Source organism: Triticum aestivum, chromosome 2D, assembly GCF_018294505.1.
Source record: "Triticum aestivum cultivar Chinese Spring chromosome 2D, IWGSC CS RefSeq v2.1, whole genome shotgun sequence".
NCBI classification, from domain to species: Eukaryota; Viridiplantae; Streptophyta; class Magnoliopsida; order Poales; family Poaceae; genus Triticum; species Triticum aestivum.
Genome location: NC_057799.1, coordinates 308,063,214 through 308,135,302, shown reverse-complemented (window position 1 = coordinate 308,135,302; position 72,089 = coordinate 308,063,214). Strand labels below are relative to the sequence as shown.

General features: G+C 46.0%; 2 protein-coding genes across 3 annotated transcripts; both read left to right on the top strand.

The window, feature by feature from the left end:
* Positions 1-21,805: 21,805 nt before the first annotated feature.
* Positions 21,806-38,558, top strand: LOC123052865 (187-kDa microtubule-associated protein AIR9). Of its 2 annotated transcripts, XM_044476221.1 has the most exons (38): positions 21,806-21,990; positions 22,654-23,435; positions 23,529-23,594; positions 24,641-24,706; positions 24,807-24,878; positions 24,956-25,021; positions 25,122-25,184; positions 25,258-25,323; positions 25,631-25,730; positions 26,190-26,291; positions 26,735-26,958; positions 27,530-27,644; positions 28,209-28,329; positions 28,459-28,631; positions 29,296-29,428; positions 30,884-30,984; positions 31,056-31,103; positions 31,221-31,405; positions 31,519-31,636; positions 32,113-32,240; positions 32,419-32,587; positions 32,938-33,056; positions 33,170-33,338; positions 33,506-33,590; positions 33,679-33,752; positions 33,859-33,978; positions 34,327-34,513; positions 34,605-34,726; positions 34,814-35,021; positions 35,406-35,479; positions 35,560-35,698; positions 35,784-35,965; positions 36,216-36,371; positions 36,469-36,600; positions 36,978-37,036; positions 37,677-37,709; positions 37,816-37,947; positions 38,063-38,558. In XM_044476221.1, the coding sequence occupies exons 2-38, from the start codon at positions 22,752-22,754 to the stop codon at positions 38,237-38,239; spliced, it is 4,968 nt and encodes a 1,655-aa protein (XP_044332156.1). In that variant the 5' UTR covers positions 21,806-21,990; positions 22,654-22,751; the 3' UTR covers positions 38,240-38,558. The 2 variants fall into 2 exon arrangements, with proteins under 2 accessions (XP_044332156.1, XP_044332155.1); XM_044476220.1 differs by having other exon boundaries at positions 34,605-35,021.
* A 348-nt stretch (positions 38,559-38,906) lies between these two features.
* LOC123052864 (photosystem I reaction center subunit psaK, chloroplastic) lies at positions 38,907-39,715 on the top strand. The gene is made up of 2 exons (XM_044476219.1): positions 38,907-39,215; positions 39,306-39,715. The coding sequence occupies exons 1-2, from the start codon at positions 39,063-39,065 to the stop codon at positions 39,546-39,548; spliced, it is 396 nt and encodes a 131-aa protein (XP_044332154.1). The 5' UTR covers positions 38,907-39,062; the 3' UTR covers positions 39,549-39,715.
* Positions 39,716-72,089: the final 32,374 nt, after the last annotated feature.

The following is a 72,089-nucleotide window of genomic DNA, read 5'->3' as shown; positions in this document are numbered from 1 at the left end:
TCATCTGTGGTCATCTGACCAAAGGACAGTATGGCCGTGTGAGTGCTCTGGAAACTTCGAAGCTAGTCTGGGACTAGCTCTCCAAGGTCAACGAAGGCGTCTCAACCCAGAGAGATCAAAGGATCAGTGTTCTTCGCAACCTCTTCAATCGCTTCAAGAGAAACGACAATGAGAATGTCCAGCTCACGTTTGATCACCTCACTGACATCACAAATGAGCTTCGTGCTCTCGGGCCCAAAGAGATCACCAAGCATGAAATCATGAAGACACTGCTGAGATCACTTGACAGCTCGTTCGACACCCTTGCCCTGATGATACAAGAACGCCCTGACTTCAAGACACTCGATCCGTCTGATATACTTGAGAGGCTCAACACACATGAGTTCCAGCTATCTGAGAAAAGATATATCTATGGTCCCAACTATGGCCGAACTCGTGCTTTGAAGGCAAAAGCTGTTTCCTCATCTGAAGAAGAATCTGACTGCAGTTCTGATGATCCTAAAGACATTGGAAAGGAACTTGCTATGCTTGTGAAGAAGTTCCAGAAGTTCACTAAGAAGAAGGGCTTCAGAAAGTCTTCACGATCCAGCTCAAAAAATGATGAAGCTTCCACTCATGACTACAAGAAGAGAACATGTCACAAGTGCAAGAAGCCTGGACACTACATCTCTGAGTGTCCACAGTGGGACAATGAGAACAACAAGAAGAAGAAGAGCAAGGAATATGATTCTGATGACAAGAAGAAGAAGAAATCCTCAAAGTCTTCTTCCAAGTCCTCATCCAAGTCTTCATCTCATAAGAAGAGCTCATCTGGCAAGGCTCGTGCTTTTGTTGGCAAGGAGATGGATTCATAGGAGGAGTCTGTGTCTGAGGAGGCGGAGGTGGAGTCTGAGGAGGAGTCCAACCCTGCCGTTGCAAGTTTGGCTCTAGCTACAGCCTACGTTGCCAAGTCCATCTTCAACACTGAAGACAATGGCCCCGTCACCAACGCTGATGCTAATGACAAGGACGACTCTGCTCCCACCTACTGCTTCATGGCACGTGGTGCCAAGGTAAAATCACGCGATGCTTACTTTCAAACATCAAGTGAAGATGACTCTGATTGTGAATCCAAACCCAGCTACAAAACACTTGCTAAAATTGCAACTGAACAACAGAAAGCTATGGAACATACTCAAAAACTGTGAGACAAAAGCGATGACCTGTTGGACGCAGAAATGACCCGTTCTCAGTCCTTAATTGAAGACATAAAGAATCTTCATGTTAAGTACCAGGAACTTGAAGGTCGTCATGAAACGCCTCAACCACTCATGAAAAGCTTTCCTATGATTATCTTCAAAGGAAGCAAGAGCTTGAGAAATTGAGAGCGGCTCATGAAGATCTTCAAAAAGAGAATGAGTTACTTCGCGCTCAACAGATCAGTCCCGCTCAGGAAGGATTTGAACCACCATGTCTAAAATGCCTTGAGCGTGATAACGCTACTTCTGTTGCTGAATGTTCTACTGCTGCTACTGTTGCAATATCTTCAACTGTTGATGTGGTAACTACCCCCTCTGCTGAGGATACCACTACTATTGCTGATGAAAATGCTAGGTTGAAGACATTGCTTGAAACAGGGATGTACAAAAGTCTCAAAGGGCATCAGACACTGTGCGATGTCCTCAAAAAGCAGATTCTGAACTGAAACCCTAGGAAAGAGGGTGTTGGGTTCAAGAGGAAAATGAATGTTGATGGCTCCTACTGGAAGCCTGAGCAGTATCCCAAAACCACATGGGTTGCTGCAAAGGGACCTTCAGTGGATCCATCCACCTTATCTGGCTTCACTTGTGCTAACCCTATTATCATTGATGAATCCTTTGATGCAAACTATAAACTGTTTAAGAATCAGAATGGTGGAGTGTTTGCCAGGTATATTGGTACTAACTGCAGGAATGGGCCACCTATGAAGAAGATCTGGGTTCCCAAAAGTTGTCTTGAGAATCTTCCTATGAATGTCATCATGACACCACCTGGGAAGAAGACAAATCCCAGACCAAAGGCTTCATATGGTCCAAAGGCTTCATACAGATACAGGACTCAACTGAGTCACCCTAACACCAATGTTTTGCAGGGAAATCATACTCAGACTTATGAATATGAGCGTGTGTCTTCAAACCGCTATGTTCATAAAACTAAGAACTTTTCTGCTTATTCATATGAGTATCATTCATCTCCTGCAAGGCTATTTGCTAGGGCTCCAAAGTCGAAGTTCTCAGATGCTGCACTTAGACTCATTGCTTCTAAGCCACCCCTGAAGATGTGGGTGGTTAAGAAGAATTAACTTTCTTTTGCAGGGAAAGGTCTCCAGCCGGAAATCAAAGGCGTCCGATGCTATTGCTGGGGACCTAAAACATCTTGTAGGGCGCAAGATCAAATGCCCAAATGGTCTTACTATGTATTTTGTTCCTGAATCGCTTGCCAATCATTCTATCAATCCTAATCTTGATCTGAGCTTTGATAATCCTCTTGTGCGTCAAATGTTTATGCTTCACAATACTCTTCGTGAAGCCTATCCCCCTAATTGTACTATAGGGTATGACACCTCATGCTTCAGAATGGATTATGGACAGCGGATGCACTAATCATATGACTGGTGATCGTAGTCTTCTCATGGACTCAACTTTACGTCCATCTGACAAGAGTCACATCACATTTGCTGATACTGGTAAAAGCAAGGTATTGGGTCTAGGTAGAGTTGCAATCTCAAAGGATCAGCACATGGATAAAGTGATGCTTGTTGAATCCCTTGGTTTCAACTTAATGTCTGTCTCAATGCTTTGTGACTTGAACATGATTGTGATATTTGGAAAATATCGTTGCCTTGTACTAATGGAATCTGACAAGTCTCTAGTCTTTGAAGGGTACCGGAAAGATGATCTGTACATGGTAGATTTCTCAGCAGGACCACAGCTTGCCGTATGTCTTCTTGCAAAAGCTTCAGAGTGCTGGCTCTGGCATCGGAGACTAGGGCATGCTGGCATGAGGAACTTACACACTCTCGCAAAGAAGAAGCATGTCATAGGCATCGAGGGCGTCAAGTTCAAGAAGGATCACTTGTGCGGTGCCTACGAACCTGGAAAGATGACTAGGGCCAAGCATCCCTCGAAGACAATCATGACGACATCACAACCCTTCGAGCTGCTACACATGGACTTATTTGGCCCTACTCACTACTCTACTCTCACTACTACTGCTTGTCTTTATGGCTTCGTCATTGTTGATGATTACTCAAGATATACGTGGGTGCACATAATTCTCTACAAGACTGAAGTGCAGGATGTTTTCAGATGATTCGCCAACCGTGCCATGAACAACTATGGCATCAAGATCAAGCACATCAGAAGTGACAACGGCACAGAGTCCAAGAACACCGGCATCGATCTTTACCTGGATACATTGGGCATCACTCATGAGTTCTCAGCTCCGTACACACCTCAACAGAATGGCATCATGGAGCGCAAGAACAGAACGCTCATTGAGATGGCACGGACAATGCTTGATGACTACAAGACTCCAAGAAAGTTCTGGCCTGAAGCTATTGATACTGCATGCCATGTCATCAACCGTGTTTATCTTCACAAGCTTCTGAAGAAAACATCATATGGACTCCTCACTGGTAAGAAGCCAAATGTCAGTTACTTCAGAGTATTTGGTGCTAGGTGCTGGATCAAAGATCCACATCACACTTCAAAATTTGCACCGAAAGCACATGAAGGTTTTATGCTTGGTTACAGAAAGGATTCGCACTCCTACAGAGTCTTCAACCTCTTTCACTATAAAGTGGTTGAAACTGTGGATGTGCGGTTCGATGAGACTAACGGCTCGCAAAGAGAGCACCTGCCAAATGTGCTAGATGAAGTTCCACCTAGTGAATCCATCAAGCTAATGGGAACTAGAGAAATCATACCGTCTAATGCACAGCCTGAAGAGGAACTTATCATTTCTGCACCTAATCAACCTGAAGACAATGCTCAGCCCGAAGACAATCCTCCTAACGATGACAATGATCAGCAAGAACAGAATCTTCGTCCAGTTCACCCTCGTGTTGCAAATGAAGTACAGATTGAGAAGATTATTGATAGCATCAATGCGCCTGGTCCACTCACTCGTTCAAGTGCAACACAGCTAGCAAATTTCTGTGGGCACTTTGCATTTGTCTCAATATCTGAACCCAAGAAAGTTGCTGAAGCCTTCATGGAACCTGAATGGATTCAATCTATGCAAGAAGAGCTTCAACAGTTCAAGCTGAACAATGTCTGGGAACTTGTCAAGCGTCCTGACCCTCGTAAGCACAACATAATAGGCACAAAATGGATATATCGCAACAAGCAAGATGAGCATGGTCAAGTTGTCAGAAACAAGGCTCGTCTCGTTGCTCAAGGATACACTCAAGTTGAAGGGATTAGCTTCGATGAAACATTTGCTCCTGTGGCTAGGCTTGAAGCTATTCGCATACTGCTAGCCTATGCAAATCATCAGAACATCCTGCTGTATCAAATGGATGTGAAGAGTGCATTTCTCAACGGAAAAACTGAAGAAGAAGTGTATGTTGCACAACCTCCTGGCTTTGAAGATCCAAAACATCCTGATATGGTGTACAAACTAAACAAGGCACTGTATGGCCTCAAACAAGCCCCTTGCACCTGGTATGATACACTCAAAGACTTCCTGAAGAGCAAAGGCTTCAAACCTGGTTCCCTGGATCCCACACTCTTCACGAAGACATATGATGGTGAACTATTTGTGTGCCAAATATACGTGGATGACATTATCTTCGGCTGCACCAACCAGAAATACAATGATGAATTTGGACACATGATGCAAGAGCAATATCAGATGTCCATGATGGGTGAGCTGAAGTTCTTCCTTGGTCTTCAAATCCATCAGCAAAGCAATGGCATCTTCATATCTCAAGAGAAATATCTCAAAGATTGTCTGAAGAAGTTTGGAATGCAAGACTGCAAAGGTTATACGATGCCAATGCCAACCAAGAGTCATCTGGGTCCTGACGCCAATGGTAAAGAGTTCGACCAAAAGGTATACTGCTCCATGATTGGTTCTTTACTTTATTTATGTGCATCTAGGCCAGATATTATGCTTAGTGTTTGCATGTGTGCTCGATTTCAAGCGGCACCAAAGGAATCGCATCACTTAGCTGTGAAGCGAATTCTTCGATATTTGGCTTACACCCCAACACTAGGATTATGGTATCCAAAGGGCTCAGAGTTTGATCTAGTTGGATTCTCGGATGCTGATTATGCTGGTGACAAGGTGGATCGCAAGTCTACATCAAGCACATGTCACTTTCTGGGACGGTCACTTGTCTGTTGGTCTTCAAAGAAGCAGAACTGTGTATCACTCTCCACTGCTGAATCTGAATACATTGCTGCCGAATCTTGCTGCGCTCAGCTTCTATGGATGAAGCAAACACTCAAGGACTATGGCATCCATCTGAAACAAGTACCACTCTACTGCGACAATGAAAGTGCCATCAAGATTGCCAACAACCCAGTTCAGCACTCGAAGACAAAGCCCATTGAAATTCGTCATCACTTTCTCAGAGATCATGTCATGAAGGAAGATATTGATATCATACACGTCAACACTGAAGAGCAATTGGCAGATATCTTCACAAAGCCCTTGGATGAGAAAAGGTTTTGCAAGTTGCGGTGTGAGCTAAATATCTTGGAATCCTCGAATGTCCTGTGATCAGGCACACATCCTAACACTTATGCATGTTGATGACTTAGATGTGCAACACATGAAGTAAAGTATATCTTCAATCAATGAAGACTCACACTCTAAGTGTGAATACATTAACATGGAATCTGACTTCGGAGCGCCACGATAATTGTGCGCCGTGTCTGGGTCTAATACTTCCTATACGGTGGGTAACGCCACCACCAAATTCTTCTTTTTGAAGTGTTTTTCTCATGGCGTTACATTTGCTATGTCTTTGCGTTTGGTTTGTCTTCAATATCAACATGTTTTCATGTTTATCTTCACAATGTTGATTTGGTCTTATTCTGATATATACATATATCAGTGTTCTGTCCTCTACAGCATTCACTTATAGCTATGTCTTCTCGTTTGAATCCTTTGAACTAAGTGAATGTGATCGGACCCTAACCTCTCTATGCTTTCTACCTCAAACTCTATCTATCCAAATCATATGCATTCTGTTCAAACTGTCGAATGTCTTCTCTGTGTCCTTGTCAGTAGAAGATACAGAGACAAACATTAAAACTGTTTTAAATGCTCAATTCTTATTGCCTGAAACCCGGAGAAGCCGGAACGACCACCCGACAGTCCAGGCGGGCGTGAGAATGTGGGACAACTCCCAATGTGTTGCATGTTCGCCACATGTCCCTCAGATGTGAACCGCCAGGGGCACCTGCGTAATTGCGTTGTGCCGTCCCTTTCCCTATAAATGCACATCCAATCGCTGTCAAAATCTTTCTTCCACCTCTCCACCTCGACAAACCCTAGCGCCACCGCTAGCTCTCGACGACGCCGGCGACAAAGCGCTTAGCTGCCGCGACCTCTCCGACGCTGTCTTCACGCTGGCCACGGACATTGTCTTCTCCGCCGCCGCCGTAGGTGTCCTCCATCGCCAAGTTAGGGCACGGAAGATCGAACTGCTCGGCCTCATCTTCTACTCCGTCTAGCAGTTCATCGTGTGGTAAATTAAAACCCTCTTTTTACCGTCTTTTAGATCCTATAGATTCATCCTTGCTACCAAAAGTGGTTTCTGCCTCCACAAATTTGGATCTATCCTGTCTGCATCTCATATGATGCCAAGTATATTCACTTATGCTTCACACGTAGTTAGATTCCTCACTTGTACTTATTCTTGGATTCGTACAAATCTGGAACCAACTCTCAACATATAAGTGAATGTCTTCGCGCTATGAGGTCAATGTCTTCTAAACTGATTTATCTTCAAAATCTTCTGAGAATGCATATGACCTCTTCCCCTTCCCTCGCATCTCTAATGCTGTCACAGGTACATGTCCGTGGGAGAATCCCTTGGTTCTCATAGTATGCATTCATTTGCAGAATTCTTACAGCATCATATCAACTCTCCCGAAGCCAGTTCCTATCTGACCAGCAGACGGAAGCCTTTGACAGTGTTGAAGCCATTCAGTCTGAAATTCATGGCAACAGATAAGTCTGCAAGGAAGGGTGGCAGACAGCGCCGTGGGAATACGTCAAAGGATTTGCCACCAGACCTCTATGAGCTGTACAAGACAGATCCAGAGGAGGACTACTATCAGTGAAAAACCCGAATCCAATGGATTCGAAGATATTGGGTAGAACAATGGTACAAGTACGGGTTCGTGACCCAGGAATATGCTGAGAAGAATGCCATCAAGCGACCCTGGGGAGACATCTTGTACAAAAATCTTCCACCCAGGTCCAGAGCTGAAGCCATTGAACAAGGTTTCTACCCTTGCATGGTCCGTGGACCACAGCCTGTAGATGCCGACCCATCTTCATTGCTATGGTGTCGTGACGACAATCTGTTCAAGCGCAACTTCTAGTTTGCCAAGAACTCGGCCAAAGAAAACAAGAAGTCGCGGGGATTAGACTTTAACCCAGGTCCCTCTGCTCCTCGTGCCGATGGCACACGCGAAGCTGAACCCAATCTTGTTGGGCCCTTCTACAACCTAGAAGGTCTCATCACTCATATTATGGTTCAAGGGACAGACGTGGATCAACCTGCAGATGACGCTGATTCTGACGAAGTGCCTGCACCACCGAAGCCTAAGAAGCTGAAGAAACCCAAGGCTTCGAAGCCTTCCACTGCACCAAAAGCTTCGCGAGCGAAGCCTCTGGCCACTGCTCCTCCTGCACCAAGTGTGCAGTCAGAAGATCTCTCACGCATCTCCAAGTCTGAGAAAAAGAAGAAGAAGCCCATTCACACTCCTGGTCCAGATCTGACCCCTGCTGCTATTCTGAGGAATGAAAACGACGCCATTGATCTGTCAAGTGACGACGATCTTGCTGATGACGCTCTTGAGCAGCTGATAAAGAGCAAGCAAGAGGCGGAAATCTTGAATGATTTGCCTCTCTTTGACATAGAAGTATTGAACAACTTCATTGATGAGTGGTTTGACACCCCCAATCTCAGCTTTGATGATCTGCAACTTCCCATTGGGCTAAGCGTCTCCTTCCATGGCGCCATTGCTCCTGAACTGGCTCTTGCACAGGAAATTGTTGACCTGAAGCACAAGATCGACTATGAAAAGGCTCAGTTCAAGAAGCACATGGCCAAGCTCAGCGTAACATATGTCCAGAACTTCAAGGTCATGCTGCATGAGCTCAAGGAAGCGTTTCACAAGAAACGTGAAGAAGCCAAAGGTTCTCGAGAGCGAATGAAGCTTCTGGCTGCAAAGTGTGTTCAAGCTTACAATGAAGCTGAGAAGCGCAAGCCACTTGGGCGTCCTGGCATCGACCCTAAGATGGCTGCCAAGCAGAAGAAGAAGCCTACTGTGGACCAAGATGAACCATCCAGGCGGGAAGAACCTCACATTGTCTACCCCGCCAGTATGACAGGCGTGAAGCCTAAGGTCCCCACAGTGGCTTCAGAGCTTCAGAAGACAAGGGCAGCTGAAGCCAAAGCCCGAAAGCGCAAGACCAAGAACACCACTGATGATGCTCCACCCACCAAGAAGCGCAAGACCAAGAAGAGAGATCGGGCTGCTCCCACAGAGCCCCTTGTCGTTGAGCCAATTTCTGTTGCTCGTCCTGCATCTGCACAACAAGAACGTCGTTTGATAGTTCATGAGCCTGCTTCCCCAGAGGCTCCTGAAGCTGAAGACATTCCAGCTGTTGACCCCGCCGCAGCTGAAGACATTGGTCATCAAGACAATGTTGAAGATGATGAAGTCCTTCCTCAGATCGAACATAATGTGGTATCATCGCCTGTTCTTATGAACAGCGAGCTCATCAGCATTGGTCGTCCTTTGACGCCAATTGCTCAGGATGACTCATGGGCTGATCACCCACAAAACTCACCCCGTGAAGAAGAAACGCCAACTACTCCCCCAACTCAAGTCACCGCTTCGGTGCTTGAAGATGATGACTTTGAGGCTCAACCTACTCCATCTCCACAAGCGTCGCCAGCTTTCCGCAGGCTTCACAAGGGACCAAGGGCTCAAGTCACCTTGTCGAGTGTTCCAGAAGGAGAAGAGCGCCAATCGGTTTCACGCCAAGTATTTCCTGAAGCCTCTCCAACTGTGAACAACCCTGAGTCTGAAGCCAACGCGATTGAAGATATTCCGGCTGCATCAGCCGATGACCAAGAAGAACCAAGAGTTGAAGAAGTTCATGTTGCCACACCCCCAACCTACCCTGAAGTTGTTCTCGAGGAGAACGTGTCCGACCCTCCAGCTACTCAAGTGGAGGTTAACAACATTGTGGCGACCACCAACACCAACACTGAAGCCAATGACGTTGTCATGGCTGAAGCTAATGTGGCGCCAGAAGTCAATGTGGTGCCTGAAGTGATAGCACCTGAAGTCAATGCTGCACCTGATGCAAATCTGCAGCCTGAAGTCACTACCACTGCCACTGCTCCTGTACCACCTCCCAGGCCACATACTATCGAGCAAGCATACAAATATGGTCAGCTGGTCACTGTCAGATGGCCTATTCTGGTTCCTCCACCTGCTGCTGGTCCGCAATTTGATTATCATGTCGAGCACAGGCCTCAGGTCCAGAAGCCAAAGCCTAGACTGCCCAAGTTTCCAGGTACTGCCACTTCACCAGGGTCCTTCAATGCAAATGGCTTCATTGCGCACAACACCTTCTTTGATAGCGCCAAGAACCCCTATTCCAAGCCAAGGATTTCATCTGATCGGTTCTGGAGCTATCAGCAGTCCAGCTACTACTCATGTGTTCTCTATGATCAAGGGCGCATCTTCCCTTATATGCGTCTTGACTGCGAAGCCATTGCTGGACTGCCATGCCTTGAAGAAGCCCTTGACTGCTTCTGTGACGCTGGATTGCTGAATTTTGTGACTGATAAGGAGCATTGGAATGAAGAGCTTCTGCTGCAATTCTATGCCACCCTCCACATTCGCGGCTACAACAGGGATCCGAAGACGTGGGTCCTTGAGTGGATGACAGGCAACGTACACCATGAAGCTAAAGCTTTTGACATTATTGAGCTTACTGGTCTGCCCACTCCAGGTGAACTGTATGAACCTGGTTGTCAGCTTCACCGCAATGCATTGGAGAGCATCTTTCAGAAGCCAGAGCCCAACATGAGCCAAATGCTGAGCATGATGAAGCCTCTGCCACATGCGCTGATTACTCAAAGGAGTTATTTGTCGAAGACCTAGAGTATCTTCCCTGCACTATTTATCATATCATCAGGCGAACTCTATGGCCTGTCAAAGGACATTCTTCAGCATCAAAACTTGAAGGAGCAATGAAGACTTTGGTCTTTTATATCTTCAACGGCATCAGCTTCAATGCTCAAGACTTCTTTATCAGGTAGTTGGCTGCATCAGGCTCTGATCTCTTTGGACTGAAGTTCTACGCTCCATGGGTTATGCGCCTCATCAAGCTACATTCAGCTGTCAACTATCAGCCCTCTGCTCGCAACCATCTGATCTTTCTGCCAGAGGTTGATATGTCAGTTGAAGCCATATACCCAGAGCCTGCCAAGGAGCCTGTTTGTCTTCACAATGCTGATCACCAAAGCTTCACGCAACCCATTGAAGGAGTCCCGACAGTCACTCGTGTTTATCCTTTGGCTGGCAATACACGCTTACCTCACCGTGCTCAAACTGAAGCCACTGAAAGCACTATTGCTCAAAGGCCTCGGAAGCGATCTCGTGTTCTCAATGACCGAGAGCTTCTCGTCGCACTGCATCAGAAACAGGATAAGCATCACTACTGGCTGAAGCGGCAGATGCAAAGCCTCTGGGTGGACGTCAATCGCATTCGCAATCTTGCCACCAAAAATGCCTTTGTTATACATGTAACCTGTCGGAGGTCATGGAAGAGTTTGACATTGCTAAGTGCTGAAGCAGATCTTCAAGACGATGGCTTCACTGAAAGATTCAATTTTGACTCCACTCCTCCCAGGAATGCTGTCTTGCGTCGAACTCCGTCTCTTGAAGACTCTGACTATTCCTCCTCAGCTGCAACGGTGAATGCCAGAGTTATTGATGATCAAGATGATGCTACTTCACCACCTCCAACTTCAGCGCGTATCGACACTACACCAAGTACTTTTGCACCGCCAAACCCCGACACCGACCCTGCAGCTTCTCTTACTCCTTCTGGGAACGAGTAGAGGCTCTATGTCTTCAAACCTTTTTGGTCCTTACTGACAAAAGGGGGAGAAGCATATGAGTTGATAGTCTTCAAGCGGGTCCATATAGGCGGTTGCTTTATATTTTGCCTAGTGTTTACAACTCTCGCTTTTGATACATTTGGTTCTTTGAATTGTAACACTTAAACTTGATGGTCGTCTGCTACTTGTTTGCTATTCTGTGATGCGATGATAAATTCCGCATGTGCGATGATAAATCCCGCACGAAGTCATATTGCAGACGTCCATTTTTCATTATGCATGTCATTATCTTCGTTATATCAAATCATGCATGATGAATTGTCTTCATAAGTTGAAGAGGATCTCCACAAGTACAACCTGCCATGTGCATTTGCATTCCAAAAGCAAATTACTTATATGCACATCTTCAGGGGGAGCCTTTTGCTACTTATGAAGACAATACCTAAATCCTTTACAATTTCACATACTTTTATCCCCGTTAAAAATTTCAACCAGTTTGTCATCAATCACCAAAAAGGGGGAGATTGTAAGTGCATCTAGTGCCACCCCTAGTTGGTTTTGGAGTATTGACGACAAACCTGGTTGAGGGACTAATGTGTTTGTGAGAATTGCAGGATAACACAGGTAGTAGTCCCTCATTGATTCGGTTTACCTACCGGAGATGACCCCTAAAAATGTATGAAGACATTGAAGACAATGGTGGTATGTGAAGATATTCACATTGAAGACTATGACAAGAGAAGACATCGCGTGAAGACTATGGAGCGAGAAGACATAGTTGTTTTGTTGTTTCCTTTTCTTCTTTGTGAGTCATAGGAACCACCGTACTGTTAAGTGGGGTCCCAGTGAACAAAGTCAGAGTGACTGAAGTGATGCTCAACCAAATCCTATGTCTTCGAGCGAAGACAATGAGAGCAAATCTTATCCAGAGTTGGATGAGTCAGCTTTACTTGTAGCCCAAGTCAAGCTGCCGCGTGTGTTTGAAATCTGACCGTTGGAACACGTGTCAGTTCCTGAGTGACCCAGGGTCATTTCGGAGAAATCAGGTCGGGTTGCCTAGTGGCTATAAATAGCCCACCCCCTACACCATAAATTGGTGGCTGCTTAGAGTTAGTCCACGGCTTTTGTCGTTTGAGAGCAACCCACCTCCGAAGCTTTTGAGAGAGAGAAATCCTTGCGAGGACAAAGCCCAAACACCCAGAGCCAAAGAGTGCTAGGCATCACTGAAGTCTTTCTGTCCGCGTGACCTGAAGACTTGTTACACTTGAGGACTGTGAATCCTCCAGCCGGTTAGGCGTCGCGTTCTGAGCATCCAAGAGTCATTGTGGATCGCCGGTGAACGAAGTCTGTGAAGGTTTGGGAGTCTACCTTGAAGACTTACCAGAGTGATTGGGCGAGGACTGGGTGTCCTTAGCTCAAGGGGAATAAGGTGAAGACGTGGTCTTCTGAGTTGAATCTCAGCCTCCCTAACCAGACGTACAGTTGTCACAGCATCTGGAACTGGTCCAACAAATCCTGTGTCCTCACCAAGTGACTGGTTCTATCCTCTCCCTCTCTTTACTTACAGTTTGTCTTCGTGAAGTCATTGCCTGCTTGCACTACCTGTTTGACTTCACTGTGTGACTACTATCATTGTTTGGCTTCGTACTATCTTCCATCCTGATCTTTACTACCTAGCTGCTATTAGTCTTCGTGCTTTCACTTCATTGCATACTTGACTATGGCTTGCTTAGTGTAGTCTACCTTCCGCTGCATATCAATAGGTTCATTTCTATTGTTTGTCTTCGAAACTCTCATGTTTTGAAGACTTTCATAAAAATCGCCTATTCACCCCCCTCTAGTCGATAACTAGCACTTTCAGGAAGACTCGAAGACAAGAAGACTAGACTAGGTGCCGGACGCGGCCATTTGCTTTGGATCTCTTTTATGTAGCCTTGCCTTTTGGATTTGGATTTAAGTTGAAGTTGAATTTTCATTGATGCGCGCGGGGGATGCCTTTTCCTGTTCGAGCGATTTCTTGCTGCCTGGTTCTTGCCTTATTCCAAAGCTCGCGCTCGCTGCCTCCCCCTCGCGGGCCCCTCGCGAGCGGGGCTGGGCGCAACATACGCACCACGTGCGTCTATACCACGATCGGCACTTGATTCTCGTGAGGCCCTCTCGGGCGAATCGGCAGACCCTTCAGAAGTTCCTCGGGAGCTCACGACCTCACGATCCAGTTCGGGGTTTGCCTCGGCTAAGGTAAGCCGCAACAGCAAACTTGCCACCAGGCTCATGGATTCACAAAGACACACACTCAGCTTGACATAAAGGAATAAAGGCAGCGGTTTGTTTACACGAGGGGCTCCCCCTCTTAAAATGCTCTTACAATCTTTAGGGTCCGCGCCCAAGTTTTTGCATACAGGATAAAACAGCGGGGGAACGTGGGATCAGCCGGATATGTCACTCGCCGCGTGCCCCAGGTCGTCTTCAGACGCACCGCTGGTGTCGCTGTCGCTGGCGTCGCCTCCACCTTCGCCAGCCCCGACATCGCCGTCGTCAACCACGTCTCCTTCGTCTGCCGCGACTACCACCGCGTCGTCCTCAGAAGCGAAGGCCTTGACCAGCACATCCACGTTATCCTCCACCCACCGCGTTAGGTCGCCCCGGATGGCCGCAGGTACGGGGGCAATGGCGGCGTCAAAGTCAACGTCCTGGTAGGTGTTCTGGAGATGGCTGAAGACATGGGAGAACGTGCGCCCGAGCAAGCTGCGACTCCTCTCTTCGACAAGCTGGCGAGCCCTCTCGGAACGGCTCTCTAGGCGCGTCACCACTTCGGTGAAAAAGCGAAGATGACTGGCGTAGTCGTCCATGTGGGGATGAGGGGCATTCTCGCCGCAGATATGGCCCAGCGCGGTGTTGGCCCTGTTCCTGAGACTCTGGAGCATGGGGCGTGCTCGCGCTCCAATGTCCACCGCTGAAGCACTTCGTCCCTGTTCTGCCGCGCAACGGCCTCGGCGTCATCAACCCGTTTCTGAAGGGAGAGCAGCTTGGCGCGGGCGGAGGCCAATTCCGCCTGCGCCGTGACCAGGGCGGCCGCCATGGCCTCCTCGCGCCTCTCTACCCCAGCAAGCCTGGGCCTAAGGGCAGCGGCCCTACCTGCAGCCTCCGTCTCCGCAAGCTGCAGCTTCAGGTCATGCCTACCCTCAAGACCCGCGCAAACCTCGGCCACCCGGCGATCGACCTCCTCCTGAGCCTTGGCCTCGCGTACACCAATGGCATCTTCCGCTTGGGCAACTTGACGCTCCCTCGTCTCCAGCCTCTCAAGCTCGAGGCTACGCTCCACGGCTTCCAGTGCCAACGCCTCCTCGCGCCTCCAGATCTTTTCTTCTTCGGTGGGCGTCCCCCTCAGTGACGCAAGGGCGGCTTTGCGCGCCTCCACCTGCTGCTCCAGGGACGTACTCCAGGCCTGGAGCTCCCACACGCGCTTCTCCGCAGCCTCGTGACGGCGATCAGCCTCGCGAGCTTCCTCCAAAGCTCGGGAGCAAGCCTCACGAGAGACCTCAAGAGACGCCTCGGCCTTCGCGTTGTCAAGATCGCGTTGATGGCGGCCGAGGTTGATAGCCACCTTCCGCTTATGTCGTTCCTCCGCCAGCCGAAGACCCTCAGCCTTGAGGCGCGCGTCGACGTCCGCGAGTTCACCGCCGAGCCGGTTCATCGCGCCCATCGCCTCCTGGAAGAGCTCGTGGCGAACGACGCTCCGTTCATGCTCAAACTCAAGCGCACGGCCCACCTCGTCCTCCACCACGGGGGCTGCGGGCGAGGCCTGAAGCGGTGCGCCCCCTCTCAGCAGGGGGCTGGGGGCTGGCGCTGCCCTAGGCGCCAGCCAGGCCTCGCGAGGGGTCCGAACTAGTTGGGGCCGGATGCTTGAAGAGGAGCCGAAGATCGAAGCCAACCAGCCACCGTCCATGACCAGAGGAGGGGTCCTGGGCACGCCCGCCAAGCTCCAAGCAAGGCCACAAAGGAGGGGCGACAAGGCCGCGGGCTCAAGGCGCCATGGAGGCAAGCGCGCCTCTCCAACCGACCCCGCACTAGGAGCGGCGTGCGGGCTCGTGGCGCTCAAGGCCAGCGGGGGAGTCGAGGAGAGAGGAGACTGCTTCTCGGAAGACTCAGCGGCTGTGGCGGAAGGGACCCTGAAGAACCAACGTCAGGAAGGAAGGCAGCACTCAAGAAACCACAAAGATGCAGTACTTACTCGTCAATGGCGATGTACTTCCTCCGCTTCAACGGCCCGAAGATGCCACCGCTGCCGCTCGGAGACCTCTTCCTCTTCCGGAGCTCCTCAAAGTCCACGCAGAGTCGACCAAAGCGTTGGACATGGCGGCCAGTACGAGGTGTAGCAGGAGAAGCGCTTGAAGGGACAGCCTCAGGGGCGCCGAGCTGAGGAGAGTTGCCGGGCACCATCTCGTGGCGGCCTGCCGAGGTCTTAGGAGCTTCGGCCTCGGGAGTCGCGCACTGCGTCACCCCCGTAGCTGCCGCCCCAGGACAAGAATCACGGACTCCCGAAGATGACGCCTCGGGAGCCCCAGGCGGCATCAGCACCTCGATGCTAGGGCCTCCAGCCTCGGACGGTGCTCGCCCCCTGCTTCCACACTCGGGGTGAGCTCGGCGCCAGCAGCGAAGAGGGGAACCACGTTGACGGGGTTCTCGCGGGGCCCCACCAGGCCGTCTGGGCGCAGCCCCCACTCATCAAAGGAAGGCATGTGCTCCACAAACTCCTCCTTGTTCGAGCAGCGGTACAACAAACAACTCTTCCCAGGCATGTCGTCCGGCAACGGGACGCCCGCCAAGACCCCAAGCACCGCCTGCCGCGTCTCAAGAGGGAGCCCGGGCTCCTGAAGCCTCATATGGTCCTTGCTGTTGAGCAAGGCCCACATCGGCCGGGAATGGCGCTGAAGCGGGGCAACTCAACGTCGGACAAACTCCTTCACCACCATAGGCGCAGTCACGCCACGGTCTTTCAGCCTCCTCAGCCTGAGCCAGACGGGGACAAGGCAGGGGCTCACGAGCTTTTTGTGGCTCCAACCGGAGTTGGGGACGGCAGGCGCCAGCGAAGGATGGAGCAAAGGGCTGAGCACTCCGACATCAACAAACACCCACCGTGTCCGAAACCCGCTCATGGATGGAGGAAGCTCGAAGTCGATCCCCGCGCCTGCCGTCGCAGCCACGGCATGGAAGCTCAGGCATCCCGAGCTCTGCCGGGGGTCAATCAGATGCAGCAAGAAGAAGTGGCGAAGAAGGGCCACGGAAGGGGCATTGCCTACCATGGCCTCACACACAAAGGCGAAGACGGCGAGAAGGGTCACGGATTGGGGGTCAAGATGCAGCATGTGGATCTGATAGTGTTCCAGCACTGCGTTGAAGAAGGCAGAGAAAGGAGGGACTAGGCCGGCCCAAAGGGTGTCGATGAAGAACGGGACCTCGGTGGCTGCCCGGTCAATGTGAGCACGGGACGTAGGCCAAGCCACCGTCTTCCTCCACTCATTGAAGCTGAAGGCGAGCATGGGATGCACCTTGCCCATGGCCTCATCGTTGAGCACCAGCGATTGGCCAACTGCGGGCTCGACGGCTGGGGGCGCACTTGTCGAGGACAAAGGCTTCTTCCCCTTATCCGCTTGTTTCGGCGCCATGGCGATGGAGTGAGCAGAGCTCACGTCAGATCGGAAAGTGGGGCGGAGTCCTGGGGAAGCAGAGGAATCGCAGGAGTAGGCGATGGAAGAATAACTGTGTAGGTTGCGGTGGCTGCCTAGCCAGGCGGGTATCAAGGCAGCGTGGGGAAGCGGAGACGCCCACGTCCAATCAACCGCCATGCGTTGACCAAGGTGCTATTGGGGCCCGCGGCGCTCCGCACTTCACCTTTGGCTTCGCCTCGAAGCCAAGCCCGAGCGCGCCTTGGGCCTGGGGGCTACTGTCGGCGTCCTGGGAATGGGGGTCCCCAGACTTGCCTGCCTGCGGCCGACGGCGTGGCTTTGCAGGCGGGCCCGTACGGCCCATCTTCATCAACAAGGCATTCAAGACCCTCGCGAGGTACCAAGCCTCGCGAGGCGGACGACACAAGACCTCCTCGGGAGCGGCCTCACCAGGCTGGCTCGCGAGGGGCGGAGAGATCAAGGCAGGGCAAACCTCGCGAGGTTCTCGTGACGTGAGCCATGACGATCAAGATCAGGCGGGCGCCAGCGCGTACAGTGTCCTTGTTTTCTCTTTGGTGCTAAGGAAGTAAGCGCAGGCGCGGAGTACCGAGGCGTCAAGCAAAGGTTTCTATATCAGTGCAACGAGACCAAGACCAGCGGGACAGCAAGATGGAGGTCACCATGGATCCCAAGGCGGCGTCACCACCAGAGCCTTTTGCAGGCGAAGACTACTTTTGTCAGGATAAGCTGTACTAGCTGTCCCCTTTCAAAATGGCCGTTGTTGGCTCCCTTCCCGCTCAATATTTGGGGAGAGGACCAGGGCCTCTATAAATAGGACTAGCCACCACCTAGAAGGGGACGGATCATTCAGACCTCCCTAGCTCCCACCAGCTCACCGAAGCACAAGAACACCTCATCCTCAGGAGGCCGTTCTTCCCCTTGCACTGTTCTTCCATAGCCCAAGAGGCAATCCACCACCACCACACTGGAGTAGGGTATTACACCACAACGGTGGCTCGAACCAGTATAAATCTTGTGTCCCTTGTGTTGCGAGTTCGTCGAGTTAGTTCGTGAGATCTTAGTGAAGCTAGGACGTGGATCGGTAGGGGGAGATCTTCGTGCGCACCCCGGTGTTCGAACCTTTAGGGTTTTGCCGGAACCCATGATCCGACAGAGACCACCTGCATCATCACTGTTTCATCGGCATAGTCCTCCTCATCGGACAACTGAACGTAGTGCTCGTATATGTAGCCCATGTCCGAATCCATTGCTTCAAAAAAGACAAAAAAATAGCACGACATTTCACCAAACACTTGTGGGGCGTGGTTTGACCCCCTTCGGGGCTGATAGTACATGCGTGGCGGACGAACAAGAGGTGTGGACTGATGGCGAAGGACAAGCGGCATGGTGACCGGGTGTAAAGGTGGAGGTCACGGAGATCCGTAAAGGGTTTGGCGAGGCGTCAGGGTGATAGAGTGGCGGCATCGGTAATGGAGTAAGAAGCCATAGAGAAAGAGGGAAGCATGGAGGAATGGGTCCAGATGGGGTTTTGGGTGGGCCGAGGGTGTCGTAGTCCTACTGACGACGGCCTAGACTCCCGTAAAGCCTTTTTAATTTGTTTTTGATTTGCGGGAAAACAGACATCTTAACTGTTTCTCGGACTGATACGGAACGATGTTGGATGACAAACTACGCGGACAAGTCCGAACGAATTTGGGAGGTTTGAAGGTGCGCTTGGGAGATGCCCTCCTTAAGGGCATCTCCAACACCGACCCTCAAACTGCCCGCATACGTCTGGACCGCGCTATCCGGACCGGGAAGCTATCCAACACGGGCCTGTATCGGTCCGCAGGGCGGTCCGTGCGTGTTTTCTCCCACAAACCGAAGACAAACGTGGGGGCTTTCTGGGTGTCCGGACCGCTCCCAAGCCCGCTTCTGATCGTCGTCGCCCATCCAAACCCCTCCCTCACCTGCGCGCGCTTCCCACCCGAAGCGGTCAACGCCGCTCCAGAGCATCAGCGCCGCATTCATGCCCGACCAGAGTGGACGCGACCTCTCACTGGCGCCGACACTGAAGCGGCACGCCGACCCAGAGAGCGTTGCCATCATTGCTTCCCGGTGCAGGCGACTGCTCCGTGTTCAAACAACACGACAGCCGTCCATCTGTCCGTTTTCCGCCCACATTAAAGACACACGGTTGCCGAGGTGGCTACTCCGACGCCACCTGTCCGTCTCTCTGCCGCCCACCATTGCTATATAAACTGCTGCCCTGGTCATAGTTGCAGTCATCCGCCTCCGATCCCTTTCTCCTCTCCACACCATTCCCACCATGACTTCCTCGCGCTCGAAAGCTCTTTGAGAAGGGTTGGCGACGGACCAGAAGAAGGGTTGGCCACTATTGCTGCCGGCTGGCTGTCCGGCAGGCAGCTGGAGGACGATGACGTCCCAATAGAGGACGTGGCCGACGACGAGCCGAGGCCACCCTCCTCCTCCCCGCCACCCTTGCCGGTGCATTGCACCATGACTATTGGCGAGCCCCGTTCCCATTACATGCACATGGTGAGGGATGAGCGGGAGGAAAAGTTTCGGGAGTTGCTGACCGAAGCCGCCTACAACCACTAGCTCCTTCAGGAGAACCAACAAGCGGAGAAGCAGCTCGCCGCCCGTAGGGCGATCGTGCGGGACACGGACCTGGTGGACCAGGCGGCTCGCTCGAGTCCTACCACTCCGCCCGCTGGAGGTAGCGCCAGCGTCAGGCAAAACTGGAGGCCACCTACAAGGAGTTCGACGAGGCGGCGGACGAGGTGTGGGGCAAGACCGACAATGAGGCGGAGGACACTGCCGAGGCCGCGCCCGCCACCACGACCACGAAGCCAGCACGTCCGCGATCGCAGTCGGTAATGATGAAGAGTAGTGCACGGTAGGTCGCCGCCGCTCGGGTGCCAAGAAGGCCACCGCTCCTTCCCTCTCGTTGAAGCCAAAGCTTGGTGGGCTGAGCCCGATTAGCCGCTTGACGACGATGCGGAGGCGAACAATTTCACTTCCCGGTGCTCCAGAGGCAGAGATGGAGAGCGCAGAGGCGAAGCTGGAGGAGGCAAAGCTTCAATTCTCAGGGCTCATGGACGGACACGAGGAACGGGTGCCGGCGATAACAGATTAGGTTAATTAATTACGAAAAATGATTAAAAACAACCGGATGATCTTTTCTCAAGCCGTCTCCACTGCGCGCCACGTGCCCGTGTGTGGTCCCGTCCGCCGCTCTCCTTCTCACCTTATCTCTTTCACATGTTTATCCCTCTCCATTCGTCTTCTTCGTCACACACAGGCAGATGAGAAGCCCCATGACGAGCACCACCGCCACCCCCTCCCACCGCAACCCGGCCTTCCTCTTCTCCCTCGAAAGCGCCACCCTCCTCCTAATTTTCCTTCCTCCAAAGTTGCCGCTCCTTGCCTTCTCCACCCGTGGATCTCGTTGTTGACTCCTGCCGGCACTGCAAGCTGGCGATGCAACATCTCATCGACTGTTGCCAGTGCTGCAAGCTGAGGGGGCGATGCAGCAGCTCGTCCACTATTGTGGCGCTGCAAACGAGAAAGCTGCAGGATCATCGGCGCTGCCATGCAGCGCTCTCCGGTGTGCCGGAGTCCGAGGAGGCACCGTCGTGCTACACGAAGGGCGGTGTCGTTGGCGCTGCGGGGACGAAGCTGCAATGCAACATGCGTGTTGCTACAACCCATGGATCTCACAGGCGGCAGAAGCTTCAACGCAACATCCATGGTGTTGTGCCGGCGACAGAGCTGGAATGCATTGCAAGCGGCGGACCTCGCCAGCGGCGGAGCTGTAGTGCGGCATGGATGGTGCTGCAACCGGCGGTGGAGCTGCAGTGCAGCGTGGATGGTGATGCGACTATCTCATCGGCGACGCGACGGAGCTGCGATGCAGCGCGTGTACTGCTGTGACGGGCTGATCTCACCAGCGGCGAGCTGTACTGTAGCGTGTTGCGATCGTCTCATCGGTGGCACGATAGAGTTTGCCATGCAGCTCATGTACTGCTGCGACATGAGAATCTCACCGGTGGCGGAGCTGCAGTGCAGGGTGCATGGCGCTGGGACCCAAGATTCTCGCCGGCGGTAGTCGCGGTTTCTTATGGAGGATGAGCTTTTGCTGTGCAGACGACGATGTTGAGGAAGGAACTTGTACGAGGACAGAGACGATAAGAAGGGGCGTGATTAGACGGTTGTCAGCGGCGCAATCAGATGGTCAAGCCGACTGATTTTCCCCCAAATCAATCGGTTGATTTGTAGCAGCCGCCATTAATTATACCTCTAGAGTCGGATATGTAATGAAATCCGCTATGTTTATACAAATTTCGGCTGTGCTTGAACAAACTTCGTCTGATTAGTTTGAATTATTGTTCAAATGTGTCCTTGTTTATAAAGGAATGTGAACGGAAATTTGCGGGGTCATGATGCCCTAACCTAAGCCGGAGACTACTCGCACGAAACTCAACGCCGCTCCAAAGTCCCAGCGGCCGGCCGGGCCCCGCGACAGAACCAGTACGCCGGCGTCGGCGGCACTTTACAGGTAACCACCTCCAACCCTTGACATTTAATTCTAAGGACGTCGAGGCTCAATGCGCGAAAAAAGCTGAACGATTTTCGAAGCGCCCGGGCGGGGCCCAGACCAAAGCGCGGAGAGCGGGACCAAACCCAACCCGGCAACCTTTTATTTTTCGAGTTTATGCATCCGGCCCCCGGAAACTGTCGATAATTATATGGACCGGCTCGCTTTGCTTCGCTTGACCCCATCGGATACTCTTCCCCAGCTGCTGCTGTCTATTGCCTCCGCTGTTCCACTCCTCTTCTCGTCTTCGTCTCCCACCGCCTACCACCTCGCACGCTCCTGGCCGCATTGGCCGAAGCCCGAAGGGGAGGCAGGGCCGGCGGCTGGGCTCGGCTCCGGCTACGACAGGGGAGGTGAGCTGAGAGGGACTGACCCCTTGCCTGCCCGCTGCTCGGTCTTTTTCCCCTGGAAATTCCTGATGTTTTTTCTTTCGGATTGAATTTTTAACTTTCGAGCCGCAGTTCTGAGTGACCGGTGGTTTGAGAGTCCAGGGCCTGGCTATTTATCCAAGTATTTCACCTGAGGGCTCGCCGGCGGTGATTTCCGGCGGGCGTTTCGGTCGCCTTCTCGCCGAACCAGTGGTGGAGGTTTATGCGCATCCACTACTGTTCGCTAGGGTTCTAGGAGCGTTTTGGCGGCGTGGTTTGAGCCTTTTTTTTTACCACTTTTGGTATTTCGCCATCTCGGACGAAATTTTGTTTTATGTTTTGAATTCCGGCCTCAAACTTACTGCTGCTACACGTTTCTTCCTGAGCTTTAAACGTTCTTTTTCGAGAAATGAGCTTTAAAAGTTTCGCATATTTTGGTAGCACGTCGTGATTGCACGATTTTTCCGTCTGATTGGTACTAGCTCGCGTCACACCCTTGGTCATTTCCGTTGAGGCGTTGACGAATTCGGCCATTATTTCAATTTCTGAACTGGCGTACAGGCTCCATGCCAAGGGAATCTGCGTTTTTTGTGACCCTTTCATCCCTGTCACACTAATTGTTTGTTTGTCTGTCTCTTTGCAATCCAGCTCACTCATGTGTTCAGTTGCCAAGAGGTTGTTGGCTTGACTGACTATTAACGCATTGGAGGTGAACCCAGTTGAGGCCTTTATCCTGCTTGTCGGGAATGGAAGCTCCACCGGAGGCATCAAAGCCGGCAGATGCTAAACCGGTGAAGCCTCGACCATCTGCACCCACTGCCAGGATTGCGTCTTCGTCAGTCAAGAAGCGGGCTGATGGTCTTACCTCGGCACAGTTGAATGTGTCCCGGTCTTCCTTGATGAAGCCTACCTCTACCGTGACCGCTGGTTCGGTGCAGAGAAGAAGCAGCACCGGAACTGCCGGGAAGCAACAGGAGAATGGGAGCTCAGTTGTTGCTAAGAAGGTTAGTCCTTCGCTGTCGGATGCGGTCAAGAGGAGTAAACCGGTGTCAGTCCCCACTGTTAGTTCCAGACCTTCACTGGAGAAGAGAACATCTTTGGTGTCTGAGAGGACCAAGGTAGATTCGGTGAAGAAGCCTTCTGTTAAGGCATCGCCAACTTCAACACTGAACAAGGTCCCATCGTTGACAGAGAGCTCCAATGGCAGCAGCACGACTGCCAGTTCCAGGAGAATGGCATCAAATGCTTCTCTGCACTCACCGCGGTCCTCTTCAGTGACAAGCAGTGTCACAAAGAAATTGGGTTCTCGGACGTCATCGGCGGACAAGGGTTCTTCTGTGTTGAGCCGGAGGAAGAGTTCGACTGCTGATAGTCGTGACTCACGGTTTATGCTGCTGCCACAGGTGGATCTGAAGGCTAGCGATGAAGTGGTTAGTGTTGCTTTTCTGCTTGTTTATCAATAACCAAGATGATTGCATCATGTGGTTGTTTTCTTCCATCCAACATATTTTCTGCTGCTACAGAGACTGGATTCAAGAGGTCACAGGGTTCGTAGTCTGAAACAGTTGAGATTAACACCTAAACTTGAGGTAAAGTGCATTCAGCCTCTCATTTTCTGTTTTCCAGCATGTAAAGCTCGCAGCTTTTTTGTGATTTTGAATAACTAGAGAGAAACAATCTTGTTAATTTGTATGGTACTCCCTCCGTCCGAAAATACTTGTCATCAAAATGGACAAAAAGGGATGTATCTAGAACTAAAATACATCTAGATGCATCCACTGATTACGAGTCGAGGGACTAGTCGACAGACTAGTCTACGAGTCGCAACTTGAGTGTGGACTACAAATCTCGTGTAGACTACTTGGTCTAGTCGAACAGTCGACAGACTAGTCGTAGACTAGTCTGGACTAGTCGAGCTATTTGAGTCGAGCGACTCAAAATTTTGAGGGGATAAGTCACGCAGCCTGGCCGGAGCTCATGCTCGGGCGGCAGCCATGGCTGTGACATGTAGGTGCGCGCGGCCCTGAGACGAGAGAGAAGGAATAGAGATAGAGGAGAGGAGAGGAGGAGGCATGGAGGTGGTCGGCGGCAGCGGCCGGGGCCGGCGGAAGGCGGCTCGAGGCGCGGGTCGCGCACGCGTGCTCCTGTGTGTGATGGTGCTGGCGGCGGCAATGGGAACGATTGGGAGCTAGGGTTCCAGTGACGGGAGCTAAGTAGGCTGGCCACTTGGGCCCAAATGGGCCAGCTGGGGGGTGTTGTGTGGTGCTGGGCTGGGCCTGGCGAGCGTTGCCTAACACTTCTGGTTTTATTGCATACTGTACTGTTTATATATACTACATACTTGATACTACTACTAGTTATTAACAATAATTGAGTACTACAGTACCATGTCGACTAGTCCAGCACTAGTCTAGACTAGTCACGATTAGTCTATGAGTCTCAACGTCGGAACGACTCGTCGACTCATCGACTCGTAAACCTTGGATACATCTCCTTTTATCCATTTTGATGACAAGTATTTCCGGACGGAGGGAGTAGTTGCTAAACTTAGCAAGTGCGCAAAGATATATACAACCAGCATTGCTTATTCAATGGCATGGATAAAATGACTGCTAATTATATTTCTTGTTTCTAGTTTGTGTATCTACGGGACAATCTGTTATCAAGTTTGGAGGGCATTGAGATACTCAACGGCGTAAAGGTATCCCCTCATTCCCTTTTTGTTGTTCATCCTTCATCTTCATGTGCAATATTTTGTTGATTCTGGCTTTGCTGTGCTATGTGTTTCATAATATTTCCAGGTTCTTGATTTGAGCTTTAATGACTTTAAGCTCCCTGGGTTTGAGCCTCTTGAGAATTGCAAAGTCCTCCAGGTTTGTGCTTCCCCAGTCGTATTCATTGAACACAGAAGGCTCATGTGCACTAATTTCATTTGTACTGAACTATGTAGCAACTTTATCTTGCTGGAAATCAAATAACTTCACTTGCCAGCCTTCCTGAATTTCCTAACTTGGAGGTATGGTAATGTTGTCAACTTAGTCTTAGCAGGTAGCAGTTGGTCATTTACTTATTTTGAAAAGCTAAATCTCAGCCTCGTATCTCTCTTGCTGCACCAGTTCCTTTCTGTCGCTCAAAATAGGTTGAAGTCACTCTGTATGGCCAGTCAGCCTCGACTTCAAGTGAGTTTGCTGATTTTGTCTGACTTGAACATAATCAAATAAGCTAGTTAGACCTGACTTTGTTTATGTATAGGTGTTAGCAGCCAGCAGGAATAGAATATCAACTTTGAGGGGATTTCCACATTTACCTTCACTGGAGGTAGGTTTTCCTCAGTTTTAGTTATAAGTAATTAACATTGCTTATTTTCTTATCAAGCTAGGTTCTATCAGCATGTATCTCCATACCTTAGATGGTAGCCTTTAACTTGATGTTATTGAACCTTATATGCATCAATGGAGCAATTCACTCCACTCTTGATGATGATACGATGTTCGCACAAACACTTGGAACCTGAATTTTATGTATAAGAATTATTCAAATATATGAAGTTACTCGAGAATATTGATGCATGAAGATTTAGCATAGTTGGCTCACATGTGCTATATTAAACTCAAATTCCCTTCAGAGTTTACGTGTGGAGGAGAATCCACTTCTTGAGATGCCACACTTGGAAGCTGCTTTGATTTTGCTTGTAGGCCCTACTTTGAAAAAATTCAACGACCGAGGTATGCCCAAACATGCTTTCCACTGTCCTGCGTAGTTACTAATTTTTGATTGGACGGTCTGTAGTAAGAAATAGCTGTTTTGATGTCTGATCTTAAGCTTATTGCTGTGGTAAAATCTCATTCAATCGGGATGTCGTTACTCTGAATGAAAAAGCAGGTGATGCTGTTACTTGAGATATTTCCAGATAAACCACTTTCCATTTCCTTTTCCTTGAAAAATGTCGCCATACGAATAGGTTTTTTTTTCAAATGCTGAGAGTTGAGGTAGCTCAGTGTCAATTCTTTGCCGGCATGCATAGTAGGGATATGACTGCTGTGATCTCTTCTGTTGATAAATTGATCAATCATGCGTAGTGCTGCATTGATTGTGTTGGATAAGTATAGATGTTTGGTGTGACCTGAATATTGTATCTAATTACACTAAGATCTTTCATATTCTGAAGTGTGAATTTGATGCAGATCTGAATCCCACCGAGGCTGAGGTTGTGAAGCAATATCCTGCTCATACAGCTATTTGCATTCGTGATGGTTGGGAATTTTGCTCCCCTGAACTTGCTGCTGGTATGATTTTACTGCACAGAAACTTTGCTTCTTTTGTCCTTGTTAACACATTTTCTAAGGATTGCATTTTTAGACTTTTAGTATAATATGTATTCCTTAAAGACATGTGTTTGGTTAGACACACGGGCTTTATGCTAGTGCATGATGCCAAAGGATTGTGTGTGAGAGTGGTCAACCTGGCATTGCTTCTCAAGGCATGTCATTTTTTCCTTTTTGAAGAAGGAAATTTGAATTTTAACACATGGTACTCTTGTGAATAATACTAGGTTTCATGTTCTTTTAGTTCTTTGTTCTCATGAATAAAACATAGGCAGCATGCCAAGGCTTGATGTGACATCATGAACTAAAGCTATATGATACATATTTGTTACCTGGTTCTTGACTTCTTTAGTATCCTTGATAGCCTAATTGTACATTTATTTTGTTTTGAATTCCGTGAACAGATTCAACATTCTCCTTCCTGCTTGAGCAATGGAAGAATAAATTGCCCCAGGACTACATAGTGAAGACAGCTTATGTTGACCATCCATTTGAAGAAGACCCCTGCCATTGCCATTTTAGCTTCACAAATCTTAGTAGTGAAGGTAAACTAGTCCTCAAATACCAATGGTTTCTAGGTGGCAAGACACCGACAGGTTTTGTGCCTATTCCTGAAGAATTAAGCGAGGTACAAATACTCCTCCTAAGGTTATTTGCGTTGTAAAGAACTGACGTTTCAGACCTTTTTGTAGTTTGTACGGTCATCCATGGTGTTTCTGTTTATCCCAACTACCCGTTTCAGCTAGCGCTTCGCTCAATATTAGCCAGCACTGGTTGATAGACCTTAAGAATGCAAAAATAACCTTTATATTAGGGTTGCACACTAAGATTGTCAGACATGATTGACGCCAGCAGTTAGGGCACTTCCGTCCTTTTGCTCCTTGTTCATTAAAATTACCTAAAACTAAAAGTGCTGAATAAATCGCCGTTACACGCGGTGTGGATAAGAAATTTAAACCACAAACTTGCATCATACAAAATTAGGACCAAATTAATGGCTCGATGAAAACCCCTGCCTCCAGAGTGCACATATTATCTTCTGCAATTTGCATTTTCATCTATCATCCACTTCGACCTTATTTTCTCTGCTATTGTATTCTACAAGTTCTAAGCCCTTACTAGTTTTGTATAGTTCTACCAGTTTTGCCATGCTACCATCCTTTTCCAATTCTAAACTCCTGCTATATGTAAAATCTAAGGTGTACTGGCCGAAGAGTGAGGATGTTGGAAGATGTTTGAAAGTTGAATGCACTCCAGTACTGAATGATGCTGAATTCCCGCCCGTCTTTGCTGTATCTTTACCTGTTTGTCTAGGTATATCAAACAACTCATTGAATATTAATAATAATTGATTCTGATTTCTAGTAATTCTATAATTGGTGCCCATTTTGCATGTACTCCCTCCGTTCCTAAATATACGTCTTTTTAGAGATTTCAAATATAGACTACATACAGAGCAAAATGAGTGAATCTACACTCTAAAATATGTCTATATACATCTGTATGTAGTTCGTATTGAAATATCTAAAAAGACTTATATTTAGGAACGGAGAGAGTAGTAAGTTAGATAAAATGTTTGTAGTTCTGTACTTAATTATGGGGCCCCTTCAGTGAAACTCCTCCGAAGCTTTATTTGCCTTGCTGCAAGATTTCTAGCTTTTTTATTTCTTGTGAGAGTAGAAATAGTTTTCCCCTCTGTTAGTACTTACGCACAAATAATTGCATTAAGCAGCCATTATTTTGGCATACGACAAGAGTAACCTGTATTATCCATGAACACAATGCTCTTATGGATGGTCAACCAGTGTGCTAATCTACTATATGGTGGCACAACACTACATAGTTCAAAGGTTTTCTTATTCTGTTTCTGTTTACCAGGGACTGGATATCCAAAGGTTATCAATCTAACAGTCAATGGTGAACTAGTAGAAGGAAATGTACTCAAGGGTGTTCCTCAGATTGCTTGGTGTGGTGGGACACCAGGGAAAGGTGTTGCAAGGTTGCTTTACCTCTTTACCCTACTAACTTTCTACCATTTTTATTTGCTTAAATGAACATTTTATCAAATGTTTTTATTTCCCATGTTGTAAGGAATGCCATTGACTTGTTAAATCTCTTTTGGGTCTAGTTGGTTGAGGCGAACATGGAACGGCAATGCTGTAATAGATGGAGCCGAAGGGATGGAATATCAGCTAACTATAGATGATATTGATTCAAGTTTGGTATTTATGTACACACCTGTTACGGAAGAAGGCGTTAAGGGGGACCCACAATGCACAATGACAGATTTTGTAAAGGCTGGTAAATAATTTTCTCTGCAATCACTTTTTACTGTTACAATTTTCTGTTGAACTTAAGATATGGGTCACATATTTATTAGGGTTACATATTTGCAAGCATCTCTTCCGATCTATCTGTAATGGACTTTTTAGACAATGAAAGCTTTTATTACCCCCTCTGCATCATGGATGCATCCAGCCATACTTAATTACATATTTATTACGTTATCAAGAAGAAAATGATCTTGACTAAAAAAGAAGAGGCCAAAACAACCAGACCAATCACCTTGTGATGGATATGTTTAGTTTTCGCTAAATGTAATCGTTCTATCTAAATTATTTTACAAATTAGAGCCTCTGTGGACAGAAGATACAGATAATTTGGTCTGCTGATATTTTTGAAAAATTCACCAGAAAAGATATTTTTAAGAATGCATGTTTATTTGTATATATGGCCTTTCCATTTCAGAAATAACTGATGATGGTTCATCTGCTTATAGTCCTTTAACCTCTAGATAAAAGTGTTCACTTGTTTAAAAGTAAGGACCATGTCCATTAGAGTTGTCATCTTGATCACAATTTGTAAGTTCCAGAGTTTTTGTTCATACTTATATGACCTATTTGTAATGACTAGGCACTAGTTTAATCTCTAATTTCATAACTGTTTGTCTATGACATAATTTTAGGCACACCATCAGTTAGCAATGTATACGTTGTTGGAGATATTGTTGAAGACAACACAATCAAAGGAAACGGAAAATACTTTGGTGGCAAAGAGGGACTGAGCAAATTCCAATGGTTCAGAGAGAAGGAAAATGGGTATGCGCCATTTTTGTGGGATCATTGAGTATATTGAATAAAGTATAGATCACCTTTTATGTATATATGGTTTAGCTCTTTTATTACAGCCAAGCATTGCACTCGCTACAACTATTACCAATCCGAGTCTTGACCGCTTATTCTGCTTACGCAGTGAGATTTTTCCTGTATGCGATTGACATGAGCGCAGACCTACTCCCTGGTATCACCACTGAGATCAAGTAGTTTGGGCCTTAAGCCAATTAAACATAAGCATGGAAGGGTTGTCCTCTGTAGAGATTAGATATGATTTCATCTGTTAATATTAGTTGCGTAGGGCTAAGAGAGCCATCTATATATAATCATGTATCGGTACTGATCATGGAATGAATGAAAGTAATGAACTAGTACAAATCTAATCCCAGTCCGTCCCTTCTGTCCCCTTCACCAACCTGCGAGATGGCCAGCCTACCCTCGGCCCTCGCTTCTCAGAGCATTACATCCGGTCCATCCTGTCACCTTCATCGGTCTTAGGCCCAGTATCAAATTTAGCATTTGACAACCAGTTCCAGGAATTTTATGTGTAGCCAGACAAAAACGACCAAAACTTTATTATCAATTTGGACAGAAATAGTAGATCTTAATAAGATTGCAAGGAAAGGTCTTTACTTTTTTCCTGGGAGCACCCGTCAAGTTTTCTTCTGTAAACGTTTCCTTATCCTTCTGAAGCAAAATAATATTTTGATTTGGCCTATGCCTCGGTTAAGTACTTAGGTTGAACCAATCAGCTGAACTTTGCAACCAGGTCAGTCGACCAGGCTTATCTCGTCTCTTATGAAATAGCAATTCAGGAACTGGTATGCCTTCTGAGAATCTGGACTGCTAAAACCAAATCTTTCATAGTCATATGCAATGTCTAAGGTATCATTCTTATGTTGTCACTAGGAAGATCCTACTTACATCACCCATTGTGTCTGAACAGATCTTATGGTCTTAATAGTCCAAGTAGATGCCTTTACATAGCTAGATTAAATAGACTGAACATTGTTGGACTGTGGTTGTACCAATAGAATGTGATTTTGATGCCCCTTGCTTCCGACATCCCCAATTGTGATGCTGGACTCTAGGCACCTAGGAGTTTCCAACATTTTAAGGAGCAGTATTCAACTGAATGTAAACTTATAAACTACTCCCTCCGTTCCTAAATATAAGTCTTTGTAGAGGTTCCACTATGGACTACATACGGAGCAAAATGAGTGAATCTACACTCTAAAATGCATCTACATACATCCGTATGTGGTCCATAGTGGAATCTCTACAAAGACTTATATTTAGGAACGGAGGGAGTAAATAAGAAATATGAAAGAATTATTTATCTTTAGCTGCTCTGGTTGAGCACTAGTCTAGCACCACATGCAATGTGTAGAAATTGATGTAGTATGTTATTTATGGAAACAACTACTTGATTTCGTGCAGTGGATTTCTTCTAGTGCTGTCGAATAGCACACAATACACACTAATCAAGGAGGATGTGGGCTGGTGCCTCAAATTTGTATATACTCCCATCAATCTTGAAGGTCCGTTCAACTGTCCACTGCTTGTGTGCATTGATATTTTGTTATACTAAATTATATTAGTGTCTTTCCAGGTCAGGAGGGTGAAGCTGCTTTCGCCATAACAGAGGCAGTAAGGAAAGGTAGCAACTAATGACGTTGTGCCCATTTTGCAGTTAAAGTGTTAATGTTTCTGTGCTTTACTATAATCTTGCTATTAGTTGTGTGATCGCTTTGCTTTACTTCCCTTGGTCGGTTAGCTCCTCCGAAAGTCTTTGATTTGAAGATTACTGGTGAAGCAAGAGAAGGAAGCAAGGTATCTGTTACTGCTACCGTCACAGGTGGAACTGTAGCATCCAGCAGGGTTCAGTGGTTCAAGGCATCTTCATCTGAATTTGTGAATGACCATGAGCTTGAAGCCCTTTGTACATCTAAAGTCTCCAAGGTATGTTAAATTTTATTCTCTACTTCTCTTGGTGTTGCAGCATTACTGAACTCGTAGTCATGTTTTTAATGGAGATATGGTGAGTTACAATCTCTTTGTGAATTTTATACTAGACATTCCGCATTCCTCTTGGTGCTGTTGGATGTTATATTGTTGCGAAGTTTACTCCTGTGGGACCTGATGGCGAAATTGGTGCACCAGCCTATGCTATATTAGATGATGTTGTGGAAAGTAAGTTCATGTTCTCTCAAACTCAACTATTTGTCCTAAATATCATTTTGTGTTCACACTTCTGATAAGGATGAATATTCTGTTCACAACTCTCACCAGTGGCCATTTGTAGTTTTGTCTACCAGTTCATTATCTGCCCACACTTGAATACTAAATTCATGAATGGTAGACGACCTAATTACTTCATTTATTGAATGGGTGGCTAGAAGTTTTCTACAGTTCCACTGGACTATCTCCAGAAATTTCTTAGCCAGTAGATTTTGGTTTTTCTTCTGTTTATTATTGGAATACTGGGAGCATTATATTCATCCAAAACTTTTGTAAGGTCATGAAGTTCCACATCATTCACCTTCGAGCTTTTGTTTTTGTTTGGGCAAATATGCACTAGCATCTTGTGAGTTACCTCTTTTTTTCTCGTGCTGTTGCCATTTGCTTTCTAAATTTGACAGCTTGGTTATATTTCTCCTCTGTTGCAGCATTGCCACCCAGTCTGAACTTTTTGACAGTCACTGGTGAATTCTCAGAGGATCAAATGTTGACTGCATCATATGGGTATATTGGGGGCTATGAAGGAAATAGTCTATACAGCTGGTATCTTCATGAGGTATTGCTAAACTTTCTTGTTTGTAACTTAGTTCACACTGATTCTCAGTAAATAACACTCATCATGCATATTGGGCCTCTAGAAATGCATATATTTAGTATATGCTCCTTGGGTACTACTAGCTATGTTCTACGTTCTTTATGCCACACTGTTGCTCCACTTACAAAAAGTTTGACAGACTGAGGATGATGAAGGCAGCCCACTTTCAGAAGCGTCTGGTTTGCTACAATATCGCATTAAAAAGGAAGATGTTGGGAAGTTTGTCTCTTTCAAATGCATACCAATCAGGAATGATGGTATTGTTGGTGAGCCAGGAGTTTTCATGGGAAATGATAGAGTTACACCAGGTGCACATTCTCCTTCCTCCCGAGCAATTTCTCAAATAGGAGATCACTTTATGTGCCAAGCAAGAAGCTGACTGGATAAATGAAGTAGGATTCTTTACGGATGCCTAATATGCTTTTGCGTCGTGACATGATGCCGAAATTGTATATATGTCAAAAACAAAGGAGTAGTCGAGTAGAATAGTTTCAGTATGCCACTTAATTCTCTTTTGTGGGTTGGTTGCTTTTTTATGGCTGAGTTATGTTTCCTGACTGCAGTTTTGACATAGTCTAGATGTTAACTGACCAATAAAATTCGTCAAACAAAATGATTTCCAATGCAATGACTAATTAAATCTCTTCACTTTTAACAGGAAATCCGACGGTACTTTCTCTTGAACTAAATGGTGAGGCCATTGAAGGGACAACTATGGTTGCGAATAGAAGATACTGGGGAGGAGAAGAAGGGGACACGGTATTCCGTTGGGTACTGGTAGGTTCTTATTGAAACACCATTATTGTTTTCACACAATGATGACTTTTTGTAACTTCTAACAGATTGGGTATCCAGTGGCATCCTTAAAATGAACTCTCTTTTATCTGTAGACAAGTTCTGATGGAACCTGGAATGAAATTGAAGGCGCAACAAGCTCATCATACAGCTTGAAATGTGATGATATTGGCTTCTACGTGTCTGTCTCGTGCGAGCCTGTTAGAATTGACGGAGTTCATGGTTCTTTGGTGACGACAGAAGCAATCGGTCCTATTATTCCTGGTACATTAGTTGACAATTTTATCTCATGGAAAAATAAGCGCTTTTCTTTAGTGTTCATGCTTCTGTACACATGTGCATGTGGACACGCATTTCCTCCAATCTATTCATTGATGTAATAACACTGGCTAGCTAAATGGACCAAAATCCCCTTATATACTTGTTTGCAGGGCCACCGGCATGTCGATCACTTGAGCTAGCTGGCTCTATGCTTGAAGGTGGTCGGTTGACCTCTCATGCTGAGTATACTGGAGGGTAAGCTACACTGCCAATGTTCCAGGTTATGCCTAATGACATATACTAGCCGATCTGATTTGATTGCTTCTTTTTCTTCTCATTCTAGTGTTAAGGGAAACTGCATCCAGCAATGGTTCAGATCACATGATGATGGTAGCAAGGACGAGTTGATTGCCGATGGTCAGTGCACATTAAGTTTCTTTTTAAGGATTGCGCGCTATCAGATACAGTTGCTGTTTTTTCTCCGTTGGAGCAGAATTAATGTTCAATTGTTTGTCTCTTTTAGAATGCCTAGATCTTGTTCTAGCTGATGTTGATTGCCGAATTGAGGTTATATTTACACCTGTAAGAGAAGATGGAGTGCAAGGGTCTCCTAAGAGTGTTTCTTCGGATACAATCTTACCTGGTTAGTGCTTCTTCCAAAATGTTCTACTGTTTTCATCAGTGGAGAAGCCTTGATCTAGTGCAGAAAGAAAATGCCTAGTAGCTTTAATCTTCATTAATCATAACATGGATGGTGCTTCTTCCAAAATGTTCTACTGTTTCCATCAGTGGAGAAGCCTTGATCTAGTGCAGAAAGAAAATGCCTAGTAGCTTTAATCTTCATTAATCATAACATGGATGGTCCTTGTATGTGATAATCTGGATCCTGTAGGAAGTAGATGAAATGAATTCAGCTTTGAGCATAGCGTGCCCAAACTCTATACAAATTTTAATCTAAAGAATTGTCTGTTTGTTAATCCGCCATTGACAGGGGAGCCCAAGGGTGTCAGTCTTGTTATACCAGAGTGTTTTGAGGACAACGAAATTTCTCCTATCAAAGCCTACTTCGGTGGCAAGGAAGGCACTGGAAAATATACTTGGTTCCGAACTACAGAGAAGCTTGATAACTTGGAACCTGAGCTGGTGGCATCATGTTCAGAAGTTGTCGGAGAAACCTTGTGCGTTCTTTTACTGATTGCATCAAGGCTTTTACTTTTGAAGGATTTATGTTAAGAGCTAATTTGTTTGAGATAATGCAATGTCTAACAGATTGTACAAACCTTCATTGGTTGATGTTGGCTTCTACTTGATCCTTTGCTGGGTTCCTACACGATGTGATGGAAAGACTGGTGACCCATTGATGGCCATCACTGATAACCCTGTCATGGCAGGTTGCCACTTGATCTGTTCCTACTTGACATTGCTATGTATTAAGTATTTAATCCCTGCAGATTCTTACTCTTGTATGAAATTTGCAGCTTTTCCATCTGTTTTGGATGTTAACTTGAAGAAGACAAGTTCAGACTTATACAGTGGAGTAGGCATTTATTATGGTGGATATGAGGGATCAAGCTTGCATAAGTGGTACAGGGAATCTAGTGATGGGACCAGGATTTGTATAGATGGCGCTGCTTCAAGTACATATGAAGTGGCAGATGCAGATTACAGCTGCCATTTGTTGTTTGGGTAAATCATTTTAATTAAGTCTATTTTTGTCTTGACACTTTTTATTGGAATAACTTGATGGTTTGTTTATTCTCATCTTACGTTAATAATATAGTCCACGTGAAGAAACCTCAGTGGCATGTTATGTTTTTTCTTTTCAAAGTTGTTCTACTGTTTTTTTCTCAAATATATTATGATCCGTAATTCACCCAAAAATCGCGTTCCAAAGGATTTGTCTGCAGAATGTTGCTTCTGTTGTATATTTCATCATTCTAAGATAAATGACAACATCTGACATATTTTCATTGGAATACAAAGTAACTGTTACGGATAATTTGGTTGAAAATTCCGGGCGTGATCTTTCCTGATGTCTAATATGCAGTATGCGTTTGCAATTCTTGACAGGTATACTCCTGTTCGTTCAGATGGAGTCATTGGCGAAGAAAAGTTCTCTGAACCATCTGATATAATCTTTCCAGGTAAGCTATACGTCTCTGAACCTATTGGATATATTACTTTTAAGTTCTCCATTTTATGTAACTGAATCTTTCTGTCGCAGAGCAACTCAAAATCGAGACCCTTTCATTCAAAGGAAATCAAGTTGAGAGAGAAACACTTGCTGTAGTTGAACAAATTCCAAGAAATGAGACTCAAGAGCATATATGGGGTAACTACAAGAAAGAAATAAAATACCAATGGTAAGAAAAGGGATGTAACATCTATATCTTTGGATATACTTTGGTCAATATGTGTGTAACATGTACTGTATATCTTTGGATGCAGGTTTGCCTCAAATGGATCAGGAGTGGACCTGTCTTTTGAACCTTTGGCTACCGAGTGCTCTCGTTCATACAGAGTACGCTTTGAGGATATAGGCCGATGTCTCAAATGTGAATGCATTGCTATTGATGTATTTGGACGATCCAGTGAATCGGTATCAGCTGTGACCTCCCCTATTTTGCCAGGTCTTTTCTACTGCTTATATTTATATCCAATGTGTTCTTATTTGTTCAATGTGTGCATGCTTCTGCCCTGTCCATTGAAGTTCTTTTGGCTGCTAAAAGTAAATAGTGGTTCTTTTAAGGGCATTTGCAATATTTGACCCAAACATGAAAGATCAAGTTGCACTTGTATTGATGATTGTTGATAATTGGTATTCAGTCTCATGCAAAGTTGCAGTAATATCTATAATCAGTGGTATTTGTTTTTTAACAGGAATACCTAAAATTGAAAAACTGGAAATTGAAGGAAGAGGTTTCCACACCAACTTATATGCTGTTCGGGGTATCTATAGTGGTGGCAAAGAAGGCAAGAGCAAAATTCAATGGCTTAGGTCAATGGTTGGAAGCCCTGATCTTATCTCCATACCTGGTATGATTACTTTGTACCTATTTTAAAAGACGTACCCAATCAACTATTCTTCTAGACTTTGACATTATCTTTTACCCGCACTTGATTTCTTGTGCAGGTGAAACTGGAAGGATGTATGAAGCAAATGTTGATGATGTAGGGTATAGACTTGTTGCAATTTACACACCTGTGAGAGAGGATGGGGTTGAGGGACGACCTGTTTCTGCTTCAACAGAGCCGATTGCTGTTGGTATAGTCAAATTACCTACCCTCATCCCTATAAAAAACACTTTCCATCTTTCCCACCAATGTTCTCCTATTACTCCCTCTGTAAACTAATATAAGAGCGTTTAGATTACTACTTTAGTATTCTAACCGCACTTATATTAGTTTACGGAGGGAGTACCATTTACTGCGATTTTACTATTTATTAAACTTATGAATGTGGCATGCCTCTATAGAATGGAACATGAACACGTGGCAGTACATACATGTGGTATTTATGATAAATGTATTCAATTAGGGAATCATTATTTAAAATCATCTTGGGCTCTAGCTATTCTAGTCATCGTTTTCGTACACCCTTCACTAGTTTGTCGTATTAATTTTTGCTTTCATCTTATTCAGAACCCGAGATTTACAAGGAAGTAAAACAGAAGCTTGACGACGGTTCTGTCAAGTTTGAGGTGACAACCACTCCTTCTCTGAAGTTCTTTTTTTTTTCTCTAGTTCAGAGCTAGCATGAATAGATTAATCTCTGTTTGACAAACTGTTAAAATCAGTTTAGTTTCCTATTCACTGTTGTCACTGAGAGATGAGTAACAGCTGTGAACTCTTCCCACTAAATTCTGAGTGTGAGAAAAATTCCATGGCAATGATTATTTGTGCTCTCGGGAGCGCATGCTCTCTTTATTTTAGAAAATTAAAAAACTGACTTGAGTAGTTTCAAACCAACCCCCCCAAAATCTGGTGCGTAGATATTAGAGGGGCCATGTGCCAGCAAGTTTTTTTGTAGATATTAGAGGGGCCATGAATTTCCACAAAATTCTAGCATTTTCATGTTTTTCTGTAAGTGCCTGAGTTTGTTTTTCCCCACAACAAAGTGGGAAATTCATTGATTTGGGCAAATGAATTGTGTTTTTCACGAAACATGTAATCTGAAAACAAACTTGAGTCAATTGTATACATTCCAGTCACTACTAACTATTTTAAATATAATAACGTTATAATGTTTGCTATCTTCAAAGTAGCGATATACCTTGTGTTGTGTTTGTGAAATTTATTCTTTGTTTACTGACTAGAGTGCATCAACTTTGCATTAAACAGGTTTTGTGTGACAAGGACCGAACACCCAAAAAGGTATTTCCCCAAACTTTTGTTGTCCTGACACATCGAAAGCTCACTAGCATACTAAGCTATTCAAGTATACCTATCTTACCCAAAAATAAATAAATAATACTAACAGGCACAAGTGATGGGACATTTGGAGCGGAGAATTTTGGAAGTCAACAGAAAGAGAATCAAAGTTGTAAAGCCTGGATCCAAGACATCATTTGCAACTACTGAAGCCCGAGGGACATACACTCCCCCATTCCATGTAAGTTGTTACCATGAACTGGATAGATATTACAATCTGGTATTGGTAATATGTGCTCCTTTGTTCTTTAGCAATATGCCATGCACTTATGTTAACACTTATTTGATGCTTGCAGGTTGAGCTATATCGTAACGATCAGCACCGTTTCAAGATTGTCGTTGACGGTGATAACGAAGTTGACTTGATGGTTCAGACGCGGCATATGCGAGATCTTGTCATTCTGGTGATCAGGGGCCTCGCCCAAAAGTTCAACAGCACCTCCCTCAACTCACTTCTCAGGATAGAGGCGTGAAAACATGATATACCTGACAATGTAAATCAATCAGGAACGTATGTTGTTCAATACCGGTGTTGCAATTTGTTGGTTTGTAGTGTGTATTTTGTAGGATTTGTAGCGTGTCAGCTTGTGTGATCCTTTTGTTCTTCTTCTAAAGAACCAACACATAAGAGCTAGTGGCCCTTGTGACTCTGTTTTTTTTTTTTTTTTTTTTTTTTACATTTCTCATGAAATGTACATAGGGTTTTCAGAGTGTGAGAGAGTGGTGTTGTATTCAAATACAGCTTGCGCATGCCGTGCTGTTATAATATCAGGTCATGTTGTTGATGATCAATCATTCTCATTATCACAGTGATGCCAGGATGGGTATTCAGTGTGGAGTACTACCGTCATGGTGTATGTGACCTTACAACTTTGGAAGATGCATCACACTTTATTTTCATTGGCAAATTCGTGCATGCCACGTAAAACCAAGATTTTTTGTTTTGAATTTGCAGGTTGCAAATATAGTTATTTATTTATTTAACAGCAACGAAAAGAGCTATATTATTTTACTGAACCGTTTCATGCCGGTGATGCTTGTCAGTCGCCACGTCAGCAAAAGAATAGCGACAGACGGAGAGGAGCTAGACACGGTGGTGTTTCTTATCCGAACTGGCAGGCACTCCCTAACCAGGGGGCGCCACGTCGGTGGCAAGGATCCGAAACCTATCCTCGAGTGGCCGCCGCTCGCCACGCGATCCCCCGTGTGGCTCCCGCTCCACAAGATTTAAGAAAGGAACTCGTTGAGCATTGCACCTGAGCAATCGCAGCATCCACAACACACGAATCCGCAGCCATGGCTTCCCAGCTCTCCGCCATGACCACCGTGCCGCAGTTCCACGGCCTCAGGAGCTACTCCTCGCCCAGGTCCATGGCCACGCTGCCGTCCTTGAGGAGGAAGAGGTCTCAGGGCATCCGCTGCGACTACATCGGCTCCTCCACCAACATCGTAAGATCACACGCATACTACGTATACATGCGAATGAGTCAGGCATTGATTGTTTGGTTCGTTGACATAATTACTACTATGCGGATGCAGATCATGGTGACGACGACGACCCTGATGCTGTTCGCCGGGCGGTTCGGGCTGGCGCCGTCGGCGAACAGGAAGGCGACGGCGGGGCTCAAGCTGGAGGCGCGCGAGTCCGGGCTGCAGACGGGCGACCCGGCCGGCTTCACGCTCGCCGACACGCTCGCATGCGGCTCCTTCGGCCACATCTTGGGCGTCGGCATCGTGCTCGGCCTCAAGAACACCGGCGTCCTAGACCAGATCATCGGCTAGAACCTTCCTTTTCCGTCGATAGCTGTTCTGCATCCACATCGCGCGCTCCATGTAGTGGATCAATTAATGCTCCCTTTGTGATTTGATGATGTGGTGTAGTACAATGTATGTGTATGCATCTTTGGTTCAGCGGGACGTACCGCCGCGCCGGTGTGGCAACTGCTTCATCCCATGCGTTTTTCATCATCTATAGTATCTTTCACACGGTGAAGATCGTCTTGTGCTATAGAAAGAGCAACATAGAGTCCAAAAACTAAATTAGTACTCCCTCCGTGAAGAAATATAAGATCGTTTAGATTACTACTTAGATCAGTTAGTGATCTTCTTTACAGAGAGAGTAACAATAAAAGCGCAAAATAACCTGCGTCGCCTCCTCTCACGGCTCGAGGGAGAAACCAGCGACGCCTCCTCTTCCACCCCCCTCCCCTTCCTCCCCCCGCCGCCACCAGAGGTGTTGCCGACGAATCTCGGCTGACTTTGAGGAGCTTCTTTGGCCGTGTGGCGCGGTAGTGGCTGCTTCCCGGAGGGGTCGCCTCGGTGCGGCGTCGTCGACCGGCGTTAGAGTTGTGCCGAATATTATGTACGAGGTAGTTTATAGTTAGACTCTGTGTCGTACATCGTGTAGACAGGGTATGTCGTGGTGCCCTAGTAGGACTCTTGTATCCTATAGACACACGAAGTAACAACCTATGCCAACATAACATGACATACACGCAGGGGAGCCGGTGTGTGGTATTGTAGCGGTATCATGGAGAGGAGCATCCATAGTCAGGCTCAGGGATGTAGCCGATATTCGGTGAACCTCATTAGCAAATCTCCGTGTCGTGCCTCGTGTGATTTGCTTAGTTATCAGTGGATCGCCTCAAATTATTCTAACAAGTGGTATCATGAGCAAGTTTCAAGGAGCTCGTAGATTATTGATCTAGAGGAAGGGTGCCAATTTCGTATGGTTCACTTGGAAGCAGGAGAGAAGTGAGGGAAATATGCCCTAGAGGCAATAATAAAGTTGTTATTTATATTTCCTTATATCATGATAAATGTTTATTATTCATGCTAGAATTGTATTAACCGGAAACTTAGTACATGTGTGAATACATAGACAAACAGAGTGTCCCTAGTATGCCTCTACTTGACTAGCTCGTTAATCAAAGATGGTTAAAGTTTCCTAACCATGGACATGTGTTGTCATTTGATCAACGGGATCACATCATTAGAGAATGATGTGATGGACAAGACCCATCCGTTAGCTTAGCATTATGATCGTTTAGTTTTATTGCTATTGCTTTCTTCATGACTTATACATATTCTTCTGACTATGAGATTATGCAATTCCCGAATACCGGAGGAACACTTTGTGTGCTATCAAACGTCACAACGTAACTGGGTGATTATAAAGATGCTCTACAGGTGTCTCCGAAGGTGTTTGTTGAGTTGGCATAGATCAAGATTAGGATTTGTCACTCCGTGTATCGGAGAGGTATCTCTGGGCCCTCTGGGTAATGCTCATCACTATAAGCATTGCAAGCAATGTGACTAATGAGTTAGTTACGAGATGAAGCATTACGGAACGAGTAAAGAGACTTGCCGGTAACGAGATTGAACTAGGTATGATGATACGGATGATCGAATCTCGGGCAAGTAACATACCGATGACAAAGGGAATGACGTATGTTGTTATGCGGTTTGACCGATAAAGATCTTTGTAGAATATGTAGGAGCCAATATGAGCATCCAGGTTCCGCTATTGGTTATTGACCAGAGATGTGTCTCGGTCATGTCTACATAGTTCTCGAACCCGTAGGGTCCGCACGCTTAACGTTCGATGACGATTTGTATTATGAGTTATGTGATGTGACGCCCCGAGACCGACGCTTCAGAAGACTTCCATATATTTCGTGTTCGCCGTGTGTTTTATTTTTGTTGGTTGCATTTCATCATGGCATCATCCGCATTGCATTGGCACTTCGTTGCCGTCATTTAAAAAAAAACTTGCATCCGTTCGTAGTTCCCGCTTCTCCCTGTTGCCTTCGTTGTCCCTTTCGAGACCAACCGTTCTTTTGTTGTCCGACCGTTTGAGCCTCTCTGCACAATGCACAAAACCCCTCCTCGCGCGCGTCCGAAAATTGTCCCGAACCCGACCCGGGTTGTTATTACCGATGGGTCCGGATCATCCCCTAACTTCCCTAAATAATCATCGGTTTCTCGTTGGACTCTCCTACCCTATTTTTTTTCAGGCCATCCGATTAAGATCGGAGGGGCCAAATACCCCTATCCAAAATTCACTTGCTATATATAGACCCCTAGTCCATTTTAGAACCCTAAATCCTAGGGCATTTGTCCCCCCTAGCCGCCGCCACCTACAGCCTTCCCCTCCTCGGATCAGCCGCCGCTACCCACTCTACCAAATTCCCCTCGGGATCCATCCCCAATCAGCCTAGCTACCTTCCTCCTACCCTACCCGCAGCCATCCAACCAGCGCCCGAGCTTCTCCCGTTTGCTCCTCTCTCCTTGGCGCCGTCGCCGCCGGCGAACCCAGCCACCCCGAGCGCCGCCCTCATGCTCGAGCTCCTCCAGGAACCCGTCGCCCCTTCCCCTCTTCTTCTCCTCCTTCCCTCCTCTCTCTGGTTCACTCCCTGGGTTCTCATGCCTCTCCCTCTGTGTTCCAGGAGCCGCCATGGTTGCCCGCAGCTCCGTCGCCGCCGGGAACGAGTCCCTCCGCCCCGGACCTGGCGCCTGCCTCGTCTCGGACCTCACCTGCGGCTCCACCGCCCCGTCAAGTTCCCGGAGCCACCGTCGCCTCGCCAGCGCCGTTCGCCTGCAAGCCCGCAGTCCCCGCCGGTCTTCCTCCACGACGCTGCCGCCTTGAACCTCTCCCGCCGGCCTCTGTTTTCCCCTGCATCGCCAAGTCCGCCTCGTCTGCCTCCCCTGCATCACACCCCGTCGCCAGGAGCTCGCGCCAAGTCCGCCGCCGTCCTTTGCTTCGCCCGCATGATTCCGTTGCCGCCTGCTTCACTCCATCGAGCAGTGCCACCGCCGGAGTTCCTCGTCGCCGGGAACCGCCTCTCCGACCCTCGGACTGCCCGGATCCGCCGCGCCCGCGAGTCCCCTGCCTCTGCATCGCGCCTCTGCCCGTCTTCTGCATCGCCATGACCTGCTGCTGCTTCTGTTGGTAACGACCAGCGCCAGCCATCGGGTCAAGCCCGCGTTGACCGCCCGCTCGCCGCGCCGTGGACGCGTCGTCCTGCTGCGTGGGACGCGGCCTCGTCCGCGCCTCCTGGCCCAACCTCCCGCACCGCGGTCCAGCGTGCCCTTGCAGGCCTCCCTCTCCACCGACCCGGGCCTTGGCCCATGGGTGAGCAGCCCCAGTCCTCCTCCGTGCTCCTGTTGGGCTAGCCAGATTCGGCCCGCATAGGTTTTTTTTAGGTTCTGCGTTTTAACTATTTTCCCAGGATTTACTGTTTTGCAGAAAAACCCTCTTTGTCATGCATATAATAACTTAATAACCATGCATCATTTGTAAAAACATTATATATGAAAAATGCTCAGAATTTCATCTAGTTTCATAATATGCTGCTTACATCCTTGTTTAAAATGTTTAAAATGTTGTTTGTTTAAATTTGTCGAATGCCATGTTAAAATGATTTATTCCATAACTAAATAACTGTAGCTCCATTTTAAATAAACTATATATGTAAATTGTCTAGAAAAATGCATAGATTAACATGGTGCACTTTATTTTGCTGTTTAACAACATTAAAATTGGGGTTAGGGCAGAACAGTACCAAATCTAAAATATGGACATGAGGATTTTCCGGAATTGTTGTTTGTTGTTCCGGCCTCATTTAAACTTGCCTAAATAGTTAGTTTACTTATGCTTCACCTTTTGTCATGTTTAACAACATTTAATATTGTTGGGTACTTAAACAAGAGCGAACTAAATAATTGATGTGGTGTTTTGTCAATATGCAACTCGTTGCATATTGAGCTCCACTTAATTTGTAGTATTGTTTATGCACTTTGCCATGCCATGCATCATTAAACCGGACATGCATCATACTTGATTGTGCATCATGCCATGTTTATGTGATGGTTGTTTACTATGTTGTTTGTTTCTTTCCGGGTTGCTTCTCTCATTAGCTTCGGTTTCGTTCCGGAGTTGTGAGGATTCGTTCGACTACGTCTGTTTGTCTTCTTCATGGACTCGTTCTTCTTCCTAGCGGGATTTCAGGCAAGATGACCATACCCTCGAAATCACTTCTATCTTTGCTTGCTAGTTGTCCGTTCTATTGCTATGCCGCGTTACCTACCACTTGCTTGTCAAGCCTCCCAAATTGCCATGAACCTCTAACCTTGTCACCCTTCCTAGCAAACCCTTGTTTGGCTATGTTACCGCTTTTGCTCAGCCCCTCTTATAGCGTTGCTAGTTGCAGGTGAAGATGAAGTTTGTTCCATGTTGGGACATGGATATTGTTGGGATATCATAATATCTCTTATTTTAATTAATGCACCTATATACTTGGTAAAGGGTGGAAGGCTCGACCTTATGCCTGGTGTTTTGTTCCACTCTTGCCGCCCTGGTTTCCGTCATACCGGTGTTATGTTCCTTGATTTTGCGTTCCTTACATGGTTGGGTGATTTATGGGACCCCCTTGACAGTTCGCTTTGAATAAAACTCCTCCAGCAAGGCCTAACTTTGGTTTTACCATTTGCCTACCTAAGCCTTTTCCCTTGGGTTCTGCAGACTCAAGGGTCATCTTTATTTTAAACCCCCGGGCTAGTGCTCCTCTGAGTGTTGGTCTAACCCGTCAGTCGTCGGTGGCCACCAGGGGCAACTATGGGCTCGCCTATCGGAAGCTTGGACAATCCGGTGTGCCCTGAGAATGAGATATGTGCAGCTCCTATCAGGATTTGTCGGCACATTCGGGCGGCTTTGCTGGTCTTGTTTTACCATTGTCGAAATGTCTTGTAAACCGGGATTCCGAGACTGATCGGGTCTTCCCGGGAGAAGGAATATCCTTTGTTGACCGTGAGAGCTTATAATGGGCTAAGTTGGGACACCCCTGCAGGGTATAAACTTTCGAGAGCCGTGCCCGTGGTTATGTGGCAGATGGGAATTTGTTAATATCCGGTTGTAGAGAACTTGACACTCGACTTAATTAAACTGCATCAACCGTGTGTGTAGCTGTGATGGTCTCTTTTCGGCGGAGTCCGGAAAGAGAACACGGCTTTTTGGGTTATGTTTGACGTAAGTAGGAGTTCAGGATCACTTCTTGATCATTACTAGTTGACGACCGTTCCGTTGCTCTCGCTCTTATTTGCATATGTTAGCCACCATATATGCTTAGTGCTTGCTGCAGCTCCACCTCACTACCCCTTTCCTACCCTTAAGCTTAAATAGTCTTGATCTCGCGGGTGTGAGATTGCTGAGCCCTCGTGACTCACAGATTCTACCAAAACAGTTGCAGGTGCCGACGATACCAGTGCAGGCGATGCAACCGAGCTCAAGTGGGAGTTCGACGAGGAACTTGGTCGTTACTGTGTTTCGTTTCCTGTTGATCAGTAGTGGAGCCCAGTTGGGACGATCAGGGATCTAGCATTTGGGGTTGTCTTCTTCTCTTTTGGTTCCGTAGTCGGACCTATGTGTGTACTCTGATTGATGTATGATTTATTTATGTATTGTGTGAAGTGGCGATTGTAAGCCAACTCTTTATCCCATTCTTGTTCATTACATGGGATTGTGTGAAGATGACCCTTCTTGCGACAAAACCACAATGCGGTCATGCCTCTAAGTCGTGCCTTGACACGTGGGAGATATAGCCGCATCATGGGTGTTACATGTGATTTGATGACCGAAGATCGTTCAGAGTCCCAGATGAGATCACGGACATGACGAGGAGTCTCGAAATGGTCGATAGGTAAAGATCGATATATTGGAAGGTTATATTCAGACATCGGAACGGTTCCGAGTGATCCGGGTATTTTTCCGGAGTACTGAGAGGTTACCAGAACCCCGGAAAAGTTAATGGGCCTTAGTGGGCTTTAGTGGAGAGAGGGAAGAAGGGCCACGAGGTGGCACGCGCCTCCCCCTGCCCAAACTGAATTGGACAAGGGGTGGGGGCGCGGCCCCCTCCTTCCTTCTCCTTCTCCCCTCCTTCCTTTCCCTTCGGTGGAAGAAAGGAAAAGGGAGGGGGGGGGCGAATCCTACTTGGACTAGGAATCCAAGTAGGGCTCCCCCTGGCGCGCCTCCTCCTAGGCCGGCCTCCTCCTCCCCCGTCCTTTATATACATGGGCAGGGGGGCACCCCAAAGCACAACAGACAATCTCTTAGCTGTGTGCGGTGCCCCCCTCCATAGTTTACCACCTCGATCATATCATCGTAGTGCTTAGGCGAAGCCCTGCGCCGGTAACTTCATCATCACCGTCGCCATGCCGTCATGCTGACGGAACTCTCCCTCGTCCTCAACTGGATTAAGAGCTCGAGGGACGTCATCATGCTGAACGTGTGCTGAACACGGAGGTACCGTACGTTCGGTACTTGGATCGGTTGGATCGTGAAGACGTTCGACTACATCAACCGCGTTACTAAACGCTTCCGCTTTCGGTCTACGAGTCGTGGACACACTCTCCCGTCTCGTTGCTATGCTTCTCCTTGATAGATCTTGTGTGATCGTAGGAAAATTTTGAAATACTACGTTCCCCAACAGTGGCATCCGAGCCAGGTCTATGCGTAGATGTTATATGCACGAGTAGAACACAAAGAGTTGTGGGCGATAATAGTCATACTGCTTACCACCAACGTCTTACTTTGATTCGGCGGCATTGTTGGATGAAGCGTCCCGGACCGACATTACATGACCGTGTTCATGAGACTGGTTCTACCGACGTGCTTCGCACACAGATGGCTAGCGGGTGTCTGTTTCTCCAACTTTAGTTGAATCAAGTTCGACTACGGCCGGTCCTTGTTGAAGGTTAAGACAGCACACTTGACGAAAAATCGTTGTGGTTTTGATGCGTAGGTAAGGACGGTTCTTGCTAGAAGCCCGTAGCAGCCACGTAAAACTTGCAACAACAAAGTAGAGGACGTCTAACTTGTTTTTGCAGGGAATGTTGTGATGTGATATGCTCAAGACGTGATGAGATATAAATTGTTGTATGAGATGATCATGTTTTGTAAAAGTTATCGGCAACTGGCATGAGCCTTATGGTTGTCGCTTTATTGTATGAAATGCAATCGCCATGTAATTGCTTTACTTTATCACTAAGCGGTAGCGATAGTCGTGGAAACAATAGTTGGCGAGGCGACAATGATGCTACGACGGAGATCAAGGTGTCAAGCCGGTGACGATGGAGATCATGACGGTGCTTTGGAGATGGAGATCAAAGGCACAAGATGATGATGGCCATATCATGTCACGTATTTTGATTGCATGTGATGTTTATCCTTTATGCATCTTATTTTGCTTAGTACAGCGGGAGCATTATAAGATGATCCCTCACTAAATTTCAAGCTATAAGTGTTCTCCCTGAGTATGCACCGTTGCTACAGTTCGTCGTGCCGAGACACCACGTGATGATCGGGTGTGATAAGCTCTACGTTCACATACAACGGGTGCAAGCCAATTTTGCACATGTAGAATACTCGGGTTAAACTTGATGAGCCTAGCATATGCAGATATGGCCTCGGAACACTGAGACCGAAAGGTCGAACGTGAATCATATAGTAGATATGATCAACATAGTGATGTTCACCATTGAAAACTACTCCATCTCACGTGATGATCGGACATGGTTTAGTTGATTTGGATCACGTGATCATTTAGATGACTAGAGGGATGTCTATCTAAGTGGGAGTTCTTAAGTAATATGATTAATTGAACTTTAATTTATCATGAACTTAGTACCTGATATTTTTTGCATGTCTATGTTGTTGTAGATCAATGGCCCATGCTACCGTTCCCTTGAATTTTAATGCGTTCGTAGAGAAAGCTAAGTTGAAAGATGATGGTAGCAACTACACGGACTGGGTCCGTAACTTGAGGATTATCCTCAATGCTGCACAGAAGAATTATGTCTTGGAAGCACCGCTAGGTGCAAGACCCGCTGCAGGAGCAACTCTGGATGTTGTGAACGTCTGGCAGAGCAAAGCTGATGACTACTCGATAGTTCAGTGTGCCATGCTTTACGGCTTAGAATTGGGACTTCAAAGACATTTTGAACGTCATAGAGCATATGATATGTTCCAGGAGTTGAAGTTAATATTCAAGCAAATGCCCGAATTGAGAGATATGAAGTCTCCAATAAGTTCTACAGCTGCAAAATGGAGGAGAATAGTTCTGTCAGTGAACATATACTCAGAATGTCTGGGTACCACAACCACTTGACTCAACTGGGAGTTAATCTTCCTGATGATAGTGTCATTGACAGAGTTCTTCAATCACTGCCACCATGCTATAAAAGCTTCGTGATGAGCTATAATATGCAAGGGATGGATAAGACAATTCCCGAGCTCTTCGCGATGCTAATGAAGGAAATATGCCCTAGAGGCAATAATAAAGTTATTATTTATTTCCTTATATCATGATAAATCTTTATTATTCATGCTAGAAATGTATTAACCGGAAACATGATACATGTGTGAATACATAGACAAACAGAGTATCACTAGTATGCCTCTACTTGACTAGCTCGTCGATCAAAGATGGTTATGTTTCCTAGCCATAGACATGAGTTGTCATTTGATTAACGTGATCACATTATTAGGAGAATGATGTGATTGACTTGACCCATTCCGTTAGCTTAGCACTTGATCTTTTAGTATGTTGCTATTGCTTTCTTCATGACTTATACATGTTCCTATGACTATGAGATTATGCAACTCCCGTTTACCGGAGGAACACTTTGTGTGCTACCAAACGTCACAACGTAACTGGGTAATTATAAAGGTGCTCTACAGGTGTCTCCAAAGGTACTTGTTGAGTTGGCGTATTTCGAGATTGGGATTTGTCACTCCGATTGTCGGAGAGGTATCTCTGGGCCCACTCGGTAATGCACATCACTATAAGCCTTGGAAGCATTGTAACTAATGAGTTAGTTGCGGGATGATGTATTACAGAACGAGTAAAGAGACTTGCCGGTAACGAGATTGAACTAGGTATTGAGATACCGACGATCGAATCTCGGGCAAGTAACATACCGATGACAAAGGGAACAACGTATGTCGTTATGCGGTTTGACCGATAAAGATCTTCGTAGAATATGTTGGAGCTAATATGAGCATCCATGTTCCGCTATTGGTTATTGACCGGAGACGTGTCTAGGTCATGTCTACATAGTTCTCGAACCCGTAGGGTCTGCACGCTTAAAGTTCGGTGACGATCGGTATTATGAGTTTATGTCGTTTGATGTACCGAAGGTAGTTCGGAGTCCCGGATGAGATCAGGGACATGACGAGGAGTCTCGAAATGGTCGAGACGTAAAGATCGATATATTGGACGACTATATTCAGACATCGGAAAGGTTCCGAGTGATTCGGGTATTTTTCGGGGGTACCGGGGAGTTACGGGAATACGAGGAAGAAGTAATGGGCCTCATGGGCCAAGTGGTGGAAGAGTAGAGGCAGGGCGCGCGGCCCCCCTAGCCCAAACCGAATTGGACTAGGGGGCCGGCCCCCTTCCCTCCTTTTCCTCCCTCTCCTTCCTTCTCCTTCTCCTCCTTCCTTTCCTCGTCCTAGTAGGAGTAGGAAAGAGGAGTCCTACTCCTACTAGGAGGACTCCTCCTCCTCCTGGCACGCCCTACAGGGGCCGGCTTGCCTCCCCCTTGCTCCTTTATATACGGGGGCAGGGGGGCACCTCTACACACAACAATTGATCGTGAAGACGTACGACTACATCAACCGCGTTGTGCTAATGCTTCCGCTTTCGGTCTACAAGGGTGCGTGGACACACTCTCCCCTCTCGTTGCTATGCATCACCATGATCCGGTGTGTGCGTAGGATTTTTTTTTGAAATTACTACGTTCCCCAACAGTGGCATCCGAGCCAGGTTTTATGCGTTGATGTTATTTGCACGAGTAGAACAAAAGTGAGTTGTGGGAGATACAAGTCATACTGCTTACCAGCATGTCATACTTTGGTTCGACGGTATTGTTGGATGAAGCGGCCCGGACCGACATTACGCGTACGCTTACGCGAGACTGGTTCTACCGACGTGCTTTGCACACAGGTGGCTGGCGGGTGTCAGTTTCTCCAACTTTAATTGAACCGAGTGTGGCTACGCTCGGTCCTTGAGAAGGTTAAAACAACACTAACTTGACGAACTATCGTTGTGGTTTTGATGCGTAGGTAAGAACGGTTCTTGCTCAGCCCGTAGCAGCCACGTAAAACTTGCAACAACAAAGTAGAGGACGTCTAACTTGTTTTTGCAGGGCATGTTGTGATGTGATATGGTCAAGGCATGATGCTATATTTTATTGTATGAGATGATCATGTTTTGTAACCGAGTTATCGGCAACTGGCAGGGGCCATATGGTTGTCGCTTTATTGTATGCAATGCAATCGCCTTGTAATTGCTTTACTTTATCACTAAGCGGTAGCGATAGTCGTAGAAGCAATAGTTGGCGAGATGACAACGATGCTACGATGGAGATCAAGGTGTCGCGCCGGTGACGATGGTGATCATGACGGTGCTTCAGAGATGGAGATCACAAGCACAAGATGATGATGGCCATATCATATCACTTATATTGATTGCATGTGATGTTTATCTTTTATGCATCTTATTTTGCTTTGATTGACGGTAGTGTTATAAGATGATCTCTCATTAAATTTCAAGATAAAAGTGTTCTCCCTGAGTATGCACCGTTGCCAAAGTTCATCGTGCCGAGACACCACGTGATGATCGGGTGTGATAAGCTCTACGTTCATCTACAATGGCTGCAAGCCAGTTTTGCACACGCAGAATACTCGGGTTAAACTTGACGAGCCTAGCATATGCAGATATGGCCTCGGAACACTGAGACCGAAAGGTCGAGCGTGAATCATATAGTAGATACGATCAACATAGTGATGTTCACCATTGAAAACTACTCCATCTCACGTGATGATCGGACATGGTTTAGTTGATTTGGATCACGTGATCACTTAGATGATTAGAAGGATGTCTATCTAAGTGGGAGTTCTTAAGTAATATGATTAATTGAACTTAAATTTATCATGAACTTAGTACCTGATAGTATTTTGCTTGTCTATGTTGATTGTAGATAGATGGCCCGTGCTGTTGTTCCGTTGAATTTTAATGCGTTCCTTGAGAAAGCAAAGTTGAAAGATGATGGTAGCAATTACACGGACTGGGTCATTATCCTCATTGCTGCACAGAAGAATTACGTCCTGGAAGCACCGCTAGGTGCCAGACCTGCTGCAGGAGCAACACCAGATGTTATGAACGTCTGGCAGAGCAAAGCCGATGACTACTCGATAGTTCAGTGTGCCATGCTTTACGGCTTAGAACCGGGACTTCAACGACGTTTTGAACGTCACGAAGCATATGAGATGTTCCAGGAGTTGAAGTTAATATTTCAAGCAAATGCGCGGGTTGAGAGATATGAAGTCTCCAATAAGTTCTACAGCTGCAAGATCAAGGAGAATAGTTCTGTCAGTGAGAATATACTCAGAATGTTTGGGTATAACAATCACTTGATTCAACTGGGAGTTAATTTTCCGGATGATAGCGTCATTGACAGAATTCTTCAATCACTTCCACCAAGCTACAAGAGCTTCGTGATGAACTATAACATGCAAGGGATGGATAAGACGATTCCCGAGTTCTTTGCAATGCTAAAGGCTGCGGAGGTAGAAATCAAGAAGGAGCATCAAGTGTTGATGGTCAATAAGACCACCAGTTTCAAGAAAAAGGGCAAAGGGAAGAAAAAGGGGAACTTCAAGAAGAACAGCAAACAAGTTGCTGCTCAAGAGAAGAAACCCAAGACTGGACCTAAGCCTGAGACTGAGAGCTTCTACTCCAAGCAGACTGGTCACTGGAAGCGGAACTGCCCAAGTATTTGGAGGATAAGAAGGATGGCAAGGTGAACAAAGGTATATGTGATATACATGTTATTGATGTGTACCTTACTAGAGCTCGCAGTAGCACCTGGGTATTTGATACTGGTTCTGTTGCTAATATTTGCAACTCGAAAGGGGGACTACGGATTAAGCGAAGACTGGCTAAGGACGAGGTGACGATGCGCGTGGGAAATGGTTCCAAAGTCGATGTGATCGTCGTCGGCACGCTACCTCTACATCTACCTTCGGGATTAGTTTTAGACCTAAATAATTGTTATTTGGTGCCAGCGTTGAGCATGAACATTATATATGGATCTTGTTTGATGCGAGACGGTTATTCATTTAAATCTGAGAATAATGGTTGTTCTATTTATATGAGTAATATCTTTTATGGTCATGCACCCTTGAAGAGTGGTCTATTTTTGTTGAATCTCGATAGTAGTGATACACATATTCATAATGTTGAAGCCAAAAGATGCAGAGTTGATAATGATAGTGCAACTTATTTGTGGCACTGCCGTTTGGGTCATATTGGTGTAAAGCGCATGAAGAAACTTCATACTGATGGACTTTTGGAATCACTTGATTATGAATCACTTGGTACTTGCGAACCGTGCCTTATGGGCAAGATGACTAAAACGCCGTTCTCCGGAACTATGGAGCGAGCAAATGATTTGTTGGAGATCATACATACTGATGTATGTGGTCCAATGAATGTTGAAGCTCGCGGCGGGTATCGTTATTTTCTCACCTTCACAGATGATTTAAGCAGATATGGGTACATCTACTTAATGAAACATAAGACTGAAACATTTGAAAAAGTTCAAAGAATTTCAGAGTGAAGTTGAAAATCATCGTAACAAGAAAATAAAGTTTCTACGATCTGATCGTGGAGGAGAATATTTGAGTTACGAGTTTGGTCTACATTTGAAACAATGCGGAATAGTTTCGCAACTCATGCCACCTGGAACACCACAACGTAATGGTGTGTCAGAACGTCGTAATCGTACTTTACTAGATATGGTGCGATCTATGATGTCTCTTACCGATTTACCGCTATCGTTTTGGGGTTATGCTTTAGAGACGGCTGCATTCACGTTAAATAGGGCACCATCGAAATCCGTTGAGACGACGCCTTATGAACTGTGGTTTGGCAAGAAACCAAAGTTGTCGTCTCTTAAAGTTTGGCGCTGCGATGCTTATGTGAAAAAGCTTTAACCTGATAAGCTCGAACCCAAATCGGAGAAATGTGTCTTCATAGGATACCCAAAGGAAAGTGTTGGGTACACCTTCTATCATAGATCCGAAGGCAAGACATTCGTTGCTAAGAATGGATTCTTTCTAGAGAAGGAGTTTCTCTCGAAAGAAGTGAGTGGGAGGAAAGTAGAACTTGATAACTGTACCTGCTCCCTTATTGGAAAGTAGTTCATCACAGAAACCGGTTCCTGTGACGTCTATACCAATTAGCGAGGAAGTTAATGATGATGATCATGAAACTTCAGATCAAGTTGCTACTGAACCTCGTAGGTCAACCAAAGTAAGATCCGCACCAGAGTGGTACGATAATCCTGTTCTGGAGGTTATGTTACTAGACCATGACGACCTACGAACTATGAAGAAGCGATGGTGAGCCCAGATTCCACAAAATGGCTTGAGGCCATGAAATCTGAGATGGGATCCATGTATGAGAACAAAGTGTGGACTTTGGTTGACTTGCCCGATGATCGTCAAGCCATCGAGAATAAATGGATCTTCAAGAAGAAGACTGACGTTGATGGTAATGTTACTGTCTATAAAGCTCGACTTGTTGCAAAAGGTTTTCGACAAGTTCAAGGGATTGACTACGATGAGACCTTCTCACCCGTAGCGATGCTTAAGTCTGTCCGAATCATGTTAGCAATTGCCGCATTTTATGATTATGAAATTTGGCAAATGGATATCAAAACTGCATTCCTGAATGGATTTCTAGAAGAAGAGTTGTATATGATGCAACCGAAAGGTTTTGTCAATCCTAAAGGTGCTAACAAAATATGCAAGCTCCAGAGATCTGTCTATGGACTGGTGCAAGCATCTCGGAGTTGGAATATACGCTTTGATAAGTTGATCAAAGCATATAGTTTTATACAGACTTGCGGTGAAGCCTTTATTTGCGAGAAAGTGAGTGGGAGCACTACATCATTTCTGATAAGTATATGTGAATGACATATTGTTGATCGGAAATAATGTAGAATTATTCTGCAAAGCATAAAGGAGTGTTTGAAAGGAGTTTTTCAAAGAAAGACCTTGGCGATGCTGCTTAGATATTGAGTATCAAGATCTATAGAGATAGATCAAGACGCTTGATCTGTTTTTTCAATGAGTACATGCCTTGACAAGATTTCGAAGTAGTTCAAAATGGAACAGTCAAAGAAAGAGTTCTTGCCTGTGTTACAAGGTGTGAAATTGAGTAAGACTCAAAGCCCGACCACGGCAGAAGATAGAAAGAGAATGAAAGTCATTCCCTATGCCTCAGCCATAGGTTCTATAAAGTATGCCATGCTGTGTACCAGATCTATTGTATACCCTACACTAAGTTTGGCAAAGGAGTACAATAGTGATCTAGGAGTAGATCGCTGAACAGCGGTCAAAATTATCCTTAGTGGAATCAGGATATGTTTCTCGATTATGGAGGTGACAAAAGGTTCGTCGTAAACGGTTACGTCGATGCAAGCTTTGACACCGATCTGGATGACTCTAAGTCTCGATCTAGATACATATTGAAAGTAGGAGCTATTAGCTAGAGTAGCTCCGTGCAGAGCATTGTAAACTTAGAAATTTGCAAAATACTTACGGATCTGAATGTGACAGACCCGTTGACTAAAATTATCTCACAAGCAAAACATGATCACACCTTAGTACTCTTTGGGTGTTAATCGCATAGCGATGTGAACAAGATTATTGACTCTAGTAAACCCTTTGGGTGTTGGTCACATGTCGATGTGAACTATGGGTGTTAATCACATAAAGATGTGAACCATTGATGTTAAATCACATGGCGATGTGAACTAGATTATTGACTCTAGTGCAAGTGGGAGACTGAAGGAAATATGCCCAAGAGGCAATAATAAAGTTATTATTTATTTCCTTATATCATGATAAATATTTATTATTCATGCTAGAATTGTATTAACCGGAAACATGATACATGTGTGAATACATAGACAAACAGAGTATCACTAGTATGCCTCTACTTGACTAGCTCGTTGATCAAAGATGGTTATGTTTCCTAGCCATAGACATGAGTTGTCATTTGATTAACGTGATCACATCATTAGGAGAATGATGTGATTGACTTGACCCATTCCGTTAGCTTAGCACTTGATCTTTTAGTATGTTGCTATTGCTTTCTTCATGACTTATACATGTTCCTATGACTATGAGATTATGCAACTCCCGTTTACCGGAGGAACACTTTGTGTGCTACCAAACGTCACAACGTAACTGGGTAATTATAAAGGTGCTCTACAGGTGTCTCCAAAGGTACTTGTTGAGTTGGCGTATTTCGAGATTGGGATTTGTCACTCCGATTGTCGGAGAGGTATCTCTGGGCCCACTCGGTAATGCACATCACTATAAGCCTTGGAAGCATTGTAACTAATGAGTTAGTTGCGGGATGATGTATTACAGAACGAGTAAAGAGACTTGCCGGTAACGAGATTGAACTAGGTATTGAGATACCGACGATCGAATCTCGGGCAAGTAACATACCGATGACAAAGGGAACAACGTATGTCGTTATGCGGTTTGACCGATAAAGATCTTCGTAGAATATGTTGGAGCCAATATGAGCATCCAGGTTCCGCTATTGGTTATTGACCGGAGACGTGTCTCGGTCATGTCTACATAGTTCTCGAACCCGTAGGGTCTGCACGCTTAAAGTTCGGTGACGATCGGTATTATGAGTTTATGTCGTTTGATGTACCGAAGGTAGTTTGGAGTCCCGGATGAGATCAGGGACATGACGAGGAGTCTCGAAATGGTCGAGACGTAAAGATCGATATATTGGACGACTATATTCAGACATCGGAAAGGTTCCGAGTGATTCGGGTATTTTTCGGGGGTACCGGGGAGTTACGGGAATACGAGGAAGAAGTAATGGGCCTCATGGGCCAAGTGGTGGAAGAGAGGAGGCAGGGCACGCGGCCCCCCTAGCCCAAACCGAATTGGACTAGGGGGCCGGCCCCCTTCCCTCCTTTTCCTCCCTCTCCTTCCTTCTCCTTCTCCTCCTTCCTTTCCTCGTCCTAGTAGGAGTAGGAAAGAGGAGTCCTACTCCTACTAGGAGGACTCCTCCTCCTCCTGGCACGCCCTACAGGGGCCGGCCGGCCTCCCCCTTGCTCCTTTATATACGGGGGCAGGAGGGCACCTCTAGACACAACAATTGATCTCTTGATCTCTTAGCCGTGTGCGGTGCCCCCCTCCACCATAATCCACCTCGAGCATATCATAGCGGTGCTTAGGCGAAGCCCTGCGTCGGTAGCAACATCATCATCGTCAACCACGCCGTCGTGCTGACGGAACTCTCCCTCAAAGCTCGACTGGATGGGAGTTCGAGGGACGTCATTGAGTTGAACGTGTGCTGAACTCGGAGGTGCCGTACGTTCGGTACTTGGATCGGTCGGATCGTGAAAACGTACGACTACATCAACCGCGTTGTGCTAACGCTTCCGTTTTCGGTCTACGAGGGTACATGGACACACTCTCCCCTCTCGTTGCTATGCATCACCATGATCCGGTGTGTGCGTAGGAATTTTTTTGAAATTACTACGTTCCCCAACAGTGGCATCCGAGCCAGGTTTTATGCGTTGATGTTATTTGCACGAGTAGAACACAAGTGAGTTGTGGGCGATACAAGTCAGACTGCTTACTAGCATGTCATACTTTGGTTCGACGGTATTGTTGGATGAAGCGCCCCGGACCGACATTACGCGTACGCTTACGCGAGACTGGTTCTACCGACGTGCTTTGCACACAGGTGGTTGGCGGGTGTCAGTTTCTCCAACTTTAGTTGAACCGAGTGTGGCTATGCCCGGTCCTTGAGAAGGTTAAAACAACACTAACTTGACGAACTATCGTTGTGGTTTTGATGCGTAGGTAAGAACGGTTCTTGCTCAGCTCGTAGCAGCCACGTAAAACTTGCAACAACAAAGTACAGGACGTCTAACTTGTTTTTGCAGGGCATGTTGTGATGTGATATGGTCAAGGCATGATGCTATATTTTATTGTATGAGATGATCATGTTTTGTAACCGAGTTATCGGCAACTGGCAGGGGCCATATGGTTATCACTTTATTGTATGCAATGCAATCGCCTTGTAATTGCTTTACTTTATCACTAAGCGGTAGCGATAGTCGTAGAAGCAATAGTTGGCGAGATGACAACGATGCTAGGATGGAGATCAAGGTGTCGCACCGGCGACGATGGTGATCATGACTGTGCTTCAGAGATGGAGATCACAAGCACAAGATGATGATGGCCATATCATATCACTTATATTGATTGCATGTGATGTTTTTCTTTTATGCATCTTATTTTGCTTTGATTGACGGTAGCATTATAAGATGATCTCTCATTAAATTTCAAGATAAAAGTGTTCTACCTGAGTATGCACCATTGCCAAAGTTCGTCGTGCCGAGACACCACGTGATGATCGGGTGTGATAAGCTCTACGTTCATCTACAACCGGTGCAAGCCAGTTTTGCACACGCAGAATACTCGTGTTAAACTTGACGAGCCTAGCATATACAGATATAGCCTCGGAACACTGAGACCAAAAGGTCGAGCGTGAATCATATAGTAGATATGATGAACATAGTGATGCTCACCATTGAAAACTACTCCATCTCACGTGATGATCGGACATGGTTTAGTTGATTTGGATCACGTGATCACTTAGATGATTAAAGGGATGTCTATCTAAGTGGGAGTTCTTAAGTAATATGATTGATTGAACTTAAATTTATCATGAACTTAGTACCTGATAGTATTTTGCTTGTCTATGTTGATTATTGATAGATGGCCCGTGCTGTTGTTCCGTTGAATTTTAATGCATTCCTTGAGAAAGCAAAGTTGAAAGATGATGGTAGCAATTACACGGACTGGGTCCGTAACTTGAGGATTATCCTCATTGCTGCACAGAAGAATTACGTCTTGGAAGCACCGCTAGGTGCCAGACCTGCGGCAGGAGCAACACCAGATGTTATGAACGTGTGGCAGAGCAAAGCTGATGACTACTCGATAGTTCAGTGTGCCATGCTTTACGGCTTAGAACCGGGACTTCAACGACGTTTTGAACGTCATGGAGCATATGAGATGTTCCAGGAGTTGAAGTTAATATTTCAAGCAAATGTCCGGATTGAGAGATATGAAGTCTCCAATAAGTTCTACAGATGCAAGATGAAGGAGAATAGTTCTGCCAGTGAGCATATACTCAGAATGTCTGGGTATAACAATCACTTGATTCAACTGGGAGTTAATCTTCCGAATGGTAGCATCATTGACAGAATTCTTCAATCACTGCCACCAAGCTACAAGAGCTTCGTGATGAACTATAACATGCAAGGGATGGATAAGACGATTCCCGAGCTCTTCGCAATGCTAAAGGCTGCGGAGTTAGAAATCAAGAAGGAGCATCAAGTGTTGATGGTCAATAAGACCACCAGTTACAAGAAAAAGGGCAAAGGGAAGAAAAAGGGGAACTTCAAGAATAACAGCAAACAAGTTGCTGCTCAAGAGAAGAAACCCAAGACTGGACCTAAGCCTGAGACTGAGTACTTCTACTCCAAGCAGACTGGTCAGTGGAAGCGGAACTGCCCCAAGTATTTGGCGGATAAGAAGGATGGCAAGGTGAACAAAGGTATATGTGATATACATGTTATTGATGTGTACCTTACTAGAGCTCGCAGTAGCACCTGGGTATTTGATACTGGTTCTGTTGCTAATATTTGCAACTCGAAACACGGACTACAGATTAAGCGAAGACTGGCTAAGGACGAGGTGACGATGCGCGTGGGAAATGGTTCCAAAGTCGATGTGATCGCCGTCGGCACGCTACCTCTACATCTACCTTCGGGATTAGTTTTAGACCTAAATAATTGTTATTTGGTGCCAGCGTTGAGCATGAACATTATATATGGATCTTGTTTGATGCGAGACGGTTATTCATTTAAATATGAGAATAATGGTTGTTCTATTTATATGAGTAATATCTTTTATGGTCATGCACCCTTGAAGAGTGGTCTATTTTTGTTGAATCTCGATAGTAGTGATACACATATTCATAATGTTGAAGCCAAAAGATGCAGAGTTGATAATGATAGTGCAACTTATTTGTGGCACTGCCGTTTGGGTCATATTGGTGTAAAGCGCATGAAGAAACTTCATACTGATGGACTTTTGGAATCACTTGATTATGAATCACTTGGTACTTGCGAACCGTGCCTTATGGGCAAGATGACTAAAACGCCGTTCTCCGGAACTATGGAGCGAGCAACTGATTTGTTGGAGATCATACAGACTGATGTATGTGGTCCAATGAATGTTGAAGCTCGCGGCGGGTATCGTTATTTTCTCACCTTCACAGATGATTTAAGCAGATATGGGTATATCTACTTAATGAAACATAAGTCTGAAACATTTGAAAAAGTTCAAAGAATTTCAGAGTGAAGTTGAAAATCATCGTAACAAGAAAATAAAGTTTCTACGATCTAATCGTGGAGGAGAATATTTGAGTTACGAGTTTGGTCTACATTTGAAACAATGCGGAATAGTTTCCCAACTCACGCCACCTGGAACACCACAACGTAATGGTGTGTCCGAACGTCGTAATCGTACTTTACTAGATATGGTGCGATCTATGATGTCTCTTACTGATTTACCACTATTGTTTTGGAGTTATGCTTTAGAGACGGCTGCATTCACGTTAAATAGGGCACCATCGAAATCCGTTGAGACGACGCCTTATGAACTGTGGTTTTGCAAGAAACCAAAGTTGTCGTTTCTTAAAGTTTGGCGCTGCGATGCTTATGTGAAAAAGCTTCAACCTGATAAGCTCGAACCCAAATCGGAGAAATGTGTCTACATAGGATACCCAAAGGAAACTGTTGGGTACACCTTCTATCACAGATCCGAAGGAAGACATTCGTTGCTAAGCATGGATCCTTTCTAGAGAAGGAGTTTCTCTCGAAAGAAGTGAGTGGGAGGAAAGTAGAACTTGATAACTGTACCTGCTCCCTTATTGGAAAGTAGTTCATCACAGAAACCGGTTCCTGTGACGTCTATACCAATTAGTGAGGAAGTTAATGATGATGATCATGAAACTTCAGATCAAGTTGCTACTGAACCTCGTAGGTCAACCAGAGTAAGATCCGCACCAGAGTGGTACGATAATCCTGTTCTGGAGGTTATGTTACTAGACCATGACGGACCTACGAACTATGAAGAAGCGATGGTGAGCCCAGATTCCGCAAAATGGCTTGAGGCCATGAAATCTGAGATGGGATCCATGTATGAGAACAAAGTGTGGACTTTGGTTGACTTGCCCGATGATCGTCAAGCCATCGAGAATAAATGGATCTTCAAGAAGAAGACTGACGCTGACGGTAATGTTACTGTCTATAAAGCTCGACTTGTTGCAAAAGGTTTTCGACAAGTTCAAGGGATTGACTATGATGAGACCTTCTCACCCGTAGCGATGCTTAAGTCTGTCTGAATCATGTTAGCAATTGCCGCATTTTATGATTATGAAATTTGGCAAATGGATGTCAAAACTGCATTCCTGAATGGATTTCTAGAAGAAGAGTTGTATATGATGCAACCGAAAGGTTTTGTCAATCCTAAAGGTGCTAACAAAATATGCAAGCTCCAGCGATCCATCTATGGACTGGTGCAAGCATCTCGAAGTTGGAATATATGCTTTGATAAGTTGATCAAAGCATATAGTTTTATACAGACTTGCAGTGAAGCCTTTATTTACAAGAAAGTGAGTGGGAGCACTACAGCATTTCTGATAAGTATATGTGAATGACATATTGTCGATCGGTAATAATTTAGAATTATTCTGCAAAGCATAAAGGAGTGTTTGAAAGGAGTTTTTCAAAGAAAGACCTCGGTGAAGCTGCTTAAATATTGAGTATCAAGATCTATAGAGATAGATCAAGACGCCTGATATGTTTTTTCAATGAGTGCATACCTTGACAAGATTTTGAAGTAGTTCAAAATGGAACAGTCAAAGAAAGAGTTCTTGCCTGTGTTACAAGGTGTGAAATTGAGTAAGACTCAAAGCCCGACCACGGCAGAAGATAGAAAGAGAATGAAAGTCATTCCCTATGCCTCAGCCATAGGTTCTATAAAGTATGCCATGCTGTGTACCAGATCTATTGTATACCCTACACTAAGTTTAGCAAAGGAGTACAATAGTGATCTAGGAGTAGATCGCTGAACAGCGGTCAAAATTATCCTTAGTGGAATCAGGATATGTTTCTCGATTATGGAGGTGACAAAAGGTTCGTCGTAAACGGTTACGTCGATGCAAGCTTTGACACCGATCTGGATGACTCTAAGTCTCGATCTAGATACATATTGAAAGTAGGAGCTATTAGCTAGAGTAGCTCCGTGCAGAGCATTGTAAACTTAGAAATTTTCAAAATACTTACGGATCTGAATGTGACAGACCCGTTGACTAAAATTATCTCACAAGCAAAACATGATCACACCTTAGTACTCTCTGGGTGTTCATCACATAGCGATGTGAACTAGATTACCGACCCTAGTAAACCCTTTGGGTGTTGGCCACATGTCGATGTGAACTATGGGTGTTAACCACATAAAGATGTGAACCATTGATGTTAAATCACATGGCGATGTGAACTAGATTATTGACTCTAGTGCAAGTGGGAGACTAAAGGAAATATGCCCTAGAGGCAATAATAAAGTTATTATTTATTTCCTTATATCATGATAAATATTTATTATTCATGCTAGAATTGTATTAACCGGAAACATGATACATGTGTGAATACATAGACAAAGAGAGTATCACTAGTATGCCTCTACTTGACTAGCTCGTTGATCAAAGATGGTTATGTTTCCTAGCCATAGACATGAGTTGTCATTTGATTAACGAGATCACATCATTAGGAGAATGATGTGATTTACTTGACCCATTCCGTTAGCTTAGCACTTGATCGTTTAGTATGTTGCTATTGCTTTCTTCATGACTTATATATGTTCCTATGACTATGAGATTATGCAACTCCCGTTTACCGGAGGAACACTTTGTGTGCTACCAAACGTCACAACGTAACTGGGTAATTATAAAGGTGCTCTACAGGTGTCTCCAAAGGTACTTGTTGAGTTGGCGTATTTCGAGATTGGGATTTGTCACTCCGATTGTCGGAGAGGTATCTCTGGGCCCACTCGGTAATGCACATCACTATAAGCCTTGGAAGCATTGTAACTAATGAGTTAGTTGCGGGATGATGTATTACAGAACGAGTAAAGAGACTTGCCGGTAACGAGATTGAACTAGGTATTGAGATACCGACGATCGAATCTCGGGCAAGTAACATACCGATGACAAAGGGAACAACGTATGTCGTTATGCGGTTTGACCGATAAAGATCTTCGTAGAATATGTTGGAGCCAATATGAGCATCCAGGTTCCGCTATTGGTTATTGACCGGAGACGTGTCTCGGTCATGTCTACATAGTTCTCGAACCCGTAGGGTCCGCACGCTTAAAGTTCGGTGACGATCGGTATTAGGAGTTTATGTGATTTGATGTACCGAAGGTAGTTCGGAGTCCCAGATGAGACCGGGGACATGACGAGGAGTCTCGAAATGGTCGAGACGTAAAGATCGATATATTGGATGACTATATTCGGACAATGGAAAGGTTCCGAGTGATTCGGGTATTTTTAGGGGGTACCGGGGAGTTACGAGAATACGAGGAAGAAGTAATGGGCCTCATGGGCCAAGTGGTGGAAGAGAGGAGGTAGGGCGCGCCCCCCCTAGCCCAAACTGAATTGGACTAGGGGGCCGGCCCCCTTCCCTCCTTTTCCTCCCTCTCCTTCCTTCTCCTTCTCCTCCTTCCTTTCCTCCTCCTAGTAGGAGTAGGAAAGGGGAGTCCTACTCCTACTAGGAGGAGGACTCCTCCTCCTGGCGCGCCCTACAGGGGCCGGCCGGCCTCCCCCTTGCTCCTTTATATACGGGGGCAGGGGGGCACCTCTAGACACAACAATTGATCTCTTGATCTCTTAGCCGTGTGCGGTGCCCCCCTCCACCATAATCCACCTCGATCATATCGTAGCGGTGCTTAGGCGAAGCCCTGCGTCGGTAGCAACATCATCATCGTTACCACGCCGTCGTGCTGACGGAACTCTCCCTCAAAGCTCGACTGGATCGGAGTTCGAGGGATGTCATCGAGTTGAACGTGTGCTGAACTCGGAGGTGCCGTACGTTTGGTACTTGGATCGGTCGGATCGTGAAGACGTACGACTACATCAACCGCGTTGTGCTAACGCTTCCGCTTTTGGTCTACGAGGGTACGTGGACACACTCTCCCCTCTCGTTGCTATGCATCACCATGATCTTGTGTGTGCGTAGGATTTTTTTTGAAATTACTACATTCCCCAACAGCTAAAGGTTGCGGAGGTAGAAATCAAGAAGGAGCATCAAGTGTTGATGCTTAACAAGACCACTAGTTTCAAGAAAAAGGGAAAAGGGAAGAAGGGAACTTCAAGAAGAATGGCAAGCAAGTTGCTGCTCAAGTGAAGAAACCCAAGTCTGGACCTAAGCCTGAGACTGAGTGCTTCTACTTCAAAGGGACTGGTCACTGGAAGCGGAACTGCCCCAAGTATTTGGCGGATAAAAAGGATGGCAAAGTGAAAGGTATATTTGATATACATGTTATTGATCTGTACCTTACTAATGCTCATAGTAGTGCCTGAGTATTTGATACTGGTTCTGTTGCTCATATTTGCAACTCGAAACAGGGGCTACGGATTAAACGAAGATTTGCAAAGGAAGAGGTGACGATGCATGTGGGAAATGGTTCCAAAGTCGATGTGACCGCGGTCGGCACGCTACCTTTACATCTACCTTCGGGATTAGTTTTAGACCTAAATAATTGTTATTTGGTGCCAGAGTTAAGCACGAACATTATATCTGGATCTTATTTGATGCGAGACGGTTATTCATTTAAATCTGAGAATAATGGTTGTTCTATTTATATGAGTAATATCTTTTATGGTCATGCACCCTTGATGAGTGGTCTATTTTGGTTGAATCTCGATTGTAGTGATACACATATTCATAATATTGAAGCCAAGAGATGCAAGGTTAATAATGATAGCGCAACTTATTTGTGGCACTACCGTTTAGGTCATATTGGTGTAAAGCGCATGAAGAAACTCCATGCTAATGGGCTTTTGGAATCAGTTGATTATGAATCACTTGATGCTTGCGAACCATGCCTCATGGGCAAGATGACTAAGACTCCGTTCTCCGGAAGAATGGAGCGAGCAACTGACTTGTTGGAAATAATACATACTGATGTATGCGGTCCAATGAGTGTTGAGGCTCGCGGCGGGTATCGTTATTTTCTGACCTTCACACATGATTTGAGCAGATATGGGTATATCTACTTGACGAAACATAAGTCTGAAACATTTGAAAAGTTCAAAGAATTTCAGAGTGAAGTGGAAAATCATCGTAACAAGAAAATAAAGTTTCTATGATCTGATCGTGGAGGTGAATATTTGAGTTATGAGTTTGGTCTTCATTTGAAACAATGCGGAATAGTTTTGCAACTCACGCCACCTGGAACACCACAGCGTAATGGTGTGTCTGAACGTCGTAACTGTACTTTATTAGATATGGTGCAATCTATGATGTCTCTTACTGATTACCGCTATCATTTTGGGGTTATGCTTTAGAGACGGCTGCATTCACGTTAAATAGGGCACCATCTAAATCCGGTGAGATGACACCATATGAACTGTGGTTTGGCAAGAAACCGAAGTTGTCGTTTCTTAAAGTTTGGGGCTGCGATGCTTATGTGAAAAAGCTTCAACCTGATAAGCTCGAACTCAAATCGGAGAAATGTGTCTTCATAGGATACCCAAAGGAGACTGTTGGGTACACCTTCTATCACAGATCCGAAGGCAAGAAATTCGTTGCTAAGAATGGATCCTTTCTAGAGAAGGAGTTTCTCTCGAAAGAAGTGAGTGGGAGGAAAGTAGAACTTGATGAGGTAATTGTACCTTCTCCTGAATTGGAAAGTAGTTCATCACAGAAATCAGTTCTAGTGATTCCTACACCAATTAGTGAGGAAGCTAATGATGATGATCATGAAACTTTAGATCAAGTTACTATCGAACCTCGTAGGTCAACCAGAGTACGATCCGCACCAGAGTGGTATGGTAATCCTGTTCTGGAGGTCATGTTACTTGACCATGACGAACCTACGAACTATGAGGAAGCAATGATGAGCCCAGATTCCGCGAAATGGCTTGAGGCCATGAAATCTAAGATGGGATCCATGTATGAGAACAAAGTGTGGACTTTGGTTGACTTGCCCGATGATCGTCAAGCCATAGAGAACAAATGGATCTTCAAGAAGAAGACTGACGCTGACGGTAATGTTACTGTCTACAAAGCTCGACTTGTTGCGAAAGGTTTTTGACAAGTTCAAGGAGTTGACTACGATGAGACCTTCTCACCCGTAGCAATGCTTAAGTCTGTCCGAATCATGTTAGCAATTGCCGCATTTTATGATTATGAAATTTGGCAAATGGATGTCAAACCTGCATTCCTTAATGGATATCTTAAAGAAGAGTTGTATATGATGCAACCAGAAGGTTTTGTCGATCCTAAATGTGCTAACAAAGTGTGCAAGGTCCAGTGATCCATTTATGGACTGGTGCAAGCCTCTCGGAGTTGGAATATACGCTTTGATAGTGTGATCAAAGCATATGGTTTTATACAGACTTTTGGAGAAGCCTGTATTTACAAGAAAGTGAGTGGGTGCTCTGTAGCATTTCTAATATTATATGTGGATGACATATTGTTGATTGGAAATAATACATAATTTCTGGATAGCATAAAAGGATACTTGAATAAGAATTTTTCAATGAAAGACCTCGGTGAAGCTGCTTATATATTGGGCATCATGATCTATAGAGATAGATCAAGACGCTTAATTGGAATTTCACAAAGCACATACCTTGATAAAGTTTTGAAAAATTTCAAAATGGATCAGTCAAAGAAAGGGTTCTTGCCTATGTTACAAGGTGTGAAGTTGAGTCAGACTCAATGCCCGACCACTTCAGAAGATAGAGAGAAAATGAAAGTCAGTCCCTATGCCTCAGCCATAGGTTCTATCATGTATGCAATGCTGTGTACCAGACCTGATGTGTGCCTTGCTATAAGTTTAGCAGGGAGGTACCAAAGTAATCTAGGAGTGGATCACTGGACAGTGGTCAAGAACATCCTGAAATACCTGAAAAGGACTAAGGATATGTTTCTCGTTTACGGAGGTGACAAAGAGCTCATCGTAAATGGTTACGTCGATGCAAGCTTTAACACTGATCCGAATGACTCTAAGTTACAAACCGGATACATATTTATATTGAATGGTGGAGCTGTCAGTTGGTGCAGTTCTAAGCAGAGCGTCGTGGCGGGATCTACGTGTGAAGCGGAGTACATAGCTGCTTCGGAAGCAGCAAATGAAGGAGTCTGGATGAAGGAGTCCATATCCGATCTAGGTGTAATACCTAGTGCATCGGGTCCAATGAAAATCTTTTGTGATAATACTGGAGCAATTGCCTTGGCGAAGGAATCCAGATTTCACAAGAGAACAATACACATCAAGAGATGCTTCAACTCTATCCGCGATCAAGTCAAGGAGGGAGACACAGAGATTTGCAAAATACATATGGATCTGAATGTTGCAGACCCGTTGACTAAGCCTCTCTCACGAGCAAACCATGATCAGCACCAAGACTCCATGGGTGTTAGAATCATTACTATGTAATCTAGATTATTGACTCTAGTGCAAGTGGGAGACTGAAGGAAATATGCCCTAGAGGCAATAATAAAGTTGTTATTTATATTTCCTTATATCATGATAAATGTTTATTATTCATGCTAGAATTGTATTAACCGGAAACTTAGTACATGTGTGAATACATAGACAAACAGAGTGTCCCTAGTATGCCTCTACTTGACTAGCTCGTTAATCAAAGATGGTTAAAGTTTCCTAACCATGGACATGTGTTGTCATTTGATCAACGGGATCACATCATTAGAGAATGATGTGATGGACAAGACCCATCCGTTAGCTTAGCATTATGATCGTTTACTTTTATTGCTATTGCTTTCTTCATGACTTATACATATTCCTCTGACTATGAGATTACCGAATACCGGAGGAACACTTTGTGTGCTATAAAACGTCACAATGTAACTGGGTGATTATAAAGATGCTCTACAGGTGTCTCCGAAGGTGTTTGTTGAGTTGGCATAGATCAAGATTAGGATTTGTCACTCCATGTATCAGAGAGGTATCTCTGGGCCCTCTCGGTAATGCTCATCACTATAAGCCTTGCAAGCAATGTGATTAATGAGTTAGTTACGGGATGAAGCATTACAGAACGAGTAAAGAGACTTGCCAGTAACGAGATTGAACTAGGTATGATAATACCGACGATCGAATCTCGGGCAAGTAACATACCGATGACAAAGGGAATGATGTATGTTGTTATGCGGTTTGACCGATAAAGATCTTCATAGAATATGTAGGAGCCAATATGATCATCCAGGTTCCACTATTAGTTATTGACCAGAGATGTGTCTCGGTCATGTCTACATAGTTCTCGAACCCGTAGGGTCCGCACGCTTAATGTTTGATGATGATTTGTATTATGAGTTATGTGATTTGATGACCGAAGATTGTTGGGAGTCCTGGATGAGATCACGGACATGACGAGGAGTCTCGAAATGGTCGAGAGGTAAAGATCTATATACTGGAAGGTTATATTCGGACATCGGAATGGTTCCGGGTGATCCGGGTATTTTTCCGGAGTACCGAGGGGTTACCGGAACCCCCGGGGAAGTTAATGGGCCTTAGTGGGCTTTAGTGGAGAGAGGGAAGAAGGGCCACAAGGTGGCGCGTGCCTCCCCCTGCCTAAACCGAATTGGACAAGGGGTGGGGGCGCGACCCCCTCCTTCCTTCTCCTTCTCCCCTCCTTCCTTTCCCTCCGGTGGAAGAAAGGAAAAGGGGGGGGCGAATCCTACTTGGATTAGGAGTCCAAGTAGGGCTCCCTCCCGGCGCGCCTCCTCCTAGGCCGGCCTCCTCCTCCCCCCTCCTTTATATACGTGGGCAGGGGGCACCCCAAAGCACAACAGAGAATCTCTTAGCCGTGTGCGGTGCCCCCTCCACAGTTTACCACCTCGGTCATATCGTCATAGTGCTTAGGCGAAACCCTGCGCCGGTAACTTCATCATCACCATCGCCACGCCATCGTGCTGACGGAACTCTCCCTCGTCCACAAAGAGCTCAACGTACGTCATCATGCTGAACGTGTGCTGAACACGGAGGTACCGTACATTCGGTACTTGGATCGGTTGGATCATGAAGATGTTCGACTACATCAACCGCGTTACTAAACGCTTCCGCTTTCGGTCTACAAGGGTAAGTGGACACACTCTCCCATCTCGTTGCTATGCTTCTCCTAGATAGATCTTGTGTGATCGTAGGAAATTTTTGAAATACTACATTCCCCAACAAGAAGATCATATCGCGTTCAGAGGCGACGAGTTTGAGACTGTGCGTGAGATGTGGCTACAAAGGTGTCGGCACGGTGAGGCAATTGGAAAAGCAAAGACGCACAACACCAGAGGCCCTCGATGTGTGTGATCTCGCCGTGATCGATCATAACGGCGGAACTCAACGTGTTGTGGACGATTTTGCATGGCATGTGGCAGGAGCATGTGCGTGTACCCAACAGTAGAAGATCTAGAGTAAAGCTACTGCAGGCTCGAGCCAGGCGTCCTTTCGACCAAGCGCCCACTCCCTTGGACGCTGCTTTGGCCCAGCCCACCCCCGAGGCCTAGCTCGCTCTCCAGCATGCTGCCTGCTACTCGCGATGGAGTTGTTGATTTCCCCGAAAAGGAAGGGTGAAGCAATATACTAGCAGATAGTATTTTCCCTCAATTAAGAACCAATGTCTATCAAACCAGTAGGAGGCACCACACCACGTGGACAGTACCTGCACACAAATACATCAATTGCTTGCACCCAAGAAAAGCAAGGGGGTCGTCACTCCCCTTGTTCTTGCCAGTTGCAAGATTAAAACTGATAGTGATAGGCAAAGTAAATAAAAAGTAAGAAGAAAATAAAGAGAGCAAACAAAGCAATTGTAGGATTCTTAGTATTATGGAGAATGGACCCAGGGGCCATAGGTTCACTAGTGGCCTCTCTCGAAAGCATAACAACGGTGAGTAAACAAATTACCGCTGGGCAATTTATAGAATCACTACTAGAAAAACGCCTATAACTAATATGGACATTAATGGCGCACCATGTATAGCAGTGGCGCACCAGATATAGGTACGCCATTATTGGCCACATTACTAATGGCGCACCTGGTGTGTGGTGCGCCATTACTAGTTTTGAAAAAAAATAAAAAAAAGAGTTAGTAATGGCGCACTATCCACTGGTGCGCCACTACTAACATTCTTTTAATATTTTTTTTTCAAAACTAGTAATGGCACACCACACACCAGGTGCGCCATTAGTAACCCTGGTTACTAATGGCGCATTCTTAGGTGGTGCGCCATTGGTAACCTGGGAGCAGCTAGATATTTTTGACAGCCACCTACCACACTCACTTTGCCCACTTCATTCTCTCCACCTCTACCAAGCTTGGTCTCGGCTGCCTCCTCCTCCTCACCTCATTTGCACCATAGATTCACCCAAATTAAGTGGTTAAATTTCCTTTTTTTGATAGGTAAGTAAGGGGAAAGCTTTCTTTATGTTCTAGATCTACTTTTTTCTCCCTCCAACAACGTACACACTTTTTATGGCCTAGATCTACGTATGTTTGTGGTGTTGCATATGTTTGTGTTTGCAGGTACCGGTATTTGAAATGCGATAGTTGCCAATATTTTGCCGGAATGTTGATTCATTTCCGTTTCGGCGAGAATTTGGCACTATGCATTCTTTTTGGTCCTATTTTTAGGCAAAGTCATGCCAATTTTTTTTGGTTCTAAAATATCATTTTGCTCTACCCCGCAGGCGACCATGGTCCGCACGATGACCGAAGGCATCGTGAATAGGTTTTTGAGCTCCACGAAGGCCGAGATGCTTCAAAAGAACGAGACGGAGATAAGATGTCCGTGTCGAAGATGCAAGATGAAGAGCCTTATGGACCCGGATTCCGGACAGGTGCGGGACCACCTGCTCTTGCGTGGTTTCATGGATGGCTATCAGTGGCAAGGTGATGAAGATGATTATGAAGTCGTCCATGGGGGCCAGGCAAGAAATAAGGAAGGGTAGCAAGACAACCGCGGCGAGGGCGGGCGAGAAGACGAAGAATCTTCAGGACATGATCACGAAGTAGATGCAGGACACAGTCATCATGTAGAAGATGCCGGACATGATGATGAGGAAGATCAAGACGAAGGGCATGATCATGAAGATGAAGATGCCGGAGCAGACGACGATGGACCATCAATGGGCTGGGTGCAGGACCCTCATATTCAAGAGCTGCTTCTCAAGCAGACGTGTAATGCAAGAGCTGCAGCCCGAGAGAAAGCCAAGCTGGATCAACTGGAGATAGACGCGGTTACTCCATTGTATGAAGGATGCAGGCCCGAGGATACCAGCCTGAAAGTAACGCTCATGGTTCTGGAGATGAAGGTAAAACACAAAATGACCGACGCATGCTTCGACGAGAACATGTCATTCTGGCACGAACGTCTTCCCAAGGGGAACAAGTGCCCAACCAGTTTCGAGGAGGCGAAGAAAATCGTGTGTCCTCTGGATTTACCGCACGTGAAATACCATGTGTGCATGAACAATTGCATCATTTATCGGGACGAGCACGCGGAGTCTACCATATGTCCAGTGTGCGGCGTCACTCGATACAAGAAGAGGAAGAAAGCTCCTCGAAAAGTGGTGTGGTACTTTCCGATCACTCCTCGTCTGGAGTGGTATTTCGCGGACCCTAAGCTAGCAAAGCTCATGCGTTGGCACGCGGATAGGGAGGAGAAGAAGCGAGAAGATGACGGAAATGATCCGGAGATAAATAAAAAGACAAGATGCTAAGTCACCCTAAGGATGCGAGCCAGTGGCAAGCGTTGAACTTCGAACACCCAGAATTTGGGGATGATCCAAGGAACATCATGCTGGGCGCGAGCACCGATGGAGTCAATCCGTTTGGCAGCCAGAGAAGCACACATAGCACCTGGCCTGTGTTTGTGTGGATGTACAACCTTCCCCTGGTTGTGCATGAAGAGGAAGTACATTCACATGAGTATGCTAATTGAAGGGCCGAAACAACCAGGGAACGACATCAATCTGTATCTGGGGCTGCTGAAAGAGGAGCTAGACACACTGGAAAATACCAGCCAATACGTGGGACGTCGCAGAGAAAGAATATTTCCCTATGAGATCCGCACTGCTCACGACGGTGCACGACTATCTCGGTTACAGATATGTCAAGGGGCAGGTGGTCCACGGATTTTGTGCATGCGTCAGGTGCATGGATGACACAACGTATCGCCGGCTAGATAGAGATCCCGGGTCTTCGAAAACCGTGTTCATGGGACATCGAAGGTGGCTTCGCGACGATGACTCATGGAGAAAACGCAAGGATCTGTTCGATGGTGAAACCGAACCCCGAAGACGCCCGCGTACGAGGAGCGGCGAGGAAATAGACGAGTTGTTAAAAAATTGGAAAGAGTGCCCATCGCCGGGAAAGAAGCGAAAGGCGCCAGAGCCGGGAAAGAAGCAAAAGGCGCTAGAGCCGCTACTGAAGGTATGGAAAACGAGGTCTGTTTTCTGGGACTTGCCGTACTGGAAGATCCTCCGTGTGCCTCATAGCCTTGGTGTCATTCATAGCACGAAGAACGTGTGCGAGAGTCTGCTTGGTACCCTGCTCAACATGCCAGAGAGGACCAAAGATGGGCCGAAAGCGAGGGCAGACTTGAAATCAATGGGCATCAGGGAGGAGCTTCACGCTAATGATGATGATGATGATGATGAGGCGAAGGACACGGAAAGTCGTCGCAAAGGCAAAAAGGCCAAGAAGATCGGAAATGACTGCCCTCCCGCGTGCTTCACTCTAAGTCAGGAGGAGATCAAGCAGTTTTTCACCTGCCTCGTAGGAGTAAAACTTCCTTACGGTTACACGGGGAAGATAAGCAGATACCTAGACTTAGCGAAGC

Excerpts from the sequence above, each read along its gene's own strand:
- LOC123052865 (XM_044476220.1), top strand. The coding sequence starts at position 22,752 with ATGGAAGCTCCACCGGAGGCATCAAAGCCGGCAGATGCTAAACCGGTG. Across the intron at positions 25,185-25,257 it reads CCAGTCAGCCTCGACTTCAA|GTGTTAGCAGCCAGCAGGAA; the intron begins GTGAGTTTGCTG and ends GTTTATGTATAG. Across the intron at positions 37,710-37,815 it reads AGGACCGAACACCCAAAAAG|GCACAAGTGATGGGACATTT; the intron begins GTATTTCCCCAA and ends TAATACTAACAG.
- LOC123052864 (XM_044476219.1), top strand. The coding sequence starts at position 39,063 with ATGGCTTCCCAGCTCTCCGCCATGACCACCGTGCCGCAGTTCCACGGC. Across the intron at positions 39,216-39,305 it reads TCGGCTCCTCCACCAACATC|ATCATGGTGACGACGACGAC; the intron begins GTAAGATCACAC and ends ATGCGGATGCAG.